Source organism: Engystomops pustulosus, chromosome 6 (assembly GCF_040894005.1).
Source record: "Engystomops pustulosus chromosome 6, aEngPut4.maternal, whole genome shotgun sequence".
Classification (NCBI taxonomy): Eukaryota; Metazoa; Chordata; class Amphibia; order Anura; family Leptodactylidae; genus Engystomops; species Engystomops pustulosus.
The window spans coordinates 66,204,824-66,276,912 of record NC_092416.1 but is presented as its reverse complement, the minus strand read 5'-3'; the positions used below and the strand labels follow the sequence as shown (position 1 = coordinate 66,276,912).

General features: G+C 44.1%; 2 protein-coding genes across 2 annotated transcripts in view; both read right to left on the bottom strand.

Annotated features, from left to right (window-relative positions):
- The window catches only part of LOC140065751 (phenylethanolamine N-methyltransferase-like), a 23,189-nt gene extending 7,056 nt beyond the window's left edge, over positions 1-16,133 (bottom strand). The window contains exon 1 of the mRNA XM_072113324.1: positions 16,003-16,133. Coding sequence (XP_071969425.1) covers positions 16,003-16,081 — 79 coding nt within the window. The 5' untranslated portion in view covers positions 16,082-16,133. The remainder of the gene's footprint in view (positions 1-16,002) is intronic.
- A 16,021-nt stretch (positions 16,134-32,154) lies between these two features.
- LOC140065750 (nicotinamide N-methyltransferase-like) lies at positions 32,155-47,642 on the bottom strand. The gene is made up of 4 exons (XM_072113323.1): positions 47,431-47,642; positions 37,139-37,262; positions 33,162-33,339; positions 32,155-33,079 (listed from the first exon to the last, which is right to left on the bottom strand). Exons 2-4 carry the CDS (start codon positions 37,215-37,217, stop codon positions 32,665-32,667), a joined length of 672 nt encoding a protein of 223 aa, XP_071969424.1. The 5' UTR covers positions 37,218-37,262; positions 47,431-47,642; the 3' UTR covers positions 32,155-32,664.
- Positions 47,643-72,089: the final 24,447 nt, after the last annotated feature.

Genomic DNA, 72,089 nt, shown 5'->3' with positions numbered 1-72,089 from the left:
CCTTCACACTATATCATTGTGCCGCTCTGCGGGCTCCTGCTGCTTCTGATGCCACCAACACACTATATCATCGTGCCACTCTGTGGGCTCCTCCTACTGCTACTGATGCCACCTTCACACTATATCATTGTGCCACTCTGCGGGCTCCTCCTGCTGCTACTAATGCCACCTTCACACTATATCATTGTGCCACTCTGCAGGCTCCTGCTGCTGCTGCTTCTGATGCCACCTTCACACTATATCATTGTGCCACTCTGCAGGCTCCTGCTGCGGCTTCTGATGCCACCTTCACACTATATCATTGTGCCACTCTGCGGGCTGCTGCTGCTGCTTCTGATGCCGCCTTCACACTATATCATTGTGCCACTCTGCGGGCTGCTGCTTCTGATGCCACCAACACACTGTGCCACTGCGGGCTGTGCCTCTGCGGGCTGCTGCTGCTTCTGATGCCGCCTTCACACTATATCATTGTGCCACTCTGCGGGCTGCTGCTTCTGATGCCACCAACACACTATATCATTGTGCCATTCTGTGGGCTCCCCCTGCTGCTGCTGCTACTGATGCCACCTTCACACTATATCCTTGTGCCACTTTGCGGGCTTCGGCTGCTGCTGCTTCTGATGCCGCCTTCACACTATATCATTGTGCCACTCTGTGGGCTCCTGCTGCTACTTCTGATGCCACCTTCACACTATATCATTGTGCCACTCTGCGGGCTCCAGCTGCTTCTGATGCCACCAACACACTATAACATTGTGCCATTCTGTGGGCTCCCCCTGCTGCTGCTGCTACTGATGCCACATTCACACTATATCATTGTGCCACTTTGCGGGCTCCGGCTGCTGCTGCTTCTGATGCCACCAATGCACTATATCATTGTGCCACTCTGCAGGCTCCTGCTGCTGCTACTGATGCCACCAACACACTATATCATTGTGCCACTCTGCGGGCTCCTGCTTCTGCTGCTTTTGATGCCACCAATACACTATATCATTGTGCCACTCTGCCGCTCTTGCTGCTTCTGATGCCACCTTCACACTATATCATTGTGCCACTCTTGTTGGTCTTGAAGACCAAACCACGCTTCCTATGCATATTTAAGCATGGCACAACGTTCTACAACGCTGCTTCTGATGCCACCTTCACAGTATATCATTGTGACACTCTGCAGGCTCCTGCTGCTTCTGATGCCAACAACACACTATCATTGTGTCACTCTGTGGGCTACTGCTGCTGCTACTGATGCCACCTTCACAATATATCATTGTGCCACTCTGCGGGCTCCTGCTGCTTCTGATGCCGCCAACACACTATATCATTGTGCCATTCTGTAGGCTCCCCCTGCTGCTGCTGCTACTGATGCCACCTTCATACTATGTCATTGTGCCACTCTGCGGGCTCCTGCTGCTTCTGATGCCACCTTCACACTATAGCATTGTGCCACTCTGCGGACTCCTGCTGCGTCTGATGCCACCAACACAATATATATTTGTGCCACTCTGTGGGCTCCCCCTGCTGCTGCTGATACTGATGCCACCTTCACACTATATCATTGTGCCACTCTGTGGGCTGCTGCTGCTGCTTCTAATGCCACCAACACACTATATCATTGTGGCGCTCTTGCTGCTTCTGATGCCAACTTCACACTATATCATTGTGCCACTCTGCGGGCTCCTGCTGCTTCTCATGCCATCAACACACTATATCATTGTGCCACTCTGCGGGCTGCTGCTTCTGATGCCACCAACACACTATATCATTGTGCCACTCTGCAGGCTCCTCCTGCTTCTGATGCCACCTTCATACTATATCATTGTGCCACTCTGCCGCTCTTGCTGCTTCTGATGCCACCAACACAATATATTATTGTGCCACTCTGTGGGCTCCCCCTGCTGCTGCTACTGATGCCACCTTCACACTATATCATTGTGCCACTCTGCAGGCTCCTCCTGCTTCTGATGCCACCTTCATACTATATCATTGTGCCACTCTGCCGCTCTTGCTGCTTCTGATGCCACCAACACAATATATTATTGTGCCACTCTGTGGGCTCCCCCTGCTGCTACTGATGCCACCTTCACACTATATCATTGTACCACTCTGCGGGCTCCTGCTGCTGCTGTTTCTGATGTCGCTTTCACACTATATCATTGTGCCACTCTGTGGGCTCCTCCTCCTGCTGCTGCTGCTACTGATGCCACCTTTACATTAAATCATTGTGCCACTCTGTGGGCTTCTGCTGCTTCTGATACCACCTTCACACTATATCATTGTGCCACTCTGCGGGCTCCTGCTGCTGCTGCTTTTGATGCCACCAACACAATATATGATTGTGCCACTCTGCGGGCTCCTGCTGCTTCTGATAACACCTTCACACTATATCATTGTGCCACTCTGTGGGCTCCTCCTGCTGCTGCTGCTACTGATGCCACCAACACAATATATGATTGTGCCACTCTGCGGGCTCCTGCTGCTTCTGATGCCACCTTCACACTATATCATTGTGCCACTCTGTGGGCTGCTGCTGCTGCTTCTAATGCCACCAACACACTATATCATTGTGGCGCTCTTGCTGCTTCTGATGCCAACTTCACACTATATCATTGTGCCACTCTGCGGGCTCCTGCTGCTTCTCATGCCATCAACACACTATATCATTGTGCCACTCTGCGGGCTGCTGCTTCTGATGCCACCAACACACTATATCATTGTGCCACTCTGCAGGCTCCTCCTGCTTCTGATGCCACCTTCATACTATATCATTGTGCCACTCTGCCGCTCTTGCTGCTTCTGATGCCACCAACACAATATATTATTGTGCCACTCTGTGGGCTCCCCCTGCTGCTGCTACTGATGCCACCTTCACACTATATCATTGTGCCACTCTGCAGGCTCCTCCTGCTTCTGATGCCACCTTCATACTATATCATTGTGCCACTCTGCCGCTCTTGCTGCTTCTGATGCCACCAACACAATATATTATTGTGCCACTCTGTGGGCTCCCCCTGCTGCTACTGATGCCACCTTCACACTATATCATTGTACCACTCTGCGGGCTCCTGCTGCTGCTGTTTCTGATGTCGCTTTCACACTATATCATTGTGCCACTCTGTGGGCTCCTCCTCCTGCTGCTGCTGCTACTGATGCCACCTTTACATTAAATCATTGTGCCACTCTGTGGGCTTCTGCTGCTTCTGATACCACCTTCACACTATATCATTGTGCCACTCTGCGGGCTCCTGCTGCTGCTGCTTTTGATGCCACCAACACAATATATGATTGTGCCACTCTGCGGGCTCCTGCTGCTTCTGATAACACCTTCACACTATATCATTGTGCCACTCTGTGGGCTCCTCCTGCTGCTGCTGCTACTGATGCCACCAACACAATATATGATTGTGCCACTCTGCGGGCTCCTGCTGCTTCTGATGCCACCTTCACACTATATCATTGTGCCACTCTGTGGGCTCCTCCTGCTGCTGCTGCTACTGATGCCACCTTCACACTATATCATTGTGCCACTCTGCGGGCTGCTGCTTCTGATGCCACCAACACACTATATCATTGTGCCACTCTGCAGGCTCCTCCTGCTTCTGATGCCACCATCATACTATATCATTGTGCCACTCTGCCGCTCTTGCTGCTTCAGATGCCACCAACACAATATATTATTGTGCCACTCTGTGGGCTCCCCCTGCTGCTGCTGCTACTGATGCCACCTTCACGCTATATCATTGTGCCACTCTGCGGGCTCCTGCTGCTACTGATGCCACCTTCACACTATATCATTGTGCCACTCTGCGAGCTCCTGCTGCTGCTGCTTTTGATGCCACCAACACACTATATCATTGTGCCACTCTGCGGGCTCCTGCTGCTTCTGATGCCACCTTCACACTATATCATTGTTCCACTGTGTGTGCTCCTCCTGCTGCTGCTGCTACTGATGCCACCTTCACACTATATCATTGTGCCACTCTGCGGGCTCCTGCTTCTGATGCCACCAACACACTATATCATTGTGCCACTCTGCAGGCTCCTCCTGCTTCTGATGCCACCTTCATACTATATCATTGTGCAACTCTGCCGCTCTTGCTGCTTCTGATGCCACCAACACAATATATTATTGTGCAACTCTGTGGGCTCCTCCTGCTGCTGCTGCTACTGATGCCACCTTCACACTATATCATTGTGCCACTCTGCGGGCTCCTGCTGCTGCTGCTTCTGATGCCGCTTTCACACTATATCATTGTGCCACTCTGTGGGCTCCTCCTCCTGCTGCTACTGATGCCACCTTTACATTATATCATTGTGCCACTCTGTGGGCTTCTGCTGCTTCTGATGCCGCTTTAACACTATATCATTGTGCCACTCTGAGGGCTTCTGCTGCTACTGATGCCACCTTCACACTATATCATTGTGCCACTCTGCGGGCTCCTCCTGCTGCTACTAATGCCACCTTCACACTATATCATTGTGCCACTCTGCGGGCTCCTGCTGCTGCTGCTTCTGATGCCACCTTCACAATATATCATTGTGCCACTCTGCGGGCTCCTGCTGCTGCTTCTGATGCCACCTTCACACTATATCATTGTGCCACTCTGCGGGCTGCTGCTGCTTCTGTTGCCGCCTTCACACTATATCATTGTGCCACTCTGCGGGCTGCTGCTTCTGATGCCACCAACACACTGTGCCACTGCGGGCTGTGCCTCTGCGGGCTGCTGCTGCTTCTGATGCCGCCTTCACACTATATCATTGTGCCACTCTGCGGGCTGCTGCTTCTGATGCCACCAACACACCATATCATTGTGCCATTCTGTGGGCTCCCCCTGCTGCTGCTGCTACTGATGCCACCTTCACACTATATCCTTGTGCCACTTTGCGGGCTTCGGCTGCTGCTGCTTCTGATGCCGCCTTCACACTATATCATTGTGCCACTCTGTGGGCTCCTGCTGCTGCTTCTGATGCCACCTTTACACTATATCATTGTGCCACTCTGCGGGCTCCTGCTGCTTCTGATGCCACCAACACACTATATCATTGTGCCATTCTGTGGGCTCCCCCTGCTGCTGCTGCTACTGATGCCACATTCACACTATATCATTGTGCCACTCTGCGGGCTCCGGCTGCTGCTGCTTCTGATGCCACCAACGCACTATATCATTGTGCCACTCTGCGGGCTCCTGCTGCTACTGTTGCCACCTTCACACTATATCATTGTGACACTCTGCAGGCTCCTGCTGCTGCTACTGATGCCACCAACGCACTATATCATTGTGCCACTCTGCGGGCTCCTGCTTCTGCTGCTTTTGATGCCACCAATACACTTTATCATTGTGCCACTCTGCCGCTCTTGCTGCTTCTGATGCCACCTTCACACTATATCATTGTGCCACTCTTGTTGGTCTTGAAGACCAAACCACGCTTCCTATGCATATTTAAGCATGGCACAATGTTCTACAACGCTGCTTCTGATGCCGCCTTCACACTATATCATTGTGCCACTCTGTGGGCTCCTGCTGCTGCTTCTGATGCCACCTTCACAGTATATCATTGTGCCACTCTGCAGGCTCCTGCTGCTTCTGATGCCAACAACACACTATCATTGTGTCACTCTGTGGGCTACTGCTGCTGCTACTGATGCCACCTTCACACTATATCATTGTGCCACTCTGCGGGCTCCTGCTGCTTCTGATGCCACCAACACACTATATCATTGTGCCATTCTGTAGGCTCCCCCTGCTGCTGCTGCTACTGATGCCACCTTCATACTATGTCATTGTGCCACTCTGTGGGCTCCTGCTGCTGCTTCTGATGCCACCTTCACACTATAGCATTGTGCCACTCTGCGGACTCCTGCTGCGTCTGATGCCACCAACACAATATATATTTGTGCCACTCTGCGGGCTCCTGCTGCTTCTGATGCCACCTTCACACTATAGCATTGTGCCACTCTGCAGACTCCTGCTGCGTCTGATGCCACCAACACAATATATATTTGTGCCACTCTGTGGGCTCCCCTGCTGCTGCTGATACTGATGCCACCTTCACACTATATCATTGTGCCACTCTGCGGGCTGCTGCTGCTGCTTCTAATGCCACCAACACACTATATCATTGTGGCGCTCTTGCTGCTTCTGATGCCACCTTCACACTATATCATTGTGCCACTCTGCGGGCTCCTGCTGCTTCTCATGCCACCAACACACTATATAATTGTGCCACTCTGTGGGCTCCTCCTGCTGCTTCTCATGCCACCTTCACACTATAGCATTGTGCCACTCTGCGGGCTCCTGCTGCTTCTGATACTGCCTTTACACTATATCATTGTGCCACTCTGCGGGCTCCTGCTGCTGCTACTGATGCCACCTTCACACTATATCATTGTGCCACTCTGTGGGCTCCTTTTGCTGCTACTGATGCCACCTTCACATTATATCATTGTGCCACTCTGCTGCTCTTGCTGCTTCTGATGCCACCAACACAATATATTATTGTGCCACTCTGTGGGCTCCCCCTGCTGCTACTGATGCCACCTTCACACTATATCATTGTGCCACTCTGCGGACTCCTGCTTCTGCTGCTTCTGATGTCGCTTTCACACTATATCATTGTGCCACTCTGTGGGCTCCTCCTCCTGCTGCTGCTGCTACTGATGCCACCTTTACATTATATCATTGTGCCACTCTGTGGGCTTCTGCTGCTTCTGATACCACCTTCACACTATATCATTGTGCCACTCTGCGGGCTCCTGCTGCTACTGATGCCACCTTCACACTATATCATTGTGCCACTCTGCGGGCTCCTGCTGCTGCTGCTTTTGATGCCACCAACACACTATATCATTGTGCCACTCTGCGGGCTCCTGCTGCTTCTGATGCCACCTTCACACTATATCATTGTGCCACTCTGTGGGCTCCTCCTGCTGCTGCTGCTACTGATGCCACCTTCACACTATATCATTGTGCCACTCTGCGGGCTCCTGCTGCTGCTGCTTCTGATGCCGCTTTCACACTATATCATTGTGCCACTCTGTGGGCTCCTCCTCCTGCTGCTACTGATGCCACCTTTACATTATATCATTGTGCCACTCTGTGGGCTTCTGCTGCTTCTGATGCCGCTTTAACACTATATCATTGTGCCACTCTGTGGGCTTCTGCTGCTACTGATGCCACCTTCACACTATATCATTGTGCCACTCTGCGGGCTCCTGCTGCTGCTGCTTTTTAATGCCACCAACACACTATATGATTGTGCCACTCTGCGGGCTCCTGCTGATTCTGATGCCACCAACACAATATATTATTGTGCCACTCTGCCGCTCTTGCTGCTTCTGATGCCACCAACACAATATATTATTGTGCCACTCTGTGGGCTGCTGCTGCTGCAACTGATGCCACTTTCACACTATATCTCTGTGCCACTATGTGGGCTCCTGCTGCTTCTGATTCCACCAACACACTATATCAATGTGCCACTCTGTGGGCTCCTCCTGCTGCTGCTGCTACTGATGCCACCTTTACATTATATCATTGTGCCACTCTGCAGGCTCCTGCTTCTGCTGCTTCTCATGCCACCAACGCACTATATCATTGTGCCACTCTGCGGGCTCCTGCTGCTACTGTTGCCACCTTCACACTATATCATTGTGACAGTCTGCTGGCTCCTGCTGCTGCTACTGATGCCACCAACGCACTATATCATTGTGCCACTCTGCGGGCTCCTGCTTCTGCTGCTTTTGATGCCACCAATACTCTATATCATTGTGCCACTCTGCCGCTCTTGCTGCTTCTGATGCCACCTTCACACTATATCATTGTGCCACTCTTGTTGGTCTTGAAGACCAAACCACGCTTCCTATGCATATTTAAGCATGGCACAACCTTCTACAACCCCCAATAGGCTCTCTGCAGTCAGGAAATGCCTGTTTTTTAACGTGATTCATGTTCATTCGGGTTGAATCGTATTTTTTAGAAAAATCCGGCAAATCGGGTCGAAGCGAATTTTAACAAATTCGCCCATCTCTAGTATCAGCCTCTTTGAACCCAGTGCTATGCACATTCCAAGTCAAAATACCTGGGATGGGGAGCTTGGGGGAACCCAGAGTTACCCAATAGAGAACACTGTAGAGGAGAAACGAAGAAGCGCAACCTCGTGTACTACAGTTAACCACTTAAATACTTGGATATGAAGATCATCAGACTCTCACCTGGTGACCAGTTCGATAAGGCACTTCACAAATGTAGATCAGAGCAGCCGGTCCCGACAAACCACGCTTCACTGCAAAGGACCAGGATCCCGGAAGCGTGCAGACAATAGTGCTAGGTGAATCCTGAGGGATGACGTTATGGACCGACGCTTCAGTAATAGTTAGCACGAGCGAGTGTGTTAACCAGAAATGTTTCTTTTTTAATAAAATTGCAATTTTATTAATAAAGAAACATTTCTGGTTAACACACTGGCTTGTGTTAACTATTGCTAAGCGCCGGTCCATAACGTCATCCCTTGGGATCCACCTAGCACCAATGCACATTCCAAGACACTCAACTGGTAAAAGCAAAAACATAACTAAATAAAGTGTCCTATGAAGGACCAGATCATGGACAAAATTAGACACACAAGAAACAAGACTTCAAAGAAATCTTCAGAACAAATAGCGATGGGACAGGCACTACCAAATGTCAATACATGAAGTATGGTCCACGTATCCCAAGTATGAACAATATCATCAAAAAAAAAAGAAGAAAGGGAGGATACGTATAGTGGACTAGAATAAATTCACAAATTTTATTAATACATATGCACATATAAATAACAACAAGACCACAAAATACCAATAAAAACACTAAAACCTGCACCGGTAAAGGTGCACTGAACCTCCCAGGACCAACGTGTCCTGGGCTGCCTGACCCAACTAGCCAATAAACATACGATGTAAGATGGTAGTTGCCCGATGAGACTAGGCAACTGATGGGCTGTAAACAAACATATGAGGTGTGAGGTAAAAAGTGCAGCACATGTGCAAAAAACAGCCTAGTCAATTAGCTGCCTACAGGCCTGGCGTATACAATACCTAATGTGTCAACATGACATGATGAGTAAGGGCTAGTAGGCACGGCCAGACTGGGGGGAGAAAAGAGAGCAAACCCCACGCGTATCGTCACCCGCTCCGGTGACTTCCTCAGGTGACTTCCACACACCCCTGAGGAAGTCACCGGAGCGGGTGACGATACGTGTGGGGTTCGCTCTCTTTTCTCCCCCCAGTCTGGCCGTGCCTACTAGCCCTTACTCATCATGTCATGTTGACACATTAGGTATTGTATATACGCCAGGCCTGTAGGCAGCTAATTGACTAGGCTGTTTTTTGCACATGTGCTGCACTTTTTACCTCACACCTCATATGTTTGTTTACAGCCCATCAGTTGCCTAGTCTCATCGGGCAACTACCATCTTACATCGTATGTTTATTGGCTAGTTGGGTCAGGGAGCCCAGGACACGTTGGTCCTGGGAGGTTCAGTGCACCTTTACCGGTGCAGTTTTTAGTGTTTTTATTGGTATTTTGTGGTCTTGTTGTTATTTATATGTGCATATGTATTAATAAAATTTGTGAATTTATTCTAGTCCACTATACGTATCCTCACTTTCTTCTTTTGGTTTTGATGACAAAGAAATCTTCATGCATCATCATATCTGATACATGTTCATATCTTTAATATTCATAGTAGAATTTCCTTGTATTGTGAGGGAGTGGAAATTAATGTGATTGTGTATTTTCCAGCTCAAAATGTTTTTTCAGGAAAGTATTTCCCAATCTTTTTATACTCTGGGTATCTCTGAAATTAATTTAGCTATAAGCACAGCATGATTTATTTAGGGATGACCAAATCTATTTGTTGGTTTGTTAATTCAGTATGAATGTGCATGATTTTGCATGTGTACGAATTTTTCAGGCGCCAGATTGAATCTGAATCTTTTCCATTTAGCCTCAGATGAATTTTTCAAAATGGGATCTCACTAATACTGCACTTTATCCTAGAGCTTAGGGAAGGGTGTGGGAAAATTTTTAAAAACTTGAAACAAAGTTAACAAAAACTGGATTTTTATATAAAAAATTTATAAGAACTAGGATGGTGGAGACTTATGCCAATTTACCCAAGTGAAGCAACTTTGGTTTGAAGCAATTTGCTTTGGACCCAAAATGAATCTTGGGTTTGGGATTCTGGTGATCATATTTTGGACAATTGGCTAATCTCTAAATGCCCACTTATCTTCACTGACCCAGTATATTACCCCTTAAACAAAATAATTCCCCTTATGAAGTGCACAAAATATAACATCTGAGTATCCAGTTAAAGTATATTTTTTATTGTCTCCTAAAGCCCAACAAATAATATAATGTTGAAAAAGTATCCACCATACTACTGTAGATTTGTACCATAAAAGTAGAAAAGTAATACTTGCCAGGTCCTATTTAGTGAATAGAAGGAACATGAACCTTTTTAACCCTTACAGGCACCAGGACGTACAATAGTGTCCTGCTGCTCCGGGGAGGGAGGGGGTGCATGGAGAGAGCTCACAGGCTAAGCTTTCTCCATACATAGTGGGTGTCAGCTGTATAATGCAGCAGACCTGAGAGGAGGAGCATGTGAGTGGACGTGACGTCATGTCAGCCCGCCACCCTGCGCGCCTCCGGGACCACGCTGGTCGCGATGCCCGTGCTACCCTGTGGTGCCTGCAGCTACAGACCCTGACTACTGTGGTGGTTGCTAACTGAAGGAGTGAAGGTGCTCCGGGGTATGGCAGTTTTATTTTCACCTTCGGCCGTGAGCTGTGGCCGGTGGCAACCCTGGAGTCTGGCGAGGCGAACTTGAGAGGTCCTTCCTGCGACAGGGGATCCTGAGGTGTCCTTGGCTGCTTGGAGAAAGTGATCACCAGCGTCTGATCAGGATGTTCGAGGGTCACTAGAATCCTGCCGTTTTGCTTAATGCTCCTTGAGCTGCACTTCCTTCAGCAGGTCATATGTTTTTACCTCAGCTTCTTGAAGTTCCAGCTGTGAAATTACTGTATGGTCTGCCTGCTACACGTTGCTATTTCACCTTTCCGCTGTTTGTTTATAATTCCACTAATTGCATGGCTATACCTGCCTTAAACAGAGGATTAATTACATTTACTAACTTTCTCTTTCAACAAAGAATCCACTTGCTGGTTAAATATTACCAACTCTGCACTAATGCCAACTTACTTCATCTAATTTCTAAGTATAACAGCTACTCTAAGTTGCGGATTTATAGCGCATACAACTGTGATTTGTGAGGCCATATTTGCCATACCACTGCGTAGTAACTGTGTACCAACGGCATTGGCCCATTTTCCATCAATCAGACGTGGCGATACTTATGGCTTTTTGTAACTAACATCACTTTTTCTTTGACACTGACAGTGTTTGTTTACTAAGCGTGTGTGGTCTAAGACTCAATTGTATGGTTGATGCCGATGAAGATACAGCTTAGACTCTGCTGCTACTAATACACCCGTCAGAGCTACTTTATAACAAATTTCTAATCTCTTGTAATCTGCTTTGCTCTATTGTTAACAACTTGTAGACATATAGAGGAGTGTATTTGATTTTTTTTTTTACTCATCTACCCAGTCTTTGTCTTAGGGACAACTGTGTTTATTGTGGTTCCACTCTTCCGCGTAATTCTCCCAAGGGTTGGTTATTACACATTATCCACTCCAGCATTTTCTGGCCTCTTTATTCCTAGCATCGGTGCGTTTTAGTCCAACTGTACTTTGCAGGATTGCTGGCCAGGTTAATTGGATTATTGTACTGCGTGAAAATGACCAGACCGGCAACAAAGAAAAAGGGGACGAACATCACCCCTAGCTCTTCTCCATGTAAAACACCAAAAAAAAAAACAGTTGAGAAAATTAAAGAAAACGCTCAAAATAAATTAGAGTAAGTATGTTGTATCCCCTAAAGTAGCTGGGAAAAATCTGAGCAGTTCTGGCAAAGAAAAGAATGGGTCGCATTTGAATATCGGTACGCCCAATGAGGGGGAACCCTTGCAACCAGAGTAGGCTGCATCAGAGAACATCTCCGACTCACAGGTAGATGGGAAAAACTTGGGAGAAGAAAGTTATTTTGATTCAGGGACCCCGGTGGAGTCTGAACCTCAGCAGCTCACAAATAACACAGGGGCTCATCAATCCCGGGAGGGAATAGCTGGGGGACGAGGGGCTCCTACATTAACTGAGATTTATGAAGCCATCATGCAATGTAATAGCTCCATAACAGCTCTGTCCAGTGAGGTTGGTCAATTTAAAGAAGAACTGGCGCTATTTAGATCTACAGTCCACAAACATGGGAAGCGTCTGGAAGAGGTAGAAACCTAAACCTCTGAACTAGAGGATGGTATGAGTAAACTGAAGGCGGAAGTAAAAACCCTCAAATCAGGGTAAGAGGAACAGAAAATGAAACTAGTTGACTTAGAGAATAGATCACGCAGGTCTAACTTAAGATGTCTGGGTTTTCCAGAAGGGGCAGAGGGGGGTGACCCTATTAAATTTATGCAAGATTGGCTGAACGGGTCCCTTGGAGAAGGGTTCACGTCCTTCCCCTCATTTGTTGAAAGGGCTCACAGGATTCCTAGCAAACCCCCAATCCCCGGTGGTCCCACTCGCCCCATACTTATGAAATTGGTAGTATCCAAGGATAGAGACCAGATTTTGAAGAAGATGAGACAGCTCGACAAGGTAGAGTTTGAGGGCCATTTAGTTAGGATATTTACTGACTATGCAACTGACACTCAAAATAAAAAGGAATAGTTACTTTGAAGTCAAGAATAGGCTTAGACAGAAGGAAATTCAGTATTCTATGTTATTTCCAGCTCGACTGCGGGTCATTTGGAAAGATAAGACATCATTTTTTTAAAACTCCACTGAATCCATGGATTGGATAAATAGTTCTGTGATATGATTGTCAATTCCTGTGTCTTTATTCGGGTATCGTGGGGAGTGCTCTTGGGGGTGTGTGGGGCGGGGGATGCTTAGATAAGAGGTTGGTACTGAGATGTGAGGGGTTTTGGCTCTCGAGCCAAGGAACCAGCCACATGGTGTGTGGGGTTTTTCTTCTTTTTTAAAAAAAATTTTTTAAAATTTTTTATTTTATTTTATTTTTTTTCTCTCTCCTCCTTCTACGCCCAATGGAGTAGCCATTAAATTTAATAAAGGGCAAAAGTAGGTAGGTACATGAAGGTACTTTCTTGGAATGTCAGAGGCCTGGGCTCTCCATCTAAGAGAGTGGCAATATTTGATCTAATAAGCAGACATCGACTGACTTGATTGCCCTCCAGGAAACCCATTTAGTGAGGGAGAAGACCAAGGTGGTGAAAAAACCCTGGATAGGCAAGCTATTCCATTCATATGGATCCTCCTTCTCTAGAGGGGTTTCAATTTTAATACATCATAACTGTGGTTTCATCAAAGATAAGGTCCAAAAAGATTCCGAAGGTAGATTTACATTTCTTGCAGGGATGTTTGAAGGGAAAATGTGGGCGATAGCAAATGCAGCAGACACCTGCTTGTCGTGGTCAGTGCTGGCATGGATCACAGAAGTTATCATGTTAAGTGCAGCGGTCTAACTCGTGCCTTTGTGCCGCAGTCTAACAGCTAACAATTCTGCCTATGGGCGCCACCATCTTGGTTGGCCAATGCCCTCCCCCCATGACATCATTAGAAGGTGAATCAGTTGCCATGTATAAAGATCTATAATGCTTGCCACGAACAATGATCTCCAATAGCCAGCCAATGGCTGGTTATAAGAGATCATCAGTAAAATTGCTATGTACTGCAGTAGTATACAGTATAGCAGTATACAGTATAAACAATGAGACCCTGCACAAATACAGTACCCTAGAAATAATAGAGTAAAAAATATTTAAAAAAATAATCATAAACATTTTTGATATCGCCACGTCCTAAAATGCCTGTTCTATCTCTTAAATAAAAGTGACCAAACAATCATATAGGTCCCAAATTAATATAATTTAATACGCCAGCTCGTACCACAAAAAATTCCAACTTGATAGGATCTGTTTACCAAAATGTAAAAAAGATATTGGACTCCCAATTTCGCAAAATGGCAATTTTTTTGCTACAAAACATTTGAATCTTTTAAAATCTAATATACCTGTATAAATCTGGTATCCCAGTGATTGTACTAAACCAAAGAATAAAAGTGGAGGTGTCATTTGGAGCACAGAATGAAGGCCTTAAAAACAGAGCCCACATCAATAATTTGCTAGTGTTTTTTTTTCCACTTTCAATTTCACCGCACTTAGATTTCTTTTTTCCAGTTCTCCATTACATTGCATGAAATTTGTCTTGCACATAACAAGCCCTCACACATCTCTTCAAACATAAACATCACTATAAACATCTCCCTCCTCTCTTTAACCCCTTAAGGACGCAGGGTTTTTCGGCCGATTTCTCGCTCTCCAACTTCAAAAATCCATAACTTTTTCATTTTTCCGTGTAGAGACCTGTGTGAGGGCTTATTTTGTGCGTAACAAATTTTACTTTCCCGTGATGTTATTTATTTTAACATGCCGTGTACTGCGTAGCTGAAAAAAAATTCCAAATGTGGAAAAATTGAAAAAAAAAACGTCACGTGCGTCACGTTCTTGTGGGCTCAGTTTTTACGACTTTCACTCTTCGCTCCAAATAACACGCCTACTTTATTCTCTGGTTCGGTGCGATCGCGGTGATACCAAATTTATATAGGTTTTATTGTGTTTTAATACATTTTCAAAAATTAAACGAATGTGTACAAAAAAGAAAAAAATTTTTTTGCCATCTTCTGACGCTAATAACTTTTTCATACTTTGGCGCACAGAGATGTGTGAGGGGTCATTTTTTGCGAAATGAGGCGACGTTTTCATTGCTTCCATTTTGAGGTCTGTGCGATATTTTGATCATTTTTTATTTCATTTTTTATGTTATGTAAAAAGGTGTAAAAGTCGCATTTCGGACATTTGGGCGCCATTTCCCGTCTCGGAGGTCACCGCCGGCCGTAACCGTTTTTATATTTTGATAGATCGGGCATTTTGGGACGCGGCGATACCTAATATGTTTGTGATTTTTACTGTTTATTATGTTTTATATCCGTTCTAGGGAAAGGGGGGTGATTTGAACTTTTAATATTTTATTAATTTTTTTTATTTTTTAAACTTTTTTTTTTCTTTTTTTTTTCACTATCTTTTAGACCATCTAGGGTACATTAACCCTAGATGGTCAGATCGCTGCTACCATATACTGCAATACTTCTGTATTGCAATATATGGCATTTTTGCAGCACATTCATTACAATGAGCCACTGGCTCATTGTAACGAATCTGCAGCTGCCAGATAGCCTCGTGTCAAAAGAAGACACGAGGCTACCATGGCAACCGATCGCCGCCCCCCGATGACGTTCGGGGGCGTGGCGATCGAAAAAAAGATGGCGGCGCCCGCGCGCCGCCGTCTTTTAAATGCCGCCGGCGACTTTGCCGGCGGCAACGGGGGGGTTAATGTGCCCCCCCCCCCCTCATGCCCCAGTTCTAGTTCCCCCGTTCCTGCCCCCAGTTTTGGTGTGTGTCCCTTGCTGCTTCAAGTTCTAGTTTCTACTCACTGTGAGCAGATGAGTAGAACAGCCTGTTCCGCGGGAGTCTGTGCAGAGGAGAAGCTGGAGGGTCATGTGATGATGACATCACCACAGGTCCTCAAGCTTCCCCTGCATACAGCTGCCGACAGGTATTACACACATGTTTTATTACGTTTTTGCCGCGAATCGCGGCAAAAACGCAATAGAATCGCGACCCCTGTGTTTTGGTCGTTCGACCCCCGCCGGGGTCGCGACCCACAGGTTGAGAACCGCTGATCTAAGCATTCCTAAGAGAAAGGTTTTTTTTATTATCACTGAGGAAAAACTGAGGAATCCTTTACAAAGACCATTTTGAGTTTACCTGAAAAATAGTCTTCCAGATGTTTTTTGAAATCAAAGTCATATAGTTGAAAGGGCTCTTGCATACTGGAATCCATCATCTAATCTTGTAGCTCAGACAAGGTAACATGTGGCTCCTGGAAAGTCTTATAGCCAGATGAATGCAAATGATATCACATGAGTTATTCATGAATCATGCATGTGAACATAAGTAAATACACCTCAAACCTGTTGAGCCTGTTAAAGGGGTTTGCCCACAACAGAAATTTCTCAAATTTCAATACCATAGTGATGTTTTTTTGTTTCAAACTTCTTATTGATTTTGTTAGATAGAGAAACAAGTAACAAGTTACATGTATTGCAATGCATTACAATATCCATAATATAAGCAACAAAATACTAAATCTCCTTAGTTTTTTACATTCATTTTAGAGTAATCACTACTATAAGCGAAAGAGATAAGCACGGCGCTTAGAAATTTCCGTCTGCTCCATTGAGATGTATAGAGCAGAACGGTCATGCAAGGCTGTCGGCTCCATTACTCTCATGGTATCCGACTGAGGAATGTGGGACCCCATTGGGTCCCTTGTTTTTGTGATCTGTGGGGGTCTCATCACTGAGACCTCCACTGATCAGCAAGTTAGGTCCTATCCTGTGAATAGCGCCTAACTTGTATTCAGGAGAAAAAAAAAAAAGTACCACTTATAGATCAGCTTCCTTGCTGTTTCTTGGGGGTTGGCACATTTGGATGTGATGGTGGTCAGGGAGAAAGCATAATTCCATGTGGATGAATCATATGTCTTATTCAGTTTTTGTTTCCATTATTACCTGAAAGGGCAGTTTTTCTTTATGGTGAAGTAACATTATTTCCTTATACCCTTTACTTATACCCTTCTTTGTCAGAGTTTTATTGTGGAAGCAGTAATTAACCCCTTCCCACACCTTGACATTATTCTTCATCATCAAAGGATGCAGGTTATCACCTTGGGATCCCGGCAGTACGTGGTAGTCGGGATCCCGCAATAACAGTTGGGATCGCGACTATCGCAACTGTTTAACCCTATACTGCTTTGGCCGACATTCGGGTCCCTGAGGTCTGATGAGGACCCCTAGGCTGCCTTCAGTAGCAGCCAGTTAGGATCATGCTTACTATGTAATATGCTGCAATACATTATTATTGCAGTATATTACAATGAACAAGTGATCAAATGACCGTGAAAAATAAACCGTGAAAAAAAGTTTTAAAAAAAGTGCAATTTAAAAAAAATATATAAAAAAATATTATTGCATCTCATGCAATAGTCAAATAAAACATAAAAGAATTGAAAAACACTAAAAAACACACAACATATTGGGTATCGCCACGTCCGTAACAACCCGCATGGGGAAAATCGTAAAAAAAGCTATTTAAGCCTATCAAAGTCACTTAAAACTGAGCAGGTGCCTCTATTTTTTTCATAAAAAATGAGAAAAATTACACCCACAATTTTGAACCTCCTAACAACCTAGAAAAGAGAGCATGCATAAAAAGCTACATAGCAGACTGTCACGGGTACTCTTCAGAAGATTTAAAGGCCCCTTGCGCCGTTAGTTGGCGCTGGCCACTTCCCAGAATTCCTTACATTCCAGCCTTTCCCTGCACACCCTGTCGGATATTTGTGCCTCATAGCCTTAGAAAAAGCTTGTTCCCATGTTTTTTTGCTATTAGTGTGTTTTTCTGTTGTGACCCTGTTCTGTTCCCGACTACGGTCCTCTACTGCCTGACTTAACCTGAGACATCCTGACTCTGATCCTGTGCTGCCCGTCCTGACATGCTTTCTGTCCCCGACTAGGATTCTGCCTGACGTTTGTGGGTACTTTGCCTTTGCTGCCACCGAGGACAAAGTCGCACCTCTGGAAATACCTATAGGTATCACACCTCAACAAGACCAACCCGATTTGCAGCAGGCTCTGGTGAAAACCGCATACCAATTAGATTCCGATCCTAAGTGTCGGCTTCATCTGTGGTGGTCCAGTGGGTCCACTACACCTGAAGCCTGACACAGACATTTGAGAAATTAGTTAGTTAACGTTACCTTGGTGCTATGACTATCTGCCTGAAAAGCAGAAGATTTGGAACTTTGAAAATGAATCATTTTTTTCATAACTAAACACAAAATATATCATTAAAATTTTTCTGTTACTTTAAAGTACAATGTGCGACGGGAAACAATCTCAAAATCCTTAGGATATGTTAAAGCATTACAAAGGTATAACCTCTTATAAAGACGCAAGTGTGGAACGGGCCTTAATGTATCTTTTTGTAGGTTGTAGAGTGATTGTGGATCCATTATTTTGTTATTATTTTTGTTGTTGTTATAATGTAAGGGATTTTAGTTTTGAATATTTGAGTTTTTTTTACGTATTAAATTTATATTTATTTTTCAGAGAAAATCTTTACAAACAGTGCTCTTTAAGAGCGTCTAGAAAACAAAAAGAAAAATAATCCAGCAAAAACAACTGGGTTGAAGCCCAGTATCAGACATTTAACAGTAATAACAGGGTCTTAGCCACCTCATAAGGAGTGAGGCGCACTCGTAACAGATGATTTAACAAGATTGATTGAGAAAAACAGGTTAGGGGAGAAAAAAGGGGGGGGGAATAGAGAGAGGAAAGAGGGTTGGGTAAGGTAAGGAAAAGAAGGGCGAGGCATGAGCCCGAGGGGGGGAAGGGGGTGGGAAGGGAAGGCTAGAACCCCCTTTCTCCCCAGCCCAGCAACCCATTTCCAATCAGATCTCCTCATGCGCACCGCGCATCAGAGTATTGTAGGCCGATGATGATTTAAAGATAAACCAGTGTTGCCAAGTCTTCTGATAAGGTGCCGCGCTCTTAGGATCCGAGTTCAGCAGACTCTCCATCCGACTAATCTCCTCCACTCTCCTCAACCACTGGAAGACTGTGGGTGGTTCAGTAGATAACCAGCAAGCTGGTATACATGATTTAGCCGCATTCAATAAATGTCGAACCAGTGAATGCCTGTATGTGGCAAGGGAGACCTCATTATAATGTAACAAAACCCAGGCTGGGTTGTTTTGTAATGCTTTGCCTGTCACCTCGCGAACCACCTCAAGTATGGGATCCCAATAAGAGTAGAGTTTAGGACACTCCCAGAAAATATGTAGGAGTGTTCCCTCTTCCACCCCACATCGCCAGCAACATGAGGGGGCTTCTGGAAACATTTTGTGTAAGACATGTGGAACTCTATACCATCTCGTGAGGATCTTATAATTGGTTTCTTGGTAGAGTGTGCTTATAGTTGTTTTGTGGGCCATGAGGATCACTTTCTCACGCTCCTCTTCCGTGAAGCTAATATCCAGGTCTCTCTCCCATTTTATGATGTAGGGTGGAATGTGATCCTGTGGTGGGGCAGTTAATAACTTGTAAGAGGATGAGAGAGCTCCTCTAATCTGGCACTTCTGTGTGCAAAGCCCCTCAAACCCCGTCCGCTGTCTTGCGAATAGAGAGGGGGCTGGTAGAGAGTTTAAGTAGTGAGTCAGTTGGATGCCCTGCCACCTAGATGCCTGAGGCAAGTCTGCTGGGGCCGTTAGTCTCCCCTCTGCACCATTCACCCTCTACAATAAAGTGGCATGCCCTAAAATGATCAGAGGCCAACCACTGCTTAAAGACCGGTGACGAAAGCCCCGTGAGGAAATCCGGATTACCCAGTATTGGCGTGAGAGGTTAGTCTCCCGGAGAGATATCCCAGGTCTGCCTGCACCTATCAAACACTGTCAGGGTAGTGTGGATTGTGGGGTGTCGGTTAAGGTCCTTCCACCACCTCTTCCGTATCCACGGGAGGCAGGACAGTGGAATCTGAGTGGCGAGCTGCTCCAATGGAACCCATGCTTTAGAGCTCTGATGATTTAGCCAATCAATGATTCTGCTCAAATGTGATGCCTGGTAATATCGGGTGACATCTGGCAAGGCCAGTCCACCATCCCTTTTTGCCGTATGCAGTATAGACCTCTTTAATCTAGCGGGTTTATTGTCCCAGGCAAAGGATGCAAACAGTCGTAGGGTCTCAATAAGATAGCTAGTTGGTATCCTGATGGGTAGAGCTTGAAAAAGGTATGGTAGACGAGGAAGAGCATTCATTTTGATTGCTCCAATCCTACCAAACCACGACAGGTAGCCCGCGGACCATCCTTTCAAGTCTAGCTTAAGAGTAAAATTAAGACGAAAAGTATCTTCCGTGTCTGCAGGGAGGTGAATGCCCAGATACTTAAGTGATGAAGATGCCCATCTAAAGGAAAACTGTTCCCTAAGGTGATCTCTCAAATCTCTGGGGGGTGTTTAGCATCATGGTCTCAGACTTTGTCATATTGATCTTAAAATTGGAGAGCCTTCCAAATTTCTCAAGTTCTTTGAGCAAGTTTGGAAGAGTAATGAGGGGTGTTGTGAGGAAAAATAACAGGTCGTCAGCGTATGCTGCCACTTTGACCTCTTGCGAGCCAACTTTCAGACCCAAGGTGTCAGGGTTGCTTCTAATTCTGCGGAGGTGGGGTTCCATTGTTACGGCAAAAATTAGTGGGGATAATGGACAGCCCTGTCTTGTTCCGTTTTTTATTTCTAATGAATCTGAGTAGACCCTGTTTACCCTCACCACTGCAGATGGTTTCGAGTATAATGCTTCTATCCAGGCCATCATGTTAGAACCCAGGCCCAGATGTGTCAGGGTGCCCAAGAGGAAAGGCCAGCCAACCCGATCAAACGCCTTTTCGGCATCTGCTGACAGTATAACCGTCGGGGTGGAGTTTACATTGGCCAGGTGGATCAAATTAAGTGCTTTTGTCGTGTTGTCCCTCGCTTCTCTAGTGGGGATGAAGCCTGTCTGATCGTAGTGAATTAGGTCCGGCAGTAAGGGGGCCAAGCGGTTGGCTAAGATTTAGGAGAAGAGTTAAAGATCGGTGTTGAGGAGAGAAATTGGCCTATGACTCGCACAGGTGGCTGGATCCTTTCCCTCCTTGGGAATTACTACTATGTGCGCTCGAAGTATGTCTCGTGGGGCAGTATGTCCACTAGAGAGGGCATTGAAGGCATCTAGGAAGTGTTGTGTGAGGAGAGTTTTAAATGTTTTGAAATATTGGACTGAAAGGCCGTCTGGGCCTTGGGACTTTCCTGTTTGTGCAGTGTCAAGGGCTAATTTTACTTCTCCTGGAGTGATCGGGGCTTCTAGACTCTGTCTCTCCTCTGTGGACAGAATCGGGAAGTTTGCATAGGACAAGTAGTCTGTTATGTCATCTGAGGTGGTGGGGGTCTGTGTGGTTGCAGCTGATAAAGTGAGGAATAGAAGCTCTTAAAGGCCTCTGCACTGCCCGCTGGGGATGTGGTCTTAGTGCCCGCGCTGGTATTAATGTGAGGGACATAATTTCTGGCTCTTTGCGTTCTGAGGGCGTTTGCAAGTATGCGACCGGGCTTATTACCGTGCTCATAAAAGATCTTACGGCACTTCACTAGTGAGTCTTTTGCCTTCACTAAGTATAGGACACGAAGTTGGTCTCTTAGGGATTGTATCAAGGTCATATCTGAGGGATTCTGGGTCCGTTTATGTCTATCCTCTGTCTCTTTTATCTGGGCCAATAAGTCTGTTGCTCGAGCGTATTGCTCCCATTTCACTCTTCCCCCTATTCTCATAAACACGTCCCTGATGTAACATTTATGAGCTTCCCAGTACACCAGGGGGTTGGTAACTGAGTCGGCATTTGAGGAGAAGTAATGTTCTAGTTCTCTATTCACTTCCTGAACGTGTTCTGGGTTTGTCAAGAGTGAATTGAGAATCCACTTACCCATCGAGTGTGACGGGGGAGCCAAGTTCAGTGTCATTGAGATGGGGGCATGATCTGACAGTGGAGAGGTGTGAATGGTGGTATCCACTACTCTATCTAGGTGGAAATGATCAATGAGAAAGTAGTCTATTCTCGAGTATGTGTCGTGGGTGGAGGAGTAGCATGTGTAATCCCGGGAGCTCGGGTACATAGTCCTCCAGACATCTACTACCCTATGAAAGTGTAGGAGGTCTCTCACACGGGTCAACTGTGATCGCGGGACAAGGGATACTCCTCTCGAGGTGTCCAGGTCAGGGGACAAGGCAAAGTTTAAGTCTCCCCCTATAATAAGGATTCCCTCCTGGAAGGAGTATAGCTCCTCTAGGTATTTAGACAGGGCGGAAGAGTTTGGTAGGTACAGGTTCGCAAGGGTGACAGTCTGAGCATGTATGGTTCCCTTGACAAACATGTAGCGTCCCTCCGGATCCGTTCTGGACTCCGAAAGGACCCAGGGGAGTGACTGTGAGATGATAATGCTGACACCCTTAGATCGGGAATCCTCTGAACAGCCGTGGTAGCAGTACAGAAAGCGGTGGCTGGAGAGTCTCTGGATCTTGTCCTTGCGAAAGTGCGTTTCTTGGAGGAATGTCACCTGTGCTCTCAGGCGCCATAGGTCTCTGAGGAGCATCTGTCGCTTCTCTGGAGTACGCAGACCTCTAACATTAAAAGAGACAATTTTAACATTAGGTTCCATTTCTGGAGTTTTTTAGATCCTCGGGTTTGCTGGGGGAGGTGGAGAAAAGGGGGGGGGGCAAATAGAGAGGAGGAAAGGTAGAGGAGGAGAGAAAAAAAAAGGGGGGGATCAGAAAGGGGGAAATGAACGGGGGGAAGGAGGGATAGTGTGTGAGATCAGAGCTGACTAAAGGGGGGGAAAGTGGCCAGGTGGGCCGGCTCTCTAAACTCAATTACTAGTGAACGTAGTCTAATTACTACACCAGGGTATATCCGTCTATCAGGAATACACCTGGAGGGGAACCCTAAGTGGGGAGTAGTTGGGCAGTCAAGGGATCAGAGCTCTTCTTCCGGGCCTTATGTTAGGGAGCGAATCTGTAGAGTCACTTCAACTTAGTTAAGGTGTGTATGGGCTCTAGGAGTAGTCCTGCAAAGGAAAGAAGTAAGAGGGACAGAGGGTACTAATAGCTAGCTAGCAGCCCCTTGGATCCTTCTCTAAGAGCTTAAAAAACAGCGGCATAGTTGGGGTAACCACGTCAGCCCCCACCAGCCCAATAAGGGGAGAGGAGTGCGAGTTAGTCAAAAGACACAAAAGTGAGTAGGAAAGGAAATCTGGAGGAAAAAGAGTACCCAGATAGCAGTGACATTGTCTTTTCCACGGGTACCCACTCTAGACCCCAGCTGTTCCACTGTTCAGTGGACTTCATCGAGGCATTGACTTTGCATTTTCTCCATCCTGGAGATCATGGAATCAAAGAAGCTTCTGGTAGGGAGGCCCCTCAGAGCGTCTAAAAGGTCAGTTCTGGTCAGAGGGGGTTCTTCTGTCACTACATTCACGGATGGCCCTAGGGACCACTATGGACTGCTGGGGCCATCCTTCCAAGGGGGGCTAGTATCTGGTGAAGGGGTCCTGGACTCTCTGAAGGCCATGGGAGTATTTGGTAATGGTGTCAGCTCCCACTGTGACCCCTCAACTTTAGCTGGAAGGTGATGGGTCTTCTCTTTGGAGCAGGGTGAGTGGCTGTCATAAAGAGGTTGTAGCTGAATGTCACTCTGAGCTTCATGGAGGTGCCCAGAGTTCATCATGGGGCTCTCTATGGGGCCTTGCTGTGCCTTCTGTGTTGGATGCTTCAGGGGGGTTTTATGGGCTGCATCCTGTGTCTCTGGTGTTGTCCCCCGTGGTGACCCCCCAGGAACTGGAGCATGTCCAGAAGCTGGCTCTGTGGGAGTCATCTTGATATGGGCAGACCGGCCACGCGGGACTGGATTGGGCCCAATGGGGGAAGCTGGCGCCTGGTGGACCTGCGCCTGTGTCACAACCTCCTGCCGCTCTTTAGAGCTGAGACCCCCTACCTTCTCTGCCACGGTCGGAGGGTTCTGGTGAGCCGCGCTGTTCCTCCCGCTGCTCTGCGCACCTGTCCGCTGTGGCTGCAGTGCGGTGCTGTGAGGCTGGACTGCCGGTGGCCATTTTGGGAGCCGCGACTTCAGCTGCTTGGCGCGGCCGCAGGTATCGGGTCAGGGGAGTTGTTGCCGGCGTTCCCGGTTTCTGTGTCAGCTTCTGTTCCTTCCCCTTGGACATGGCACGATCGGTGGGGCAAAAGAGGTGTCCTGTGGGCTGCTGATGTCGCTGTATGTCGCCTGTTGCGGAGGAGCTCAGGCAAGCACGTCTAGTCCGCTTTCATGCCGAGACCACGCCCCCCGAATATTTGAGTTTTTAGTTGCTTGGATAGTAATACCCCAGATTTCTTGTCTTGCCAGTAATGGTTTAGTTTCAGTCTTTGTATAGCTAGTTCATGTTCATACATGAAAGTGTTGAGTTGATTTTGTAATTGTAATATATCTTTGGCTCTTGTGAGAACGATAATTTATTTAATCTGTGTAACTTTTCTAGTGTGGAATTAATTTGAAAAATCTGTTTATCTGTCAGGACTCGCATATTGTACTGAATGGATCAGGTTTCAGGCTTATTGCTGGAAAACCACACCCAGAGCTGCCTGTGATTGACAGTTCCATTTCTGATCCTGGGAAAGCTGGGTGTGTCTTTGTACTTGTTTTGCCTGCAGCTGCGGTTTGAGTGATGGACAGCTGAGCCAGTCAGTGCTGGAGGTAGTGTCCATTTCTGCCTTATATTCTGCTCAGCCCCTTCATTTGGTGCTGGTTATTGCAGTGTATCTGTGTATCTAGTGCTCTTGCGTTTCTTGCTATTCTGTGTATTGACTTGTGCTTTGCCTTCTGACCATTCTATTTGCTTTGCCACCATCTTGGTTTTGACCCGGTTTGTTTGACTCCGCTTGTCTGTCTGTATATGTTGTTTGTCCCTCAGTGTCGTTTATCTCATAGTGTGACCCCGTTTTCCTGTCTGTCTTGTGTCAGTTTCTGTTACCAGTGTGAACACTGGTAGGTTGAAAATAAGAAAGGAGATGTGTATGGATGACACATAGAAAACTTTATTAGTAATACATTAAAAACACTTAAAAAACCCAAACAAGGGTACATATCATCAAAAACTCCCCAGATAGCAACATGATAGATGACAACACATTAATCACCAAAGATAATGTTAAGGTAAGCAGCAGTCTTAAAAAATTACACACTAATGTTAAGGACCGGAGGTTACAACCTAATAAATAACACAGCAAGTGTATAATATATATGAAGGGTCCAATTGTACATAAAGTGCAGATAGATAAAGTGCAAGTCTACATTACCATATGAATAAAGTGTCCGGGGAGGAGAGAGTGCCCCACGCGTATCGCCCGGCTCGCGGGCTTCGTCAGGGGATGCTGGCACATAATGCGTGATATGTATATATACGCAGGACGCTCCGCCCCAGCCCAGCCCCACCACATCTGCTCCATGATGGAGTGACATCCGGTCATGCGCTGTGTGGACCGGGAATAATGGCCGTGCGTTCCACTGTAACCGGAAGTACCTAAGAAGATGTGGAAATCTGCGTTCCACCGTATTAGAGTCCGAAAGAAATGATTTAAAATAACTCTAACCTCCCGGTTGTATCCTGCGAAGCAGGTTATGGTGAGTATGGGTAAGGATGTCGTCTGAAGTTTAAAATTTAAGAAAGAAAAAAATTCATGGACCGTACAATATGTTTAGTTTTTTTAGGCTTTATTAGGATATTTAAGTTCTGTAAAAATTATATCAATTATTGTGGTATGACGTATGGTGTCTTACATAGATAGTAGAGTTGAAGCCAGTAAAACAGAGTATAAACAAGGTAAATTATGTATAAGGATGGCCATAAAGAACAAATTCCAAAAAATATATGATAACGGCGACAGCTCAAAAGCACTGATCTATATCTGTTTTCCGGTTACCTGTCCGCTCCACCATCCAGCAGCTGCCAGACGAAGTAGGTTTTCCGGTCATGTTGTAGGGTTGCTCAGGGACCCGTCAGTTAGGTTCCTGATAGTGGGTTCGCCCTTACCAGGGCGGTTTATCTGCTTTAGGCAGGGACTTAGCCCGCAGGGACTTAGCCCGCAATGACTTAGCCCGCAGGGACGTCGCAGGGTGAGTTTGCCACCACTTACCTAGTCTGACAAGCCTGGTTGTGGTTGCGCAGTTGCTGGACACGTACTGACATTATCTCTATTTTTTTCATGTGAAGCTAAACACGTGTGTCCTTTAATTGAGTTTTTGAATGTGCGCCACAGTTTCTTCTGTGAAATATCTTGGTTGTCATTTAATTCCAAGAAATCTTTCATGTAAGCTAATGTTTGTTCTGTATACTTTTTGTTTTGTAAAATGTGGTTGTTTAATCTCCATATTGCACTGGGTAAGGTGCTTTTCTTTTTTTTTTCATTCATCCTTAGCGATATTGGAGCATGATCTGACCAAGATATTGATTAACGAGTATGGGGAACTCAGTGGGGGTCATTTACTAAGGGCCCGATTCACGTTTTTCCCAACGTGTTACCCAAATATTTCCGATCGGATTGTGGCGCAACGGCGCTGACATGCGGAAATCGGGGGGCGTGGCTGAGCGAAAACCTGACGGATTCGGAAAAAACGCTGCATTTAAAACAAAAAATCTGTCGCGGAGCTTGCACTTACCTTCACTCAGCCCGGCTCGGTGAACTCCAGTGCGTTCCGATGCTTTTCAGCGCAGCAGCGCCACCTGGTGGACGGCGGAGGAACTACCTTAATAAATTCCGCCCGGACCCGAATCCAGCGCAGAGAACGCGCCGCTGGATCGCGAATGGACCGGGTAAGTAAATCTGCCTCATTGTATCCATTATACCTGAGTATAAATACTACATGGCTAAGGCCAAAGCATAATGGAAATTACATTATTACCTGTAAGACTGGACCCTGGCTAATGATAAGACAGGGAATATTCCACTTTAAACTAAAAGTAAACTAAAAAGTTCTTGGAGAAAAAACATTGCTGTGGAGATATTTGGAGGAGAGTGTTATCTCTTGTGGCAGATAAAAGAAAGTCATCTCACCAATGTCACATAGGGGCTTATTTACTTAGGATTGGGCTGCCCAGAAGAAGGTGAACTCCAGTGGACCTGAGCGGGCAAGCGACACATGCACGATATCGGGTGCAGAATCTTAGTTAACACGGCACAGTGCGTTATCGTGCACTTTCTGTGAACTCGGTGGACCAGGTAAGTAAATGCGCCCCAATGACTCTGCAGAGGGAATAGCAGAAAAAAGACACATGGGGTACATTTATCTGTTTCCACATCAGTTTTCTGACATGGGAGCACCTAAATAATCAATTGCAGTTATTCTCTGGACTATGCTAACTTCACATCATGAAGGCGTGGAGGGTGCATATAGGGGCATAGCAGGCAGCAGAGTGTCAAACCTCTAGGTTTGACAAAGCCCTAGTAGCGCGAAACAGCCTGTTTGGACCTCGGCGTCCTCACATGTCTGCTTGCCTGTACGCTAAATAAAGTTTGTGGATCGTATCAGCGAGTGCCGTCCTATCCTTGGATTTGAGAGATTAATTGTCTTTGATTTGTACCATCCATGGCTGACGCTGAATGCTGCATATTATTACCCTTTTTTCCACCAGGAGGGGTGGATGTTTATACCGGTTTTGAGAAGGTGTGAGGATAGTTGGCCTTACAGCGCCAATTCAACCGGTTGTTACTGGTACCTATGTACTACTTTTAAATGTTTTTTGATGTCTATGCATTTTGTGTCAGACTTGTATATATATTTTTCTAATAAAGTTTATTCCCAATATTTATTGCCCCATTGACACACATCTTTTTTCTTGCATTGTGGATATTCATAGTTAGTGTGTTGGCATATATACATTGGTTGTGCAGGGGCCCAGTTTTTGCATTAGCTAAAACAGCAATAAAACTGAGTCAAATTGTAAAGTAAGGGGTTAAAATGATCTTTATTGTGTGAATATCACCAGGGGATTGAAATGTGAGAAAATCCCTTTCAAGGGAACCTGTCACCAGAGACCTCATTTTCATTAAAGACAGGTTTCAGAAGCCCATCACACCTGCAGTGCAAAAATGCCTCTCTGCCTTTTCTAAGCATTTGAATTACACTATAATTGTCTGTTTATAACTTACCTTGCACCCTGACAAAATACTGGCGTAGTCTAAGGGGTTGGGCTTTGGTTTGGATGCATTTCAAGAAACAACATGTGACTTGTCTGTGTAACTAACTCCTCAGATCTTAGCCTCCACCTTTGTGCTCCTGTACAGCTCCTCCCACCCCCACTGATGTAATCTCACCAGGCTTTGACCTAAGATCGGAGGAGTTAGTTACACAGACAAGTCACATGCTGTTTTTTTAAATGCATCCAAACCAAAGCCCAACTTCTGTGACTACCCCAGGATTTTGTCATGGTGCAAGGTAAGTTATAACACACAATTATACTGTAATGCAAATTCATAGAAAAGGCTGAGAGGCAGATTTGCACTGCAGGTGTAATAAGCTTCTGCAACTTGTCTTTAGTGAAAATGAGGCCCCTGGTGACAGGTTCCCTTTAATGAAGTATCAGTCACCAGAGTAGAAGTAGAAAAGGAACATGAGTAACACTGCTACATTCCTCCCTTCCGTGCTCTTTGTGCAATGGAAAAAAACCTTCTCAGTAAAGAATGTTCATTTAATTTAGACAGGTTGTAATTATTTAAAATGTCCAGCAGATTGTGTTCTATCCATATAAGAGAGTTGCTTTTGGTTTCCAAACAAGAAAATAAGAATGGCACTCACCCAGCTTCTTCTTCTATCCCTTTATAGAGATTACATACAAACATAGACGTGGACTGTGAAACATATTGGCGCAGATTTACTTGCCCGGTCCGTTTGCGATCCAGCGGCGCGTTCTCTGCGGTGGATTCTTAGCTTTTTTGAAATGGATATGTGTTTCACTAAGAGCAAAAAATAATGTTTGCAAGTCTTCCTGCAAATTCGTCACAATATGGTATTAGCTGCACTACCAGTGCCAGCAAGCCCAGCCACAAGCAAATTAAAAGAAAAAAAAAACGCTATTGTAGGGCTGTTGGGTTCTTGTAGAATCACTCCTGCCTAACACTATTCTAATAGAACACCCTTACGCTATCCCTGACCAGCAGCGGCTCTATCTCTAATGGCATCATGGCAGAGAATGATACGAGCACAGCGAGCAGTGGCTAGAATACTCCAGGGTCACCTGATCAGGCCTGCCAACCACTGCTACCAACATATACGTGTACCACATGATGCTGGGTGTACTGCAGAGTCTCCTGGTTTTTGATTGGCTTTGTTTCTGGCCACCAAAAATCAAAACAACAAATTTTCTCGAGCTGGCGAAAAATTCGTCCGAGCAACGAATGTTCGCTCATCTTTAGATCCAACCATGGCCTCCCATGCTTCATTTCTGGCGGAATTCCCTTCCATGTTTGAGGAACCCGCACGAAGCGGCGCTGCTGAACCTGCGCCAAGGAGACTCTTCTTTTGGCGAGTATGCTATCAAGTTTCGCACCCTGGCCTCCGAACTCTACTGGAACGATGCGTCCTTGTCAGCTACCTTCAAGCAAGGACTGTCCCCTAAGGTGAAAGATGCACTGGCTGCCCGTGATCTGCTGGCTACTCTGAGTGATCTTATCACCCTGGCCACTCAGATAGACATGTGGTTCATAGTACATGATGGAGAATTGCACCATTAGCAACCTCAAGTCCGGCTTTCACGTTGGCCACGCTCCATCCGCACAGTGTGAAGAGGAGCCTATGCAAGTCAACAAGAGTTTGTCTCACCATTGAGGAAAATTCCAGATGTCTTCAGGAGAGACTTTTCCTGTACTAGCCCCAAACACTCCATTGCAGCTTCTCCTGTTGCTGCCTTGATACTGTACCACTAAAAAGACAAAGGAGGGGATGGGGGTACCAAACTTAATCTGGTACTACCACACTTTTCAGATCTCCCAGCTTAATGCATGGTAGCAGTAGACATCAGCCTCCAGTTGGCCAGAAATTGAATGGGCCTAGAAGGAGGTAAACCCCTTATACATATACAAAATATAGCATTGGAGATGACATCCAAAGATGTACGTTTATGTCCCTTAATGTCCGAATGGTCAAATTAGAAAAATTACTGCCTGTAAATAGGAACACTTAACAACAAACAACTTTATTGATTATATTGTTCGAATGGTCAAATTAGAAAAATGACTGCCTGTAAATAGGAACACTTAAATCGAATGGTCAAATTAGAAAAATGACTGCCTGTAAATAGGAACACTTAAATTGAATGGTCAAATTAGAAAAATTACTGCCTGTAAATAGGAACACTTTACAGGCAGTAATTTTTCTAATTTGACCAAACCCCTTATACATATGCTTTTGGCTCAAGAAAACATTACCCCCTTAAACCTCCCGAACCAGACCTGGGCACATTTCTCCTCCACACTCCATATACAAAAAGTGAGGGACAAAGCAATCACAGTTGTAGGTGATCTGGCAGTAGACGGAGAGGTTAAAAGCTCTGTAGACATTATAAAAGAATTTGACATCCCCCCCCCCCATAATGATCATCCAAATTGCACAATTAAGAGAGTTAGTGGCAACCCACAAGATGCAAAACACCACCATCTCAACTGATATGTCTTTATATCTTTTTGAAGAGAAGTTTAGGGGCTTTAGTAGCACAAGGGCAATCTATGTAGTAAAGCCTGCGGGGAAAGAGATCTCCAAAAGAGCACATATGATGAACTGGTAGAAATATCTAGGGGAATCCTTTATGGTTCTTCAATAGGAGGAAGCTCTTAAATGGTCTAATAAGGCCTCCAGATGTGCAAATTTGACTGAAGTTCAGTCCAAAGTTCTCAACCGATGGTATTATACCCCCTCCTTTCTAGTAAGAATTTTCCCAGGGTCATCAGACAGATGTTGGCAAAACAGGGGGAATAGAGGATCTCTGATATATAGAAAACATCCAGTTTGCTCACCAATCACCCAAGTGTCCTCCTACGAACAATCCATGTGGCGGAGCATGCTACCAAAATCCAATACAGCAAGAAAAAGTAGCGGTCTGCGGCACTCATGAAAACTACAAAGGTATTGTGCAAAAAAGCTTGTCCTTTATTTTCTCCGCAGGTGCATATTACATGGATAAAAACGCACAAGATTGACGCATTTCGACGCTACCTCTTCTTAATCATGATATCCCTGATCCACATTTTCTGAGAATGTCCGGTCCTGCAGTCTTTTTTGAGAGAAATCTTTGAAATCATTTCCTCAATGCTGGTAACAAATGTCCCCCTAGAACCAGCAGTAGCCATCCTGCTACTGAATATAAAGATTATGTTTTATGGAAAGCTCTGTATATTGTTTCAAAAAAGTTATGTAAAACACAGCATTGGTGAATGTGTAGTTGTAATGTTATCATAATGGCATTGTTGCTGAATAAAAATATATTTAAAAAAAAACATTTTGTTTTAATATGTTTCTGCACTTTGGTTAATATGTTACAATCACCAATTTTGCACAGTCACTCTCTGTGACTAGGTTTTGAGCTGAAATTTTCAAACTGCACTTTCCAAAATCCACTTATTAACCACCATATACATTGTCTGCTGCTGATGTGGCAGTTCAGTTTCCATTTGGCACAGGTCATTAAAATGAGCTTTGAGTTTTGATTGGTTACTATAGGCAATGTGGGTTATTTATAATTGGTTTTCCTGGGCTTTTAGCATGAAAAAGTCTCAAAGGTGGCATTGAGGTTTTTTGGAACTCTTCACTTCTAAAAAGTCTCATAGGACTATTTTCTTCTCTTTATTAATGTGGCATAAACATAGAACTACTGCTAGAGAGAGACACAGAGATAATGAGATAGACACAGAGAAAAGACACACAGATTGATAGATGGATATAGAGAGGGGAAGATATACAGATGGATGGATAGATTGAAAAAGGCTAACATAAAAAATGCCAAAATGCCAAAATGCTATCAAAATGAATAAAAGTTTGCCTTTTCTCATCGAAACACTCAGTGTGATGCCATTTCTTTAAATCTATTTGAGGAGTACCAAAAGTTCGTCCCTTTTGGTGTGTGCGCCCACCATTTTGTTTGTTGTTTTTGACAGTTGTGCAGCTTTCAAATTTTTTATTTGTACACAGATAGATATACAGATAGATAAAAACTGAGATAAATATAAAATATTAACACATTCTATAAGAGCAGTTATTTAATATCCAGGGCAATGCCGGAATTTACTGCTTGTGGCTTATAAATCTGTAAAAAATACTTACTCTTCCCCTTCAACAAGCAATAGACACACAAAATGTACTGCGTTATTTTACTTTACTACACCAAGTAGCTCACCATATTTGTTGTCTTTTATAGAACTAAAAAGCAAATGAAGAACAGGGAAAAAATGTAATAGCAGATAATATCACGTGGGTGGCGCATTCTGTCAACCAGCCAATAGTCAGTCATCCATCATTTGCCAGCCCACTGTATTTTATATGGATATGGTGCAATACATCCTGTATTTATGGCCATCATACAGCCACATGTAAAGAACAGAAAAGACCATACAGTTGTGTGCATGAGGCCTAAGTCTTAGCATGCAAATTATCATAAACACAACATTGCATTTCTTTCTCAACAGTTTTTGATTATTTTTCAAATGCAAGAGTATTGCAAATGAACGAACACATACTGACCTTGTATAATATTACTTTTGCTTATGGGCTGCAATGAATAACATACTCTCAGAGTAAGTAAGGGGAGTCTCAAATGTTTTCAACTGATTTTCAATAATAAACCCTTCTCCAGTGAGAGCCTTCCTAACAAAATCCTCATTGTATTTTAATACATTGAGTTTCTCTTCCCCAACTTTCATACGTGTTGAATTTAAAGCCCCAAATAACAGGAGGTGTCCTCCAGGTTTTAGAAGCCTTGAGAACTTCCTGAGATATCTTATGTAATTCTTCTCTTCTTTGCTGATAACATCCAGAAGACCAGCACTGATGACAGCATCTGCTGGAGGCAAGGTTATTGGCTCTGTCATATTTTCCTTCTCAAGGTCACATTTTAAAACGCTTTGAATTGATGATTTCCATTTTTCATCCTTATTATAAAAGTGGTCACTAAGGAAAATGGAAGCAAAGAATTTTCAGTAAATATGAAAGGATGGCAAAATGTTGAGTTACAAGATAACTAATATTTCACCTGTTTCCTTCTTCCTGTACATGAAGTTTTCCTGTGTCCACCAATGTTTTCATCTCCGTGACATCTCTGTCTTTGACCTTTAGAACTATGATTTCTTTAAAATACTTACTGGCTAAGTACAATTGATATACTATGGAACCAACACTGAGGTCAACCAAGAGACCTTCTTTACTACGACCTAAAACAGAAAGTTTAAGTTTTTGATAAAAAATATATCTTGGTGATGCCTGTTAAATGTATGGTGTGAAGGAATATATGATTATCAAAGGGCAAGTTTATTGCATTTTAATTACACAATAGGAAAATAAAAAGCAGAAACTTTTGAATGCTCCAATTATTATTTTCTATTATAAATGATTGTAACTCAGAATTCACCAGTCGTTGGGGTGGGGGGTGGGTTGGGAGCTGTAAAGGGAATACAAGTTAAAATGTATATTTATATTTATGTGTTAAAGATAAGTGTATTTTAGAAATGTATAAAGTTTTGTATTTGACAGAGGATGAACTATACATTTATTGTTATTATGTGTTGAATCATTAATAAAAATTATTTAAAAAAATAAATAAATAAATATATGATTGTAACTCATTCATTGCCGATTCTACCTCTACTACTCCCTTTTACGGACTTGGGTTCCCTCAGGGTGTATTTCATGGTAGCCAAAGGATTTAGTGGTGGCTTATAGGTCTGCCTATATGTACTATAATAAACAATATCAACAATAATTACAAAAATAATTCCCAAATTTTCCCGATTATAAAATTAAAAGAAACAAACACATATCAGGTATAGCCAAACTGCCTCTAGTTATACAATCATCAATTTATTTGTCCTATGCTGTAAACACTGTGACTGGAAAAAGTGACTGATAAGAAAAAAAAATACATATTTTCCCCAAAATGAAACTCATAAAACTTTCTAGTTACCCATCAAATAATAAAGAGAGTTTTTGGACAGAAGTGAAATACAAATATGGAAAAATTAAGCAACAGCCACGCCCCCTGATTTCCATTGCGTGCATGTCAGCGCCGATGCGCCACAATCAGATCGCGTGCGCCAAAATCCGGGGGCAATACAGGGAAAATCGGCGCAAATCGGAAATATTCTGGTAACACGTCGGGAAAACGCGAATCGGGCCCTTAGTAAATGACCTCCATTGTGTCACGGCTGCACTATTCCCGATGCAACACAAATTTCTGCACTGAGAGAGGTTTTCTGGTGCACAGTCGGACTGCGCAACTTATTTATCATGCAAAGTCCGACAGAAATGACACACCCTATGTTAAAGGTGCACAAAAAAAGTTGATGCATTCTGTTGGATCAGTGCAGGGAGACCAGATTCATGACCAATGTGCTACAGACAACCCCCTAGTCTGAGGAATATTGTGATCAGGAGCTCTCTACTATTTAACATACAAAAAGGAACTTACCCCTTCAATGTCAGAAGCTACAAAACCTGCTCTCTGATTTTGATCACAGACAAGATACAGATCCCAACACACAGCAGGAATATAACATCCTGGGGACATTTTTGTGTTCCACTTCTAATGTGGTCTACCTGATTGTGTGCACAAATTGTCCTGTGGGGGCCTTTATGTTGGAATAACAGGACAAAAACTTAAAGCATGGATAAGGTCTCATCGCCACACAATAAAACATGAGCAGACATTGCAGTCCTGGCCATAATGCAATGGATATAAAGGTTCTAGTACTAAAGGGCAATTTCTGGTCACAAAATGAGAGACAAATTTGGGAATATGAATTTATAACCCTCATAGATACCCTCCACACAGGACTCAATCTATCAAAGGGATTCATGACTCACTACTGCATCTAACAAATGTTATCCTGAGATTATGGGGTTATAAGAGACTCCAGAGTTATTAACTTTAAGGCAATAAAACATTCTCACTGCCTAAGTCATCTGATTAACCTCTTAGCACTTTTTTGCCATAATAGTACAGCGTGCTCACCCAGTGAGCCCTCTTCATACAGATGTTGGGTTTGCTGAATATTGCAGCAAAACATCCACTATTCTTACCCGGTAGAGAATGTTAACTCTTTGATTGCTGCTGGCGGCATTTAAAAGACGGCAGCGTGTGAGTGATTGGTGCTTCCTATGATGTCATTGATGCCAGTGGCACATTGTTTTCAATCATAATTAAAAGGGCATATACTGTAATACAGTAATATTGCAGTTTATTGTAGGAACGATCAGACTGTTTAGGGTTATAGTACTCTAGTGGGTCTAAAAAATTATTTAAAAAGAGAAAAACAAAATCTAAAAATTTAAATCACCCCCATTTTCCTGAACTGATATAAAACTAAATGAACAGTAAAAATTAAAAACAGGTTAGGTATTGCCAAGTCCCAAAATGACCGATCTATCAAAATATAAAAATGGTTATTCTCAGCGGTGAATACCATAATAGAAAATAGTGCCCAAATGTCTGAAACGCTACTTTTATACCATTTTACATGACATAAATTTACAATTTACTAAAAAGTGATCAAAAAGTTGCAGAGTCCTCAAAATGGTAGCAATGAAAACATCAGCTCATCTTGCAAAAAATTACGTCTTACACAATGCTGCACACCAAAAAATTTGTATGAGAAGATGGCGAAACAAAACTTTTTTTTGTGCACATTGTTTTCTGTTAAAGTGTATTAAAACACAATAAAACCTAAATAAATGTGGTATCACCGTGATCGTACCAAACCAAACAATAAAGTAGATGTATCATTTGGAGCTCACAGTGAAAGTCATAAAATCTACCACAAGGTAGTGACGCAAACAATTTTTTTCACCAAATTCATGGCATGGAACAAAAAATAATGAGAAGTAACATTTTTTTAATAGAAAGTAAATACTTCCGAAGCTCTATACATGGGCAAATTAAAAAGGTATAGATTTTTGAAGGTGGGAAGCAAAAATTGAATGAAAAAACGCTGCAACTGAAAGGGGTTACAGACCTCTTGTCTCAGATTCACCATTGCTATTTTTTTTTGTTTACATTTTTTTTTGCATAACCTCTCTCCTCATTGCATATAAAATATATGTTAGAATGCCTAAAGTTTGCTTGTAACATATTTCAGTTAGCCATTAAGGTGTTACAATTTCAACAAGGTTACTTTATTTGATGTATCAAAAGCAACAGGAATTTTTACTACTGGCTAACACGGTATAAAACCTTTTTTCTTGTGCAATTTTTTAGATGCCAAAGCGAATCTAATTTTTTTTTATTTACTTTGAATGAATTTTTCAAAAAAGAGGCTATCCAATACCGAGAATTCTGAAAATTTTAATAATTGTAACAAATCTTTGTGTTAAATAGGATTACGGGGAGGCAATTATTCACTCATTACTCATTCACTGTATCTCCTAAAGCCCTACATATAATACAATGATACCAAAGTGTCCCGACGATGTACGATGTACCAACATTTTTCAGTTATTTTTAATTTCCTTTCTTATCATTCCCAACATACTTTCCAATAATTCTGTATATAATAGTAGATTAGAGAAGAAAAGAGAAATCCTGAAGCCTATACAGGCGGTCCCCTACTTAAGGACACCCGACTTACAGACAACCCATAGTTACAGACGGACCCCTCTGCCCACTGTGACCTCTGGTGAAGCTCTCTGGATGCTTTACTATAGTCCCAGACTGCAATGATCAGCTGTAAGATGTCTGTAATGAAGCTTTATTGATAATTCTTGGTCCAATTACAGCAAAAATTTTGAAACTCCAATTGCCACTGGGGCAAAAGAAAAAAAATTGTCTAGAACTTCCATTATAAAATATACAGTTTCGACTTACATACAAATTCAACTTAAGAACAAACCTCCAGACCCTATCTTGTATGTAACCCGGGGACTGCCTGTACTTGATCTAAGCATACCCAAGAAAACTTTTTTTTTTCTATTTAATTGAAAAACACAAGAAATCTTTTCCAAAGACCATTTTGGGTTTACCTGAAAAATTGTCCTCCAGATGTTTTGTGAAATCAAAGTCTTTCAGTTGAAAGGGCTCTTCCATACTGGAATCCATCATCTAATCTTGTGTTTTAGACAAGGCAACTTGTGGCTTATGGAAAGTCTTCATATAAATAGCCGGATGAATGCAAATTATATCACATGAGTTATTTATGAATCAAAAATGTGAACACAAGTAAATAAGCCTCAAGCTAATCTGCTAAGGGTTTGTTTTTGTTAATGGCTTAACCCCTTAATGACTTGGCCCTTTTTCATTTTGGCATTTCCATTTTTCACTCCCCAATTCCAAAAATCCATAACTTTATTATTTTTTCATTCAAAGAGCTGTGTGAGGGCTTTTTATGCATAACAAATTGTACTTCATAGTGATGTTATTTAATATTCCATTTTTGCTATCTTCTGGGGACTTTAGTTGACATTTTCAATGGTAGCGCCCTTGATGAATTCACAGAGGGTGAAGATCAAATCTGCAATGATGACGCCCATGCACTGCTGGGATTTAAATGGCTCTGGCAGCTTTGTCAGAGGCATTTATATGGTTAACACCCATGATTAGTGTCAGCACTAACCACAGTTGTTACTGGTGGGTGTTTGCTGCAATATACAGCAAATGCCCATCTTGTATGAATCAATTTTTATTGAATTTTGTATATTTTTCAAAATGGAAAAAAGTGTCATTTTGACTTTGGGTATTATTTTCCGTTTTGTGGTTAAATACTGGGAAAAATGTTAATATGTTATGCATTTTACAGTCTATTTATATTTATATCAGTTCTAGGGAAAGGGGGGTGATTTAAAGTTTTATTTTTTTAATTAAATGTTTTAAAACTTTTTTTATTTATTTTTACTATTTTTCATAGATCCTAGAGTACTTTAACCCACATCATTTATTAAAATGTGCAAATCGGGGGCGGAGCCAGCCAAGATGGCGAACGGACGTGACTGATCTGAGCTCCGTGCAGGGCCGCCGCAAAAGGAACATCCACAGCGCGATCTATGGGGAGATCAGGGGCCAATAGAGCATCCAAGAGGCTCCAAAGCAGATCGGTGTCTGCTACACCGATAAAAACGTACTTTAAGCCGCGCCAGCAACGATCTCTGTCTCCGGATCCTGCCCGCTCCAGAGGGGACCCGCCGCCATCTTCCCCACGTGCGACGCAGCGCTCGAATCAGCAGCACACCGGACAGCCTTCACGGAGGGGGAAGGAGAATAGAGGTGGAAGCCCACACGCTGAGCCCTCACCTGCCACCTCACAGGTACAGCCGCAGCTCCGGTTGCCTACACCAGAGAAGGCGGGTGCTGCTGCTCCCCTTGCTCTTTCACCTGCACTGGGGAAGGAAAAAGAGCTGGGAGCGCGTCCCCGCACTGTGCACACTGCATCCCCGGGGTTCCCAACACAGAGCTCCCTGAGGACCATGCCAGCACCATCGGCAGGTCCCAAGACACAGCCTGGCACCATACATAGCCCTCATAGGGGCAAAGGAGAGGAGAACCACTCTCTCAACGCTGAGGCACGCTCATTTTCCCCCAACAGCCTCATCCCCCAGCAACGGATAGAGGAAAGACACCATATAATGCAACCTATGGCTGTGCTGCAAACTAATATGTCTTCAGATCTCCCGCCACCAGAGGAAGCGGCATTAACCCTTAGAGGTCATCCTGAATTACAAGCCCTTCTAGCCCTTCTCCCTTCTAAGAAGGATATGGACAATCTAGCATGTGAACTCAAGGGAGCTTGGGACAGGGATCTGCAAGTGGTGAGAGAAGAAGTGAATACACTTCAGGAAAGTGTGTCAGCTCTTGAAACGTTTAAAGCTGAGATGACTTCTACTGTTAATGTATTACAAGAGCAACTAGATTCTCAAGCTGCACAACAACGCCACCTAGTGGTACACATGGATGATATTGAAAAATAGAAATCGCCGCAACAATATTAGGGTCCGGGGCCTCCCTGAAGCCACGCATCAACCTGACCTGGCAGCAACGCTCACAGGTATATTCAATATGCTTCTTGAACGGCCGGTAGATACCCCTATAGAAATGGATCGAGCACATAGGGCGCTGAGAGCTAGAAGCGCTGACCCCACTAGACCAAGAGATGTGATATGCAGGATACATTTCTATGGCATCAAAGAGCAGATAATGCAAAGAGCAAGGGCCAAGGGGGAACTGGACTTTGATGGCGCCAAAATCAGCTTGTTTCCAGACCTTTCCAGACGCACACTACGACAGCGAGCAATACTAAGACCCCTACTCTCACAACTACAAGAGAAGGGCATCTCATACAGATGGGGCTTCCCCTTCGCCCTCTACGCCCGTTCGGGAGATACGCAATCTACGCTAACACACGTGGAGGATCTGCCGGGATTTTTGAGAGATTTGAAGATTCCACCCATGACGCTCCCAGACTGGGAGGCTCCGAATCTAGCAGCGTTAAGGCTCAACCCTGAACCCACCTCATGGAGCAGCACTCGAGAGCAGCTTGAAACCTCACCGAGGCCTCGCAGACAGCAGAGGCGAAGGCGCCGTTCTTTTGCAGACTCCCAAGAAGACTGAATTTACATGAAGTGATCATCAGGACTGGTGAGATAAATGTTTTTTGTAGGGAGCGGAACATTTGTGATATTGAGAATATTACGCTGCTTTCAAGGTTGTTTCTGTGTCTCTATCTGCTTACAACTTTTCCCCTGAGATTGTATTTTATCTTTAGGTTTTGTTTAATATGTTCCTTTATGACTTGTACATTTATCTGAATATATGGGCCCACAGTCACGATGTGCTCATCAGATAGTTAACTAACACATACATATAGACTATTCGATACGGTCATTCGAGTGACACTTACCCTATTGAGCTGTCACTCTCCCCCAATAGGTGAAACCTAGGTATAGCACCCAGGTTTATCAGTGCTAGCTGCACACAATACACATTTAACCAGTTTAAACAGTTGCTATCCACTGGATAGCTGTTCGTGTTCATTACATAAGTAGAAGAAACCGATTATAGTTTAGGGAACCCTTTCCCCCTCCTTCCCTTTGTATTGTCCCTTGATCCCCCCAAAGGCTACTACACAAAGAGAACTCGGCTGTAGATCTAGTCCGATGATGGCTACTCCTCTAAAGATATGTTCTTTTAATGCCAAAGGACTCAATATCCCTGAGAAAAGGTCCCGGGTCCTATACAATTTCCATAAACAAAGAGCCCAAATACTCTGCATACAGGAAACTCATTTTAGCTCGGACCAGACCCCCACCTGTAAAAATCGATACTACCCACAATCATATCATTGCACAAATCCTCATGGGAAATCAAGAGGCGTATCGATATTTATTCACAAATCTGTACAGTGCAAGGTTTTTGAGACTAAATTAGACTCAGAGGCCAGATTCCTATTCCTAAAATGCGAAATGCTGGGTACTTCCTACACAATAGCGAATGTATATGCCCCAAACTCTGAACAAACTCCATTCATGGTTAAGGTTTTGGATGAACTTTGCACATTCGCTAGAGGTTCATTGATCATGTGCGGAGATCTGAACATAGCACTGAATCCTCTAATAGATACTTCTCTAGGGAAGTCAGGAATTTCGTACAACAAATTAAACAAGATCAAAAAAGCCCTACATGCCTTACAACTCTGTGATGTGTGGAGAATTAATCATCCCACAGACAGGGATTACACTTTTCTCTCACTAGTACACAATACATATAGCCGGATAGACTATATTTTTGTCCAGCACCATCTCCTCTCACAAGTACAGGGTTCCGAAATAGGGTCAATATACCTATCCGATCATGCCCCCATCTCTTGTACATTAGGGATAGCACAACAACAAAGCCGCCCATTTAGTTGGAGACTGAATGAATCTCTACTGACAGACGGACTATGCCTAGCAGACCTCAAAAAAAAGATACTGGACTTTAACGCGGATCAGAGACATATCTTTTCATCCGAAGCCCTTAAATGGGAAGCACTGAAATGTGAGCTTAGAGGGGTTCTCATAAGGCATGGAGCACGGTTAAAAAGGGAAAAGGGATTCAAAATCGCTACCTTGCTATCCGAGCTCCAGACGCTGGAGGCGCAACATAAAAGGACCCTATTGGAGACAACCCTAAGAGAGCTTACTGCCAAGAGGCAAGAGCTAAACGCTCTACTAGAAGCAGGCCAGAGGAGGCTTAAACACCTATACTCCCGATCACTATATGAATGGGGTAATAAACCGGGCAGAGCCCTAGCAAGAGCCCTCCGCGATGCCAGAGTATCTACATATATCCCATCTATTAAGTCACAAAATGGCAGACATCTGCACAAAACAGAAGAAATAGCCGAGGCGTTCACAGACTATTACAGATCACTATACAACCTTCCACAGCCCTCAACTGTGTTTAAACCGCCCCAACCCCCCCTCACCCTCTCACAATATGTGAAAAAGACAGCCTTACCCACAATTACAGGCGAGGAAAGAGACAGACTAGAACTACCATTTTCCCACGAAGAACTCAAACAAGTCATCAAGCTCTTGCCGTCCGGCAAAAGCCCTGGACCTGACGGGTACACGGCTGCGTTTTTTAAAACTCTAACAGAAGAGCTTTCCAATAATATGCTAGAGGCTTTTAACTCCATATCTGACAAAAATCCGTTCCCTCCCTCCTTTTTGTATGCTCACATAACAGTGATCCCTAAAGATGGGAAGGACCCCCAACTCTGCCCTAGTTATAGACCAATCTCACTAATTAATGTTGATGCCAAAATTTATGCCAAATTGTTATCCTGCAGACTGGCTCGTCTTATGGGGTCCCTAGTCCACCCTGATCAGGTAGGATTTATCCCGACAAGGGAGGCAAGAGACAACACCTTGAAGTCCTTCTCCTTGCTACACCATGCGAAATCTACCTCTACACCAATGCTACTGCTCTCGCTAGACGCTGAAAAGGCGTTCGACAGGGTGGACTGGGGATTCCTAGAGGCGACCCTAACACAAACAGGAATGGGGCCAACTACACTAGCACGTATCAAGGCATTATATGACAATCCTCATGCACAAATTAGGATAAATGGGGCTCTCTCTCCTACCTTCACTATTGGTAACGGCACCAGGCAGGGCTGCCCTTTATCCCCCCTACTATATGCGTTAGTAATGGAACATTTGTTGACAGCAATTCGGGCAAACGAAGCCATTACAGGAATTACTGTAGGAGAACGACAGTATAAATGCTCTGCATTTGCAGATGACGTTTTACTATATATAACCAAACCTGAAGTATCTCTTCCGCATCTGATAGAGACTCTTAATGACTTTGGCTTTTACAGCAATCATAAAGTAAACGTCACTAAAAGTGTCGCTATGGGGATAGATCTTCCCGCTACCACGGTCCAAACACTGAAAAAAGACTACCCCTTCGTGTGGTCCAACGAACACATTGTATATTTAGGTATTAAGATCCCAGCAGATCTGGACAAGACCTTTACCCATAACTACGGGCATTTCTTGCAAAAACTCCAAAATGACCTGAAAAAATGGGCTACGGCACAGTTGACATGGATGGGGAGACTAAGTTGTATTAAGATGACAGTTCTCCCCCGGCTCCTTTATCTATTCCAAACAATACCGTTGACTTTACCAGGGCAGTTCTTTGGGAAGCTACAAAAAATTCTAAATCAATTTCTATGGGCATCCTCACCTCCCAGAATTTCGAGACTGACTCTTATACGACGGAAATTACAGGGTGGCTTAGGGCTACCTGACTTCAAGGGGTACTATACTGCAGCAATGATGGCACGTGTACTAGACTGGTTCCACGCCGGTAAAGGGAAACTGTGGGTGACGCTTGAAAACACCCTATCCCCCGCACCACTAACCATCCTACCCTGGACACCCACTTATGTACACCAAACTTTCCACCTGACTAAAATACCATATGTGGCCACTCAGGTTCTTAAATTAATTAAAAGAATGGGAGAACCCATGAGACTACTTTCCTCTGACGGACCTCTGACACCAGTAAGCGACAACCCTGACTTCCCCCCAGGATGTCACAGCCACTTTCTAGCGCCCATGCGAAAAAACCAAACCTTAACCTTCTCAACGCTACTAAAGGACAAGGGGCTTGCTCCAATTGAAGAAATACTTGAAGACCAACATTGCACAAATAGAGTGAGGTGGGAGTACACTCAATTAAGGCACTTCTATAATACCAACAAGGACACTCTAAATTTACACAGACCTCTAACACCATTTGAACAGCTATGTGTATCCCAGAATCCGATTCCCCATTCAGTTTCTGCCATATACGGCCTACTCCTTGATAAGTGGGCATTGACCGATTTACCATATGTCAAAATATGGGAACAGGAACTGGGGAAGTCCTTCTCAGATGAGGAATGGGCTAAATCAATCGAGCTATGCCATAAACTCTCTATATCAGGCAGGGCTCAGGAATCTAATTTTAAGATATTATCAAGGTGGTATTGGACCCCTAAAAAGCTGAGCAAAATATACCCCTCATGCTCAGATGAGTGTTGCCGGTGTAAACAAACACAAGGGACCATGACACACATTTGGTGGGGATGCCCTCTATTGACGCCTCATTGGAACAGAGCCGTAAATCTGATATCAAAACTGACAGGTGTCAAATTACATAACGATCCTTCCACCCTTCTGCTAAACATCATTCCAACCTCGATACAAAAAGCTAAAAAATCTCTCCTGGGTTTTATACTGATAGCTGCTAGAATGCTAATACCGCGTCTGTGGAAATCTACTAGAGTACCATCAGGCTCTGATCTCCTCTCAGAAATTGAGGCAATACACAGAATGGAAGAGCTCACAGCGGATGCCCACCATACCACTGAACAACACATAAAGACATGGAGCCCATGGTTGGATTTTAGGAGCTCCCCAGACTTTCTCTTGTTCTAATGAACATGGGGGTATACGCATACGTGCATTTTCAGAATAAAGATGTTTCTGCAGATCCTAAACCCCGTTCTTTCCTCCCCATAACTTCCCTCCCCCCCTCCTTAGGTTGAACCTGTTACACATAGCGATGGGAGACACCTCCCAATAGTTGAAGGGGTAACCTGAATACACAGGCTAATCCGGATACGAGATGTAAAGAGATATGGTGATAACTATACAAAAAGTGGCTACAAGCTATAAAGTACCGGACGACAACACCCAAATAGAAATCCCCTAGAGTATTTTTGAAACAATGATGCTCTTCTATAGCAATATATCTATCTTTTGAATGGAGCAAACCTATGTTTTGTAAGTCATTGTATCACGCCTTTCATGTTTTCATGCCTGCGTGCATGAGATGTTATATGTACGATATATTGTGCTTTACATGACTGGACTTTGTAAACTTGTATTATATGTTTCTCAATAAACTTGAATGATAAAAAAAAAAAATGTGCAAATCACACATTGCAATACATGGGTTAAAACAAGACAGCTGCAGGTGTTTGTAAGCAACCGATTGCCACCCCTTATGACTTCACAGAGGGTGACCATCAAATCCAATATGACGGCACCCATGCACAGCTGGAATTTAAATGGCTCTAGCAGATTTGTCGGAGACATTTATATGGTTAACACTCGTGATCAGTGCCACCACCAACCGCAGAGGTTACTGGTGGTTGTTTGCTCCAATATACAGCAAACGCCCATCTTGCACGGAGAGGGCTCAGCCCCTGAGCTCTCTCCATACAGCCAAAACCGACAAGTGAGCTCCCTCTGTCATCTCTCAGCACCATGGTGCAGCAGCAATTGTGGGGTGCCAAAGACTTCAGAGGCAGGCAGAGGTCATATGAGGGACCCGTTTCTATTAAGCCATGCCAAAGCATGTATAACCCTGACTGAGTTGTGGTTACCCTCTCTTTCTGACATAAAGCCTCTTTTGTCCTTTGTTGATAAGGGAAGGAAGTTATTTATTACGGTTTTTGGATAGAAGTTTGTCCTATATTTTTAAATCCACATTTAAGAGTGAGGTTGGGCTATAACTATTACATTGGGTCGGGTCTTTGCCTGCAAGTAATTAGCTGCACCAGCTCCACACTAGCTGGCAAGTAGGCAATTTGGACCAGGGCTTTTGTTTTGGGGTAAGGAAGGTAGGATTTAAGTACTTTGTGGATTATGGGTTGCAAAAGATCTTTATAGATCCCTGATGGGAGAAAACTGTTATATTTGTGTTAGGTGCTAGAGAGGGGTCTGTCAGCTTATATAGAGACTCTTAGAAATTTCTAAATTCTGCTGCAAGTATGTAGGACATACGTGAATATTTCAATGGTTTGCAAAAACATCTCTCTTTAAAGCATTATTAACCCCTTCGCGCACCAGGACGTACTATAACGTACTATCATGGGCTGAGCTCTTTCCATAAACAGCATGTGTCGGCTGTATAATATAGCTGACACCCGCCTGTTACTGCTGTGGTTGGCGCTGGCACCAATTGCGCCAGTTAACCTGTTAAGTGCTGTGGTCAAACCCGACCGTGGCACCTAACTTAACATTCCATGGGCGCCGTCATCTTGGATCACAATCTTGATCGTGACATCGTCAGAGGGCAGCGATCGGTTGCCATGGCAATTTACAGTCTCATTGAGACTTGTAGGCTCGCCATGCGTAATGATCTCTAATAGCCAACAAATGGCAGGCTATTAGAGGTCATTAGTAAAATTGCTATATACTGCAATACAGTATATAGTATTAGCAATCAGACCCTGCATGTTTAAAGTACCCTTGAGGTTCACAACCGCCCCCGGTGTGTATTCACATCGGGGGTCGGGTCCCCGTGCATGGAGAGGGCACAGGGCTCTCCATAGCCGGTAAGTCTTTGCTGTATATTGCAGCAAAGACTTACCGGTAACACCTGCGATCGGTGCGCATGGGCGCCGCCATCTTTCCGAGGATCGCCGCTCCCCGTGACATCATCGGGGAGTGGCGATCAATCACAATGACCACCACGGGTCTTTGGAAGACTGTCTCTGTTTAACCCATTCATTGCAATGTGCTACCAGCACATTGTAATGAATGAGGAGGAAAATACTGTAGTATGGCAGTATATGGTAAGATCGATCAGATAAAAAATCCTAAAAATTCAGATCACCCCCCTTTCCTTAGAACTGATATAAATATAAATAAGCAGTAAAAATCATAAACACATTAGGTATCGACTCATCCGAAAATGCCTGATATATCAAAATATAATAACGGATTTTCACTGCATTTAACCCCGTAACAGAAAATAGCGCCCAAAGTAATTTTGAAAAATTTAAAAAATCTATAAAAAGTGATCAAAGGGTTGTACAGTCCTAAAAATTATCTAATTGAAAACAACATCAAAAGTTGCAAAAAATGGCACCACCCACAGCTCTGTACAATGAAGTATGAAAAAGTTATTAGCGCTAGAAGATGGCAAAATCATTAAAATAAAATTTGTACAGGAGGTTTTCATTTTTGTAAAGGTATGAAAATATTATAAAACCTATACAAATTTGGTATCCCTGTAATCGTATTTACCAAAGGAATGAAGTAGACATATCATTTGGGGCGCACAGTGAAAGCCATAAAATCCAAGCCCAAAAGAAAAGGTCACAAATGTGTTTTTTCAACATTTTCACTGCATTTGGAATTTTCTTTCCTGCTTCCTAGTACATGGCATGGAATATTCAATACTATCACTATAAAGTGCAATTTTTTACACTGAAAATAGCTCCTCACAGAGCTCTTTACGTGTAAAGATAAAGTTATAGATTTTTGAAGGTGGGGAGTGAAAAGTGAAAAAGCAAGAAAGGGCCTGGTCCTTAACCGATTAAATCATCCCCCTTTCCCTAGATCACAAATAAAAATAAATAAACAGTAAAATTCATAAACATGATTAAAAATATTGTTCCCGATCATGAACACTGAACAGAAAATAGTGCCCAAATGTCCGGATCCCCCCCTTTTCCCTATTTTTACATTCATGAATATTTTAATAAATATGTTGAGTCATATAGGTCCCAAATTGATATAAGTTAATACACCACCATATACTACAAAAAATGACGCCTTACATAGGTCTGTACACCAAAGCGTGAAAAAGTTATTGGCCTCAGAATTTGGCAAAATGGAAAATATTTTTTATGTACAAAAAATTTTCATTTTTAAAAATCTATTAAAACCTAATAAAACCGATATCAATTTGTTATCTCTGTGATCGTAGTGACCAAAATAATAAAGAGAGTGTCATTTGGATTGCAGAATAAAACCCATAAAATAAAGCCCACAAGAAAACGCCAGAAATGTGTTTTTTGTCAATTTCACTGCACTTGGATTTTCTCCAGCTTTCCAGTATATTGCATTGAATATTACATGCCACCACGAAAAAGTACCATTTGTCCCGCAGATAACAAGCACTCAAACATCTCTGTAAACAAAAACAAATAAAAAAGTTATTACTTCAGAAATGAGGGGAGTCAAAAACAGAAACACAAAATCAAAAGAGTCCTCTAAGGGTTAAGGTAAATCTGAAGATAGTCTAGGATTTAAGATATTAATGGGAACCTATCTTTCCATAACCCTATAACAATTTCTAACCTATTTTTATAATCAGATTATGTAAGATAAAGAAATGGACGGCACTCACTGATCTCTATGTATCACATAGAGGCCGGAAGAAGAGCCGAGTGGCGTGAAACGGCTGTTGCCTCTTACAGGCGTTCTGCTTGCACCTCCCTCCCGTATATGTACACTCTGTGGTTATGTCTTCATTTGAATCAAGAAGGAACACTTGAAGTTACTGAAGATCGGTGAGTGCCGTCCATTTCTTTATCTTACATCATCTGACTACTACAACTACTATATATCTGAGGACTGGAGCACCACCTAAGACAGTACTGTGATCTCCACATGCAGTCCTCCGCTTAATATAAGAAAAGAAGTATATGCCTGGATTAGACACTAGGTGGTGCCGTTGTTTAGTACTTTTCTGGATAGGCTACTGGGGTGTGGATGAGCCTCTATGGGGAGCGGGAGTGAAGGCTATTCCATGCTACTCCACAGTAGCCTCTATGATCCCACCCTACCTGTGCATGACCAAGTTAAATCTGGTGTTCCATTGCCAGAGCTTAGGCTTCAATGCCAGGCTATAAAACTATAGATTTGGTTAAAAACTGTTATAGGGTAATGGAAGTATAGTTTAAGATGTTAATGGAAACCTACCATCAGATCTACCTTAATAGGCAGATTCCTTATGGCATGTTTCCTTTAAAGAGAGAAGTACTTTCTGTTTTTGTAAAGCTTTGGAATATTTAGTGGTGCTTTCTAAGGAATTCATTTGTGTTTTTTAGTGTTTTTAGCGTTTCTTCTCTACAACTTTTAACATAGACTCCTACTGCCATCAATTCACCTCTAATTGTGTGATTCCTAGTTCAAAGTGTGTGAGGTGTCAGAAGATGCGTTTTGTGTAATGCCTCTTTAGTAAATTTTCATATTAGGGCCATTCAAAATTATAAAAGATTTGGGGAACTAAAGGATTGGCCCTAAAAAGGGCTATCCTACTATAGATTATAGGATCCTGCCACCGGATGTACTTTAATAGTTAGATCCGTGGTGGTAGGTTTTCTTTAAGCACCATTGTAAGAACTTTTTCGGGAGTTCTGCTAGTAGAAGTCTGAATATTACTGGGGTGTGGTCTGTTATTGTTGGTGGACCTATGGTTACTGACTAGAGATGAGCAATTATACTCGTCCGAGCTTGATGCTCGTTCGAGTATTAAGGTACTCGAAACGGCTCGTTGCTTGGACGAGTATTTCCCCTGCTCGAGATCGAGCATTTAATTTAAAAAACACAGTGAAGAACAATGAAGAATAGAATAAAAACAGTGAACACAGGATTATTTAAGTGAAAAACACAGTGAGGAATAGATTACAGATGTTCGGCACATCTGCTTACTTGTCAGAAGATACGCGCGAAACGGTGCGAACAAAATAGTACGTGAAGAACAATATATATGTGTGAAGAACACATTGAAGAACGCGGTGAGCAGCAAAGAGACATCAGGGAGCAGCACAGAGACATCGGGGAGCAGCACAGAGACATCGGGGAGCAGCACAGAGACATCGGGGAGCAGCACAGAGACATCGCGGAGCAGCACAGAGACATCGTGGAGCAGCACAGAGACATCGGGGAACAGCACAGAGACATAAGGGAGGACAGAGGCATCAGGAACATAGACATCGGGGAGGAAGACAGAGACATCGGGGAGGGCAGAGACATCGGGGAGTAGCACAGAGAGATCGGGGAACAGGACAGAGACATAGGGAAGGGCAGAGAAATCGGAAAGGGCAGAGAGATCGGGGAGACTTCAATGGAAGAAGAGGAGCGGATCCCGGGACAGCGTATCTCCCGACAAGTAAGCAGATTTGCCGAACATCTGCAATCTATTCTTCACTGTGTTTTTCACTGCGTTTTTCACTTAAATGATCCTGTGTTCACTGTTTTTATTCTATTCTTCACTGTTCTTCACATCTGCTAACTTGTAGGGAGATAATATACGCGTGGAACAGTGAAGAATAGATTGCAGATGTTTTCATACATCTGCTAACTTATCAGAAGACATTCTTTTTCAATTAAATAACACATTTTATTCCCGAACCATGGTCCCTTTGGAAAATGCTCGAGTCTCCCATTGACTTCAATGGGGCTCGTTATTCTAGACGAGCACTCGAGCATCAGGAAAAGTTTGTCTCGAATAACGAGCACTCGAGCATTTTAGTGCTCGCTCATCTCTATTAATGGCCCATCCCATTTATCTAAATTCTTGGCCAACCCCTTCACTCTAGATTGACAGGAATCCAATGTCCTCAAAACCAGTTCCACAGGTCATACTTCCAGCCCTCAATTTACAGAATATCCAGTTCTTTATCAGAAAACGTCCTTTGAGGAAAGAAACAAATCATAAAAGGAATAAAGTTTCCACCAGCGTGAAGCAGACTGGAAGAGTAGAACTCTTATCTGTGTCTCGCTATCGGTAGTCAAATTTCACTTTTCTTGAGAGCTCTTACAATCGTAAAACCGGTCCGGCCACATTGTGAATTTACATAGACTTGGAGAAAGTCCAAGATTTACAGTCGTGTGAAAGTAAGTGCACCTAATATAAAAGGTTACCGTAAGAAATCGCCATGTGTGCTGACAATATGATATGTGATGTGTACACAGTGAAAAACTGTGAAAAACAATCCTTTTGCCGGTCACCACTAACTAGATTCCAGTTCTTGGAGCTCAATGTTTATGGACTATCGTTATAATGTGCCATGAATATGCCATTACCAAGGGTCGGGATGCGGACAACCTGGTCAGTCATCTACTTGATGGGTCCCTGGCACTCCAGTGGTGCAACCTCTTCATTCTTAGCATAGGTCTACCTACTTACACCTTACATAGAACAAGCTAGCCCCATGCTGACTGTCCTGAATTTGACTGAAAATGCCTTGTCTATAAGAAACAGACATGACAAATTTGGGCAATACCTTTTTATAGGGGTGGGGCTTCTTAAGCCCCACCTAAAAGTGGGCAGTCCAGTCTAAATTAGCAGCAGAATCAGATCTTCAGAGGCGGGTTAAAGCCTTTCCAGGGGGTGGGGCTTACAGGTGCTCTGCTAGTAGCTTTCTGGGAATGGATCCATGTGAACAATGAAGATGTTCTCTCCTGGGCAAAGTACAACAGAAAAGTGCTACGGCCACTTTAATAGATCTGGACCGTTATGTAATATTGACTTTTTATTATAAAAGATAGATCGTAAGTATTCTGATCATGGAAAATCCCATTGTATGGAAAGGGCCACATGCAAGGGGGAGGGGAGGAACAGGACGACGTATCCCAGTGTATGTGCATACAGGGGTATACCTCCTAGTTTTCCATTGTAAGGACACATATCATACAACAGAGAGCTAAAAACATGGCGGGAATGCAGCCTAACCCTAATTTGCCTATAGTTTATAAAACTTCTTTGGGCAATGATTAAACCTTTCCATACAGAGGTATTTAGGATAGATGTGTTTTTAATCACCCTCATAAAAACAAGAGGTAAGTAATTACCGATAGCGACGATAAGATTTGCTATGAGGCTCTGACAGACGTGCTCGTCAAGACTGAGCGGGTGATGGAGGTAAACAAGGAGTGGGATTATTTCTCTAGTTCACTGATTTCTTCCCAGTCTTTTGTTGACAGTGAATTACTCAAATGTATCACCTTCTCTAACCCTGTGTACACAGAAGAGGGCCAGATCCTCCAAAAAGAGGCGTCCGCCCACCGCTTCCCAGATGGAATCTCCCTGTGTCCGTAACTGGAGATTTTTCTGCTTATCATGGAGAACATGGAGGCAATAAATACACATAATTAAGAAGATGGATTTATGAAACCGCCTACAAGCAAAACTGTCTATGTAACAGCCAATCACAGTGCAGCCTTCATAGCTTATTAGAAGAAATGAAAGCTGTGCTGTGATTGGTTGCTAGTAGTAACAAAGACAGTTTTGCTGTCCGACAGTGTAGTAAATCTCCATTGTGGAAAAATTTGGGGGACCCATTTCTTAATTTAAACATGTGTACACCTCGTTTTAATTGGATAATTAGTTTATTTTATAATTGTACTCACAAGACATTGGGGGGAATTTATCAAAAATGTCTGAGAACAGAACTGTTCTAGTTGCTTATGGCAGCCAATCAAAGCCCCGCTTTCATTTTAAAAACAGCTGTGGGAAAATAAAAGCTGAGCTCTGATTGGTTGTCATAAGCAACTAGACCGTTTTTTTTTCTCAGACGCTTCTGATAAATCTCCCCATTATCAGTATAGAATAACCTATAATTTTTAAATAATTCTGTAAATTAGGAGTAGCTTCTACTCAACCTGTATTAGGGGTCTCTTATTATCTCAATGCTAATAAATAAAATTTAAAAAAAATATATTAAAAATGATTAAAACCTTTTGAGGCAATGACATGCTTCATTACTGTTTTGAAGGGGATGCAGAGGTGGGTCAGTCCCACAGTGGGGAATGGACACATACTAGCGCTTCAGTGATCAATGGGAAACCCAATCAGACACATGCCCCATCCTTAAATAGGGAATTAGTGTTCCCTATTCAAAGTATAGGGGAAAAAAATCTATAATAATTAAACATTTTTTAAGGGAGTTGTACCAAGTTTGATTGCTATCCCCACTTTCATAGGAGTAAATAGAGCAACAGGACAATGGAAGGGTGCAATGTTCAACCTGGCACATCATCAATTAGTGAGAATATAATCTCTTTTCTTCAGATCAGAGGGGGCCCAGCGTCAGAGATTGTTATCCCATATACTAACTTGGTAGAACCCCATTAAAGTGAATATACATGTGCTTGGATTTCCTGCTAACATAGAGAAAGAGAGAGCTGCCTCATCTAGAGCCTGGACACAGAAGTTTCCTTGTTTCTTTCTTGTTGCAGCTGATTCTATACAGATATAATATACCTTGTACAGATTATATGTGGCCAGAATGGCTATTCGGGAGCCAATACAGCAATAACTTTGGGTCGGGCAGCCAAACCTGAACCTGGGCATCGGGTCTGCTCATCTCTAGTGCAATCCCTAGAGACATGGCAGGAGCTCCTTTTAGAAGAAAGTGTGCCATGAGTTTACAAACATGGGGTGCAGTGAAATATATTTTTGTCCAGATGCTTACAGTGAAAATCGATTTTAAATCAGATAATTTCAGCAGGTCGAACAGTATTTTTCCATAAGCCGGTGTCAGGTATATCACAATCAATGTCGCCTTCTACCTTTCAATTAATGTAGAGAACTTTTGAGGTGCGGAGCGGCTGCGGGGGCAGGGTGACAGAGGTTGGCGTTCGGCTGCACAGTCAATAATTTCAGAGTTTGTTACATCTTCGCCCCTATGGAGATTTTCAACGTAATAAAATGTGCAAAGCATTCTGGGTTTTCCATGTGTTCAGTAACGGCGTAATCATCACATTGTACTGTCGCACAAAAAGAAAATCCATCCTGCCATAGAAACGGAATTCTGTAATGATAGATTATACAGAGATGACTGTGACATAAGGTTCTCCGAGGTGAGAAATGTCCCCGGTACTCTCTTAAATCCTCCAAAATGAGTACTCAGGATGGAACATAACCACGGGTAGGGCACAGACATTGAGCATACAGATATGTATGTCCTAGGGACCACCTGTAAAATGAGTATTTGGGTCCCCGCTTTGTAAATAGTCATGAGTGGACCCAAAAGACAAAATTCTGGTTTGTACCAAACTTTGTGGGTTTAAGTCTAAGGGGCATTAGAAGTTCTGGGTTCGGCTCAACCCCCCCTGCCGTTAACACTTGCAATCAATGCTGGCAGGGAGCCCCCATTTTGGAGAGGAACGTTGCTCTCCAATGACGTTGTGAGTGTCGATCTTCCCCAAATTGGTGGCGTGTAGTGCCGGTGTCACACACAGTCAGAGTAATTTAAATGTTGGAGCCTTTGGTGTCAAACTCGGAACTCATTACTAAAGTTACGTTCAAATGCTCCTTATCTATCACTAGGAAGTAAGAAGACTCCTTATGGAGGCTTTGCCAATTAAGGCCACTTTTGCCACCGTGTGGAGACTTACATCCTTTGATTCTCCACTGGGGGATTCTGGGAAATATGCAATTATATTTCTACTCTATTATACACAAGTTCGGAAAATTTAGCCAACAGACTTTTTTCCATAGTAAGCAGAGATAAGCAAATCTATTCGTACACTTTGCAATTTTCTGGCACCGAATCTAATCCCAATGTCTACTGATTAGTCATGGACAAATCTTGTACAAGAACAGATCTATAAAATGTCCGATTTTCAATGGACTTTTGATGGTTTCCGTTATTGTGTGTTCGCACCACATCCATTGTGCTTTTGTGATTATCATTTTACTAAAAACTGCAGATTAAAATAGTGAAGTTTCCAGGATAATTAAAGCAAATGGAGCAAATAGATTCTTACGAAATTGAATCATACAAAGCTCCAGAATAGCGAATATTGAATGATTTGCTCTTCTCTAGGAGTAACTTTCTTCCTAGCCCTTGCATTGGATTGTTATTGCCCTGTCAGTAACCTGCTGACAGGCTCTTGCTTATCATTCCTCTGTGTGCTGGTAGATGAGACCTAGCTGCTGTGACTTACCGCTCCCCCTCCCCTCTCTATAGAAATCTATCTAGTCTGACACCTCATTCAGCTTCTCTTTGCTATGATAGCAAGATGGAATTCAGCAGTGAAGAGCAGATGAGGAAGTAAGAAGAGAAGGAGTCACTGTCCTTTGATTGATTGAAGTTTTTTGTCTTTCTGTCTTTGTCCAGCCTACCATAACCATGCACAAAAAATGGAGCATGAAAGATCCCTGAAAACTATGGATGTAATTTACAAGATTATTCCGTAGATTTTTCCCAATTTATTCCCAATGTTTAAAGCCATATCATATTTTAGTATAACCAGAAGCCTAACACTATGTACAAATAAGGGTACGTCTCACATATATTACACAAAGACATACAGTACACTATGCCAAAAAGACAAGCCATGGCGTATGTATGTTCCATAGAGAACAATAGAATACTGTACTTTGTAGAACTTGTAGAGTGTAGGACACTAAGCATTCTGGGATTCAGGAATAGAATTCTAGAAGTGTAAACTGACACACCGTACGGCGCAAAGAGCTATGAGAGAATTACGAGATAACTGTGTACGGATTGATGAACATTTACTGATACTATCAGTGAGATATCGTAATATAAACCTGCAGTTATATAATGGGGCAGATTTATCAAGCAGTCTGAAAGTCAGAATATTTCCAGTTGCCCATGGCAACCAATCACAGCTCCCCTTTAAAATATTCATGAGCACTGGTGAAATGAAAGCTGAGCTGTGATTGGTTGCCATGGGCAACTGGAAATATTCTGACTTTTAGACTGCTTGATAAATCTGCCCCAATGTGTCAAATCCCCACTTTACTTTGAGGATATAGTGGCAGACAGTAGTGGATTATAATATAGGTAGTTTGGGCGGTAGCCTAGGGCCCAAGCTTTCTAAGGGGCCCATGGCCAGCCAAACCATCCACCAAATTTTATACTGTGAAGAACCTTCACCCATTAAATCCTCATACTTATGCTCAATACACATGTACACAAGATTACTAATGCACATGATTGCTACCCAATTAGATACTCATCCACTTTCCTTTTTGTTTGTGGGGATCCCATTAAATGAGTACAGAGATGTCTATACATGAATGGTATAATCTGGTTTATAATCTGGATACAGAGTTCAGAACTAGCTTCAACCATTTATAATCCTCCATGTAAGAGAATGGATCTGACTTCATTCCATACACGATATAACTTGTCCCATGTATCCATTGGCTTAAAGGGACATTCATCAATATAAGTACATGTCTGTGATGATGAGCATGGAGCACAAAGTTATTTCACTCAAGGGGCCTTTTTACTAATGTTGCTGCAGAACATTTCCCAAGGTTAAGGGTTTACACAATATTTTGCCCATTGGATGCATGTGCCATAAAATCATCCAACCAATGGAAACCACAAAAAAGGAGGGTGATATCTAACCTCTCATCTAGTGTGCAATGATTTCAGTGACAATACTGTAAACTTATGGTAAGATCATAAGTATAAGTCACTTATCCTTATGACAGGTGATTAATTATAATTAATTGTTAGTAGAGATGAGCGAACACTAAAATGCTCGGGTACTCGTTATTCGAGACGAACTTTTCCCGATGCTCGAGTGCTCGTCTCGAATAACGAACCCCATTGAAGTCAATGGGAGACTCGAGCATTTTTCAAGGGGACCAAGGCTCTGCACAGGGAAGCTTGGCCAAACACCTGGGAACCTCAGAAAAGGATGGAAACACCACGGAAATGGACAGGAAACAGCAGGGGCAGCATGCATGGATGCCTCTGAGGCTGCTTAATCGCACCATTATGCCGAAATTATGGGCAACAGCATGGCCATGACAGAGTGACAGAATGAAGCTAGATAGCATGTAAAACATCCAATAATTGACCCTGACACTATAGGGGACGGCATGCAGAGGCAGAGGCAGCGGCAGCAGGCTAGAGAGTGGCATGGCGACATACCCTAATTGGACTCAGGCTTCAAACCAATGGGTGTCAGAGAGGAACCAAAGGAGGTGAGCAAGAAGCGCTCAAATAATATCGGTACATGATAAAAGTTTGCCAGTATATTTTGTGGATTACACAGCAGGGTGGCGACAAAGTTAACATGGAAGCCATGAAAACAACCCAAAATTCTGCCTGACACAGCTCGTTTGATAAGGGGACCATGTATGCTTACAGTTCATGCCAGTCGCTGCACTGGCTGCCAGTCTCCTTTCGAATACAGTTTAAAATAATAATAACCCTCATCCATAAAGCTCTGTATAATGCTGCACCCCCCTACCTCTCCTCTCTTATCTCAGTCTATCGCCCAACCCGTGCTCTTAGATCCGCCAGTGATCTTAGATTAACCTCTACCCTAGTGCGGACCTCCCACTCGCGTCTCCAAGACTTCTCTAGAGCTGCACCAATTCTATGGAATGCTCTGCCCTGGACTATCAGACTAATACCTAACCTCCAAAGTTTCAAACGTGCTCTTAAAACCCATTTCTTTAGGCAAGCCTATAACACTCATTAACTGCATGAAGTTTTAACTCTTCTACTAACCCGTCCTGTGTCGTCCTCCCATCTGTTATCCAGCAACCAACAGGCACCAGACTTCTCTGCAGTCCCATTCACCCTGGACCTGGTATATAAGATGACGGCTGAGTGGTTCAAGCGACAGCAATTCCATTTATTATATTTTGTTCTATTCCCTAAGAAGAATGGCTTGACCGTTAAATATTCTTTTACCTCGTGTTACCCCATCATCTTCATAAACCGTAAGCTCTGGCGAGCAGGGACCTCACTCCTGTTGTTCCATACAAATGTTGTGCTCTGTTACAATACATTTGTATTTGTTTCCTATGATTTGTAAAGCGCTACGGAATATGATGGCGCTATATAAATAAAGATTATTATTATTATTATTATGGAGGCAGTGAACTAGTAGTAGATTAAAGGTGCTGCAACTATGTTAGTTGGATCTTGGGATGGAGCTGGCGCTCTGCAGCCAGGCGAGCTTTTGCCAATCCAAGCCCCTGTCTCTAGGCTACTCCCCAAACAGCACTTCTAAGAACCTTTTGTATAAGATCAAGTGTAGTAGCGTTCTTATAAGTTTAGGATATGGCGGGTGAGGGGAATGTAAACAGATGCGCAAGAAGCGCTGAAATAATATCCCTAAATGGTAAAAGTTTGCAAGTATATTTTGTGGATTACACAGCAGGGTGGCGACAAAGTTAACAACTTTGATGTGGAATGCCCTGTAATAGCTCTTGGGCGGTGTGCCTTTTATCGCCTAGGCTCAGCAGTTTCAGCACCGCCTGCTGTCGCTTAGCGATGGCACTGCTGCTGTGCCTAGAGCTACCGACTGATGGCGCCATGCCCACGGATGGTAATTCGGAGGAGGAGGAGGTGGAGGAGGGGTGGGAGGAGGTATAGTAGGCCTTTGAGACCTGGACCGAGGTAGGCCCCGCAATTCTCTGCGTCGGCAGTATATGACCAGCCCCAGGGTCAGACTCGGTCCCAGCCTGCACCAAGTTAAGTGTAGTAGCGTTCTTATAAGTTTGGGATATGGCGGGTGAGGGGAATGTAAACAGATGCGCAAGAAGCGCATGATGCGCATGGAGCTGGCGCTCCGCTGCCAGGCGAGCTTTCGCCAATTCAAGCCCCTGTCTCTAGGCTACTCCCCAAACAGCACTTCTAAGAACCTTTTGTATAAGATCAAGTGTAGTAGCGTTCTTATAAGTTTAGGATATGGCGGGTGAGGGGAATGTAAACAGATGCGCAAGAAGCGCTGAAATAATATCCCTAAATGGTAAAAGTTTGCCAGTATATTTTGTGGATAACACAGCAGGGTGGCGACAAAGTTAACAACTTTGATGTGTAATCCATGAAAACAACCCAAATTTCTGCCTGACACACCTCGTTTGATAAAGGGACGATGTATGGAGGCAGCTATATGGACGACTTTTGGAGGTAGCAATGGAGACAACGTGTGGAGGCTGCTATGGAGACAATTTAATTTGGATAGTGCCTGTATGTGGCAGTCCCAAACATTTTTCAAACCAGAGGAGCAGGTAGGTGGCCCTCCAGTAAAATGGAATAGATTGAGTGCCTGTATGTGGCAGTCCCAAAAATGTTTCAAACCAGAGGAGCAGGTAGGTGGCCCTGCAGTAAAATGGAATAGATTGAGTGCCTGTATGTGGCAGTCCCAAAAATTTTTCAAACCAGAGGAGCAGGTAGGTGGCCCTCCAGTAAAATGGAATAGATTGAGTGCCTGTATGTGGCAGTCCCAAAAATGTTTCAAACCAGAGGAGCAGGTAGGTGGCCCTGCAGTAAAATGGAATAGATTGAGTGCCTGTATGTGGCACTCACAAAAATTGTTTCAAACAGAGGACCGGGTAGGTGGCCCTCCAGAAAAATTAAATGCATGAAGTACTATAGCAAGAGCCAGTGGGCCCTGTCAAAAAATAGCCATTTTCCTCTGCTTTACTGTACAAAGAGGAGGAGAAGGAGGAAAATGAGGAGGAGGAGGAGTGGATCAATTATTCAGGTTGAGCTTCCTTCACCTGGTGGAGATTGGAAATTCTGAGAAATCCAGCCTTTATTCATTTTAATAAGCGTCAGCCTGTCAGCGCTGTCAGTCGACAGGCGTGTACGCTTATCGGTGATGATGCCACCAGCTGCACTGAAAACCCGCTCGGACAAGACGCTAGCGGCAGGGCAGGCAAGAACCTCCAAGGCGTACAGCGCCAGTTCGTGCCACATGTCCAGCTTTGAAACCCAGTAGTTGTAGGGAGCTGTGTGATCATTTAGGACGATGGTATGGTCAGCTACGTACTCCCTCACCATCTTTCTGTAAAGATCAGCCCTACTCTGCCGAGACTGGGGACAGGTGACAGTGTCTTGCTGGGGTGACATAAAGCTGGCAAAAGCCTTGTAAAGCGTACCCTTGCCAGTGCTGGACAAGCTGCCTGCTCGCCTACTCTCCCTCGCTACTTGTCCCGCAGAACTACGCACTCTGCCGCTAGCGCTGTCAGAAGGGAAATACTGTTTCAGCTTGTGCACCAGGGCCTGCTGGTATTCATGCATTCTCACACTCCTTTCCTCTGCAGGGATGAGAGTGGAAAGATTTTGCTTGTACCGTGGGTCCAGGAGAGTGAACACCCAGTAATCGGTGCTGGAATAAATTCTTTGAACGCGAGGGTCACGGGATAGGCAGCCTAGCATGAAATCTGCCATATGCGCCAGAGTACCAACGCGTAAGAATTCACTCCCCTCACTGGCCTGACTGTCCATTTCCTCCTCCTCCAACTCCTCCAACTCCTCTTCTTCTGCCCATACACGCTGAACAGTAAAGGACTCAACAATGGTCCCCTCTTGTGTCTCACCAACATTCTCCTCCTCTTCCTCCTCATCCTCCTCCACCTCCACCTCCTCCGATATGCGCTGAGAAACAGACCTGAGGGTGCTTTGGCTATCAACAAGGGAATATTCTTCCCCTGTCTCTTGTGACGAGCGCAAAGCTTCCGACTTCATGCTGACCAGAGAGTTTTTCAACAGGCCAAGCAGCGGGATGGTGAGGCTGATGATGGCGGCATCGCCACTGACCATCTGTGTTGACTCCTCAAAGTTACTCAGCACCTGACAGATATCAGACATCCACGTCCACTCCTCATTGTAGACTTGAGGAAGCTGACTGACCTGACTACCAGTTCTGGTGGAAGTTGACATCTGGCAGTCTACAATCGCTCTGCGCTGCTGGTAAACTCTGGATAACATGGTCAGACGGTGAGCGGGCAGTTGGAGGCGGCGCTGCGCTGCCCTGAGAGTGGCAGCATCTGGGCTGGACTTCCTGAAATGCGCACAGATGCGGCGCACCTTCGTGAGCAAATCAGACAGATTGGGGTATGTTTTGAGGAAACGCTGAACTATCAGATTTAACACATGGGCCAGGCATGGCACATGTGTCAGTCTGCCGAGTTGCAGAGCCGCCACCAGGTTACGGCCGTTGTCACACACAACCATTCCCGGCTTGAGGTTCAGCGGTGCCAGCCACAGATCAGTCTGCGCCGTGATGCCCTGTAATAGCTCTTGGGCGGTGTGCCTTTTGTCGCCTAGGCTCAGCAGTTTGAGCACCGCCTGCTGTCGCTTAGCGACGGCACTGCTGCTGTGCCTAGAGCTACCGACTGATGGCGCCGTGCCCACGGATGGTAGTTCGGAGGAGGAGGTGGAGGAGGGGTGGGAGGAGGAGGAGGCATAGTAGGCCTGAAACACCTGGACCGAGGTAGGCCCCGCAATCCTCGGCGTCGGCAGTATATGAGCAGCCCCAGTGTCAGGCTCGGTCCCAGCCTCCACCAAGTTAACCCAATGTGCCGTCAGCGATATATAGTGGCCCTGCCCGGCAGCACTCGTCCACGTGTCCGTGGTCAGGTGGACCTTGTCAGAAACGGCGTTGGTCAGGGCACGGATGATGTTGTCTGACACGTGCTGGTGCAGGGCTGGGACGGCACATCGGGAAAAGTAGTGGCGGCTGGGGACCGAATACCGAGGGGCGGCCGCCGCCATGAGGTTGCGAAAGGCCTCGGTCTCTACTAGCCTATAGGGCAGCATCTCCAGGCTAAGCAATCTGGAGATGTGCACATTAAGGGCTTGGGCGTGCGGGTGGGTTGCACTATATTTGCGTTTCCGCTCCAGCGTCTGGGGTATGGAGAGCTGAACGCTGGTGGATGCTGTGGAGGATCGTGGAGGCGACGATGGGGTTTTTGTGGCAGGGTCCTGGGCAGGGGGCTGACTAGCAGCTGACACAGGGGAAGGAGCAGTGGTGTGCACGGCCGGAGGTGAACGGGCTTGTTGCCACTGAGTGGGGTGTTTAGCATTCATATGCCTGCGCATACTGGTGGTAGTTAAGCTAGTAGTGGTGGAACCCCTGCTGAGCCTGGTTTGGCAAATGTTGCACACCACAGTCCGTCGGTCATCCGGTGTTTCCTTAAAGAACCTCCAGACTTCTGAAGATCTAGCCCTCGCCGCAGGAGCCCTCGCCACGGGAGCTTCACTAGTTGACACATTTGGCGCTGATGCACCAGCTCTGGCCCTGCCTCTCCGTCTGGCCCCACCACTGCCTCTTCCAACCTGTTCTGGTCGAGGACTCTCCTCCGTCTCAGAAGCACTGTGTTCACCCGGCCTCTCAACCCAGCTTGGGTCTGTCACCTCATCATCCTCCGATCCCTCAGTCTGCTCCCCCCTCGGACTTCCTGCCCTGACAACAACTTCCCCACTGTCTGACAACCGTGTCTCCTCATCGTCGGACACCTCTTTACACACTTCCACTACGTCAAGAAGGTCATCATCACCCACAGACTGTGACTGTTGGAAAACCTGGGCATCGGAAAATTGCTCAGCAGCAACCGGACAAGTGGTTTGTGACTGTGGGAAGGGTCCAGAAAACAGTTCCTCAGAGTATGCCGGTTCAAATGCCAAATTTTCCTGGGAGGGGGCAGACTGGGGGGGAGGAGGCTGAGGTGCAGGAGCTGGAGGAGTGGCGATTTCGGTGACATGGGTGGACTGCGTGGAAGACTGACTGGTGGTGGACAAATTGCTCGAAGCATTGTCAGCAATCCACGACATCACCTGTTCGCACTGTTCTGGCCTCAACAGTGCTCTACCACGAGTCCCAGTAACTTCAGACATGAACCTAGGGAGTGTAGCTCTGCGGCGTTCCCCTGCTCCCTCATCAGCAGGTGGTGTCTCACCCCGCCCAGGACCACGGCCTCTGACCCCTGCAGTAGTTGGACGCCCACGTCCCCGCCCTCGTCCTCTACCCCTAGCCCTCGGGTTAAACATTTTTAAAATGAGAGTTATAACTTTATTTTTTTTTTTTACTTTTTTTTGTTTTTTTTGTGTGTTTTTTTTTTTTTGTGTTCTTTGTTTTTTTTTGAGTTTTTAAAACCAAACAATGCTATCCTATTGCTATGGCTATTTTCTAGCCAAGTATCAAAGCACACTACTATGCCAGATGAGATGACACTGAGTTAGTGCCTAATTGAAATCCAACCCCTACTAAATTTTCCCACTTCGGTCTTTGCTATGGATATGTGCGTCACTAAGCGCAGAACACAGCGGTCGCAAGTCTCACTACAAATTGCTCAGAATTGGCTAGTACATGCACTGCAGAAAGTACAGCCACCAGCAGATCAACCAGAAATCAAATATATAGAACGCTACTGTATGCGTAAGTAAGCTCTTTGTATTCTCCTATGGCTATTTTCTAGCCAAGTATCAAAGCACACTACTGTCAGATGAGATGACACTGAGTTAGTGCCTAATTGAAATCCAACCCCTACTAAATTTTCCCACTTCGGTCTTTGCTATGGATATGTGCGTCACTAAGCGCAGAACACAGCGGTCGCAAGTCTCACTACAAATTGCTCAGAATTGGCTAGTACATGCACTGCAGAAAGTACAGCCACCAGCAGATCAACCAGAAATCAAATATATAGAACGCTACTGTATGCGTAAGTAAGCTCTTTGTATTCTCCTATGGCTATTTTCTAGCCAAGTATCAAAGCACACTACTGTCAGATGAGATGACACTGAGTTAGTGCCTAATTGAAATCCAACCCCTACTAAATTTTCCCACTTCGGTCTTTGCTATGGATATGTGCGTCACTAAGCGCAGAACACAGCGGTCGCAAGTCTCACTACAAATTGCTCAGAATTGGCTAGTACATGCACTGCAGAAAGTACAGCCACCAGCAGATCAACCAGAAATCAAATATATAGAACGCTACTGTATGCGTAAGTAAGCTCTTTGTATTCTCCTATGGCTATTTTCTAGCCAAGTATCAAAGCACACTACTGTCAGATGAGATGACACTGAGTTAGTGCCTAATTGAAATCCAACCCCTACTAAATTTTCCCACTTCGGTCTTTGCTATGGATATGTGCGTCACTAAGCGCAGAACACAGCGGTCGCAAGTCTCACTACAAATTGCTCAGAATTGGCTAGTACATGCACTGCAGAAAGTACAGCCACCAGCAGATCAACCAGAAATCAAATATATAGAACGCTACTGTATGCGTAAGTAAGCTCTTTGTATTCTCCTATGGCTATTTTCTAGCCAAGTATCAAAGCACACTACTGTCAGATGAGATGACACTGAGTTAGTGCCTAATTGAAATCCAACCCCTACTAAATTTTCCCACTTCGGTCTTTGCTATGGATATGTGCGTCACTAAGCGCAGAACACAGCGGTCGCAAGTCTCACTACAAATTGCTCAGAATTGGCTAGTACATGCACTGCAGAAAGTACAGCCACCAGCAGATCAACCAGAAATCAAATATATAGAACGCTACTGTATGCGTAAGTAAGCTCTTTGTATTCTCCTATGGCTATTTTCTAGCCAAGTATCAAAGCACACTACTGTCAGATGAGATGACACTGAGTTAGTGCCTAATTGAAATCCAACCCCTACTAAATTTTCCCACTTCGGTCTTTGCTATGGATATGTGCGTCACTAAGCGCAGAACACAGCGGTCGCAAGTCTCACTACAAATTGCTCAGAATTGGCTAGTACATGCACTGCAGAAAGTACAGCCACCAGCAGATCAACCAGAAATCAAATATATAGAACGCTACTGTATGCGTAAGTAAGCTCTTTGTATTCTCCTATGGCTATTTTCTAGCCAAGTATCAAAGCACACTACTGTCAGATGAGATGACACTGAGTTAGTGCCTAATTGAAATCCAACCCCTACTAAATTTTCCCACTTCGGTCTTTGCTATGGATATGTGTGCCACTAAGAGCTAAACACAACGGTAGCAAGTCCCCCTGCTAATTCCTCACAAAATGGTACTAGATGCAAATTAAAATAAAAAAAGTAGAACGTTATTGTAGCCCTAAGAAGGGCTGTTGGGTTCTTTGAGAATCACTCCTGCCTAACAGTAAGCTAATAGAACACCCTAACGCTTTCCCTGACCAGCAGCAGCTCTCTCCCTAGCGGCATCCAGACACAGAATGATCCGAGCAGCGCGGGCAGCGGCTAGTCTATTCCAGGGTCACCTGATCTGGCCAGCCAACCACTGCTATCGACGTGTAAGGGTACCACGTCATGCTGGGTGGAGTGCAGAGTCTCCTGGCTTGTGATTGGCTCTGTTTCTGGCCGCCAAAAAGCAAAACGGCGGGAGCTGCCATTTTCTCGAGCGGGCGAAGTATTCGTCCGAGCAACGAGCAGTTTCGAGTACCCTAATGCTCGACCGAGCATCAAGCTCGGACGAGCATGTTCGCTCATCTCTAATTGTTAGGATTCCAACAATCATGTTGCACAGTGTCGGACTGGCCCACCGGAGGATCAGAGGATTCTCCGGTGGGCCCAAGTTCTAACCTAATACTGAATCCCAGATTTCAAGCAGAAGACAGCCCAAAGTAGAGTCTAATGAGGTCTATTTCCTAAGGTCTAATGGACAGTGGGTCCTTAGAATAATCTTATGTGGTCTGTGCAGGAACGCCAGTCCAGCACTGGTCCAACCAATCCGCTGGGATGAGCGGTCACAGCAGAAGAGGAACATCACACCGATTCAAACATGGCCTGTTCTATTTAAATGACAGGGGTTGTGCTGTAATAGTGAGCTCGGCCACTAAATCAAATAAAATGCTGTGCTTGGCAAGAAGTAGTCGCAGTGCAAGTCCAAATGCTGCGGTACCTTAAAACCAGCTGATCAGAGGGGTGCACGATGTTGGACAACTTCTTACTATGAAGGTTATTGATATTTAAATCCCAGTATGTCCCTTTAAATCTGCATCGTTCAGAGAGACCACAAGAATCTCATTGTAGACTGCACTATTTTGTGAAGTCACCCGCTATAGAGAAGACCTGGGGCATTGATTTCTCCACTGTTCACATCCTGTTTATTATTACTAGATCACATGCATCAGCCCAACCTCACCTTTAAAGGAAAGGAAATCTACCACCAGGATGTAGGATTGTAAACCAAGCACACTGACATACTGTTGTCCCCCCCCCCCCCCCCCGGCAGAATCTGCTCTTCTTGTAGCTTTGTTTTCCTTTGCAGACAAGCTCCATTGACATCTATAGAGTATGGAGCCCCTGAGGCTCATTTGCATAATTTGTGAAACCTTTTTATTGTAAAAACAAGGTCCTAAGAAGCTCCTGTTTGTAGATTTCCTCTAAATCCCATCGACTGTACCCGCCTTGTAGATATTTAGTAAAGGACAAGGCTATAGTAAAATGAGCAGAGAATTAAACTATAACTACATGCATCATCTGCGTTACGAAGAATAGATACAGCCAGGGCCGGATTAAGGTGGGTGGGGGCCCCTGGGCGCAAAACATGGTGGAGGCCCCCATTGAATGTAGTCCAGACAGGGAACAGCAATCGCTATATACCGACCCCCAGCAATAACTATATACAGCCTCCCCAGTAATCACTGTATACAGCTCCCCCAGCAACCACTGTATACAGCTCCCCCAGCAACCACTGTATACATCCCCCCCAGCAACCACTGTATACATCCCCCCCAGCAACCACTGTATACATCCCCCCCAGCAACCACTGTATACATCCCCCCCAGCAACCACTATATACAGTTCCCCAGCAATCACTATATACAGCTCTCCCAGCAATCACTATATACAGCTCCCCCAGCAATCACTATATACAGCTCCCCCAGCAATCACTGTATACAGCTCCCCCAGTAATCACTGTATACAGCTCCCCCAGCAATCACTATATACAGCTCCCCCAGCAATCACTATATACAGCTCCCCCAGCAATCACTATATACAGCTCCCCCAGCAATCACTATATACAGCTCTCCCAGCAATCACTATATACAGCTCATCCAGCAACCACTATATACAGCTCCCCCAGCAATCACTATATACATCTCCCCCAGCAACCACTGTATACAGCTCCCCCAGCAACCACTATATACAGCTCCCCCAGCAACCACTATATACAGCTCCCCCAGCAACCACTATATACAGCTCCCCAGCAACCACTGTATACAGCTCCCCCAGCAATCACTATATACACTCCCCAGCAATCACTATATACAGCTCCGCCAGCAATCACTATATACACTCCCCAGCAATCACTATATACAGCTCCCCCAGCAATCACTATATACAGCTCCCCCAGCAATCACTATATACAGCTCCCCCAGCAATCACTATATACAGCTCCCCCAGCAATCACTATATACAGCTCCCCCAGCAATCACTATATACAGCTCCCCCAGCAATCACTGTATACAGCTCCCCCCAGTCATCACTATATACAGCTCCCCCAGTAATCACTATATACAGCTCCCCCAGCAATCACTGTATACAGCTCCCTCAGCAATCACTGTCTACAGCTCCCCCAGCAATCACTGTATACAGCTCCCCCAGCTATCAGTGTATACAGCTCCCCCAGCAATCACTGTATACAGCCCCCCCAGCAATCACTATATACAGCTCCCCCAGTAATCACTATATACAGCTCCCCCAGCAATCACTGTATACAGCTCCCCCAGCAATCACTGTATACAGCTCCCCCAGCAATCACTGTATACAGCTCCCCCAGCAATCACTATATACAGCTCCCCCGGCAATCGCTGTATACAGCTCCCCCAGCAATCACTATATACAGCTCCCCCAACAATCACTATATACAGCTCCCCCGGCAATCGCTGTATACAGCTCCCCCAGCAATCACTATATACAGCTCCCCCAGCAACCACTATATACAGCTCCCCCAGCAATCACTATATACAGCTCCCCCAGCAATCACTGTATACAGCTCCCCCAGCAATCACTGTATACAGCTCCCCCAGCAATCACTATATACAGCTCCCCCAGCAATCACTATATACAGCTCCCCCAGCAATCACTGTATACAGCTCCCCAGCAATCACTATATACAGCTTCCCCAACAATCACTATATACAGCTCCCCCAGCAATCACTATATACAGCTCCTCCAGCAATCACTATCTACAGCTCCCCCAGCAATCACTATATACAGCTCCCCCAGCAATCACTATATACAGCTCCCCCAGCAATCAATATATACAGCTCCCCAGCAATCACTATATACAGCTTCCCCAACAACCACTATATACAGCTCCCCCAGCAATCACTATATACAGCTTCCCCAACAATCACTATATACAGCTCCCCCAGCAATCACTATATACAGCTCCCCCAGCAATCACTATATACAGTTCCCAGTAATCACTATATACATTCCCCCTATAACAACTATATACAGTGCCCCTATGATAACTATATACACCCCTATAATAACTGTATAACAATTACAATATACAGTCCTGCTATAATAACTATATACAGTCCCCTATAACTATATACACCCCCCTATAATAACTATGTACACCCTATAATAACTATATACACCCCCCTATAATAACTATATACACCCCCCTATAACAACTATATACACCCCCCTATAACAACTATATACACCCCCCTATAATAACTATATACACCCCCCTATAATAACTATATACACCCCCCTATAATAACTATATACACCCCCCTATAATAACTATATACACCCCCTATAATAACTATATACAGTTCCCTGTAATAACTATATACAGACCCCTATAACTATATACACCCCCCTATAATAACTATATACAGTTCCCCTATAATAACTATATACAGTTCCCTGTAATAACTATATACACCCCCCTATAACAACTATATACACCCCCCTATAACAACTATATACACCCCCCTATAATAACTATATACACCCCCCTATAATAACTATATACACCCCCCTATAATAACTATATACACCCCCCTATAATAACTATATACAGTTCCCTGTAATAACTATATACAGACCCCTATAACTATATACACCCCCCTATAATAACTATATACAGTTCCCCTATAATAACTATATACAGTTCCCTGTAATAACTATATACAGACCCCTATGATAACTATGTACACCCTATAATAACTATATACACCCCCCTATAATAACTATATACACCCCCTATAACAACTATATACAGTGCCCCTATAATAACTATATACACCCCCCTATAATAACTATATACAGTTCCCTGTAATAACTATATACAGACCCCTATAACTATATACACCCCCCTATAATAACTATATACAGTTCCCCTATAATAACTATATACAGTTCCCTGTAATAACTATATACAGACCCCTATGATAACTATGTACACCCTATAATAACTATATACACCCCCCTATAATAACTATATACACCCCCTATAACAGCTATATACAGTGCCCCTATAATAACTATATACACCCCCTATAACAACTATATATAGTGCCCCTATAATAACTATATACACCCCCATAATAAATATATACAATCCCCCTATAACAACTTTATACAGATTCCTATTATTGCTATACACCCCCCCCCACATAATAAATATATACAACCCCCCCAATAATAACCATATACAGTTCTAGATATAATACCCCCCCCCATAACAACTATATACAGTTCTAGATATAATACTAAAATTGTACTCACCCTCCATCGTTCCCACGATGCGCGCTGTCTTCATCCTCCCTCGCGTTGTTAGGGTGGAGATCGGATGTAAACAAAAATGGCGGCGCCCTGCTACAGCCCGCGCCGTGAGTCGCGCCGCGGTGACGTCACATGCTGTGACGTCACACTCGGCGCCGTGGCCCAGCGGCAGGGCGCCGCCATCTTCATTTACATTGGATCGTCTATGGCAGAGCAGGGAACTTATTGTTCCCTCGCTCTGCCATAGACTAAAGGCAGAAACATCGGCGGGATTCGGCCCGCGGCCCGGGTAGCCTGGCGCCGAATATATTGCTGGCGATTCGGGCGGTCATGCGACCGCCCGAATCGCCCCAATTTGGTGGGGGCCCCTCTTAAAGGCGAAGTGGTGGGGGCCCCGGGGCTCGCGCACCGCGAGCCCCCCCTATGATCCGGCTCTGGATACAGCACAACACCCAATGTAACAGACAAGTAGCCAAAAAGTGTCAATCCACTGAAGGAAACCACAACACACGTGTAGTAGTGTCTACACATGTTTAACCTTTCACAGAGAAGGACCCGGAATACAAAGTGACTTGCGTCTATAGGAGTATAGTATATGTATATGGACTTGTTAACAATTTAACCCCTTATCACCGACACTAGTTTTCAGCTCAATGACCAGACTCGATTTTTCAAATCTGACATGTCTCACGATAATTGGTTATAACTTTGGAACGCTTTAACATATCCGGGATATTTTGAGAATGTTTTCTCGTGATACATTGTACCTCATGTTAGTTATAAAATTTAAGTGATAAGTTTTGCGTTTCGTTCTGAAAAAAAGTGAAAATTTGGCAAAAGTTTGTAAAAATTCTTCATTTTCCAAGTTTGAAATGTTCTGGTTTCCAGACAAGATGTTAAACTACCCAAAAAGTTTGATAATTAACATTTACAGAATATCTGCTTTATGTTGGGATGATATTTTATGCTTCAGGTCATTTTTCTAGGATGTTATGAGGCGCAGAACTTTAGGTGCGATTTTTCTTATTTTCATGAAAATTGCCAAAACTCACATTTTGAGGGACAACTCAGCTTTCAGGTGACTTTGAGAGGCCTAAATAATAGTAACACCCCATAAATTACCCCACTATAGAAAGTTCACCCCTCAACATATGTAAAACAACTTCTAATAAGTCTATTAACCCTTTAAGTGTTTCACATGGGTTAAAAAATATGGACCTGCGATTTAGAAACTATAGAATTTTTTTGGAAAATACATTCATTTAGGCCAAAACTGACATTTTCAGAATAAATTAAATGATGAAACGCACTGCAACGCTTGATGCCCAATTCCTCCCGAGTACTGATACCCCATATGTGGTGGTAAACTGCTGTACGGGCGCACGGCCGAGTATAAAATGAATGGAGGCGCCATTCACAGCAGATTTGTATTGTCACATTGTACGACCTATAATTATTTTTTTTTTTTTGGTAATGCGAACATATGAGGGCTCATTATGTACGGGATGAGATACAATGTATAGATAATTTATTTTGGGAGTCTAAAGCTTATTCATGAGATTCTATTAACTATTTCAAGGGGGACACAAACAAAATCATCAATTTTTATTTTGGATTGTTAGCATTTTTTTTCCCCCGCTTGTGATGGTGTTAGATGGAAAATTGTATATTATGGGAAGTTTTTCGAGTTTTTTTTTACGTAGTTCACCGAGCGGGTTCAATATTGATTTAGATTTATTGTACAGATTGATACGGACGCAGTGATACCAAATATGTACGTGTTTTTGTGTTTTATTTACTTTATTTTATGTGTTACTGGGGAGATTATGGGACTTTTATTTATTTATTTAATTATATTATAAAAAGATTAAAAAATTTTTTTAACTTTTTTTACACTTTCTACTTCTTGGCTTGAATAAGCGATCATCCGATCGCTTATTCAAGCCTTTACACTGCAATACACTTGTATTGCAGTGTATACTGTAAGTAACTGAGCATGCTCAGTTACACACAGCCGGGTCCTGCCAGGAGGCGGAACCCGGCACAGAGAGGAGCCAACAGCCCTTGGTCACTCGTCGGAACCCGGGGCTGAGGCAGGAGGGATCGGATCCCCCGGTAAGCACACCGGGGGGGTCCGATCCACGGGGGACACACTTGTACGCCGCGTTCATGCTTGACCGCGGCGTGTAAGGGGTTAAACACCCGGGATCAGAGTTTTTCCGATCCCGGGTGTTAGTGCCGGGTCTGGGCTGTGATATCACAGCCCGACACCGGCACTATAATAAGCCGGTGTCCCGAAAACGTCTTCTGACGCGCCGCCGTAGAAAAGCGTACGCGTCAGAAGAAGTACCCTTAATGACCGCCGTAAGGGCGGTCATTAAGGGGTTAAAGTCCAAATGAGCCGATATATTTTTTTTTACCTTTGTGCAAATTTGATTGTTTAAGGTTTAAAGGGAATCTACCACCAGGATGAAGGATAGTAAACTAGGTGCCTGACATGCTGGCAGGATTTTTTATAGCTTTTTTTATCACTTGTTTTAAATGAAGATTTCTAAATTATGCAAATGAGCTTGAGGGGCTCCAGGCTCCAAAGCTGTTAACTGACCCTGGAGCCCCTCAGAAATCTTCTTTTTTTTTAAAACAAGGGCATAAGAAGCTAAAAGAAAAGCAGATCCTTCCAGAGGGGACGCACATCAGTATGTCAGTGTGCTTGGTTTACAATCCTTCACCCTTTTGGTAGATGTCCTTTAAATAGTCAAATTTGCACACAGCTAAAAAAAAATGATACACTCACAATAATAAATTTAGTGCAAAACAACAACAATGGGGGTCATTTACTAAGGGCCCGATTCGCGTTTTCCCGATGTGTTACCCGAATATTTCCGATTTGCGCCGATTTTTCCTGAATTGCCCCGGGATTTTGGCGCACACGATCGGAACTTCAGCGCAGCAGCGACATCTGGTGGTCGGCGGAGGAACTGCCTTAGTGAATCGCCGGAAGACCCGAATCCACCGCACAGAACGCGCCGCTGGAACGCGAATGGGCCGGGTAAGTAAATCTGCCCCAATGTGATATCAATGTAGCAGAGATGACTTGTGAAAACTGTTGCAACTAAAGGATTATTCCCCTCTTATTGATATATACACTCACCGGCCACTTTATTAGGTACACCATGCTAGTAACGGGTTGGACCCCCTTTTG

Excerpts from the sequence above, each read along its gene's own strand:
- LOC140065750 (XM_072113323.1), bottom strand. The coding sequence starts at position 37,217 with ATGATGGATTCCAGTATGGAAGAGCCCTTTCAACTGAAAGACTTTGAT. Across the intron at positions 33,340-37,138 it reads TCTGGAGGACAATTTTTCAG|GTCGTAGTAAAGAAGGTCTC; the intron begins GTAAACCCAAAA and ends TTTCTGTTTTAG. Across the intron at positions 33,080-33,161 it reads GTACAGGAAGAAGGAAACAG|TGACCACTTTTATAATAAGG; the intron begins GTGAAATATTAG and ends CATTTTCCTTAG.